Source organism: Mytilus edulis, chromosome 11, assembly GCF_963676685.1.
Source record: "Mytilus edulis chromosome 11, xbMytEdul2.2, whole genome shotgun sequence".
Classification (NCBI taxonomy): domain Eukaryota; kingdom Metazoa; phylum Mollusca; class Bivalvia; order Mytilida; family Mytilidae; genus Mytilus; species Mytilus edulis.
In genome coordinates, this window is record NC_092354.1 from 56,853,370 (window position 1) to 56,911,392 (window position 58,023).

A 58,023-nucleotide genomic window follows, 5' to 3' on the forward strand; every position below is an offset into this window, starting at 1 on the left:
TTAACCAATTTTCTGGGACGAGCCAAATTTGTTATGAAACTAACAGCACTTCTGATGATAATATATGCTCTGACAGTATAGACAGTATAAAGGTGGGGGGGGGGGGGGGGGGGGGGGATGACTAAGAGTAGCTAAAAGTGTAAGATTTGAAAAAGTACTCTTGCTTAAAGCCTACTTCTATTTGAGAGAATTTTAAATGACAGTTAACGCGAACAATGGTATCGTATTTTAATTTTTATTAATTTATATTAATATCCAATTTCCCGGGCGGCGCTTTCAATGAAGATGTTTTTTGTTGAAGCTTGGAAAAGCAACAACATTATAACAGCAGAGTATCATTTTGGTATTTGATACTCGGTAGTACTCTTTGACATCCCTAGTACGAATACATCATTCCGTTCAACTTACAACGGTTTGCTTATGGCCAACATTGTATCGTGTAGCCACTTGTGGTTTGAAGTTACATCGTACCGTTAAGTGTATATCGTATCGTTTTGCCTTTTGTGGGTTAAAGGTACAGTGGAGATCACTTCTAACCTCTCATTAAATCTGTCAGGAGAACTGTTCTAGAACAGTACGTAGAACTGTCAGCCTGACACCTTTTAGTCAGTTCTAGGTTAGAACTGTTCTAGCTAGAACTGATTTGGTCAGTTCTACCTAGAACTGATCCTGACAGTTCTACCTAGAACTGATTTAGTCAGTTCTACCTAGAACTGATTCTGACAGTTCTACTTCTAGGGTAGAACTGTTCTAGGACAGGTTAGAACAGTTCTATGACAGTTCTCTTGACAGTTCTAATGAGAGGTTAGAAGTGATCTCCACTGTACATCTTATCGTTTTGTGTAGATCGTATCGTTTGGCCATTTATTGTAAGTCTTCTGGTATGGTATAGCGTATTTCGTATCGTTAGCGTATATCTTATGGTTTAGCCACTTGTGGGTTGAAATCGCATCGTATCGTTAATCGTAGATCGTACTGTTCAGCCACTTGTGGGTTGACGTCTCGTTGTACCGTTTAGCGTATGTTTCGTTTGGTCACTTGTAGGATGAAGTTCATCGTATCTTTTAGCGTATATCGTATCGTTATATATATATAAAAAAAAGAAGATGTGGTATGATTGCCAATGAGACAACTCTCCACAAGAGACTAAAATGACCCAGAAATTAACAACTATATGTCACCGTACGGCCTTCAACAATGAGCAAAGCCCATATCGCATAGTCAGCTATAAAAGGCCCCGAAATGACAATGAAAAAACAATCCAAACGAGAAAACTAACGGCCTTTTTATATAAGAAAATGAACGAAAAACAAATAAATAACACATAAACAAACGACAACCACTGAATTACAGGCTCGTTAGCCTTTTTTTTTAGTTTGAAGGTAGTATAATCTGTAATAAAATAAATTTGTATCAATTATGGATAACAGTGAAGCCGGAATTTGATCCTTCTCGTATGTTGATCACCTGATCATTATTTGGCGGGAGACCGTAAGTGTAATATTAAGAGTCATCAATATTACAAATAAACAGGTATATTTTACACTATCGTTATATCTGTTACACATTATATGTACTTGTTTAGCTTACCTTATATCATCGCTGGTTTTTGGGACCATGTTGGTCAGTCAACATTTGAAATGGATGAACGAGATAAATATTGAGCAAGTTGACAAAATCGTTACGCATGTATTTTATTATACTCGAATGTTGATTCCCTGATTATTATGTAGCGTGAGATTTTGTTTTGTTTTGTGTACCGTTGTCATTCTTTTCATCGTTTTTTTTTAGTTTTTGGCAAAGGCGTTGTCAGATTATTTTCGACTCATGAGTTTGAATATCCCTTTGGTATCTTTAAGTATCTCTCTGGTCTGCATTGGTTACTTTTCAGTATCTTTTAAAATCAAATAAAAAATAAACAATACAGAAACAAAGGAAACCGATCTACTATTTGGACAAACCAGCTAATATTAGAACTGTACCTTAAGCATTATAAATATTAATGATATTAAAGTTAATGCCTTTACCTTATACACGTCAGAGCATACATTTTAAGGTTAGTGAAGTTCTTTAAATTATTATGGTATACCAATAACCAACCATAAGCGTCAGAGCTCCATAAAGTATATACCAAGAAATCGTGTTTACTTTAAATAGAGATTTAATAATTAATTAAAACATAGTGTCCAACTTCAGTCAATTACAATGACATTGCAAATCGAATACACATTTGCCTGTTTTAAAAGAAGATAAAGTGAATTGTTAATACTTCATGTAGATTCTCATTGAAATTGAACTATAACAGATTTGAAATCACGAAGTTGACCGGTCAAATACATGTAGTAATAAATTTTTACTTTCGAACTCGTCGCGTCAATGCATTAAAATTGGTAACGTTACTGTTATTAATAGATAAAGGTGTAAACGGATTAAAGTCTAACAAGATCAACAAGCTAAATATTCAATAGCACAAAAAAAATTTTAACAGCAAAGGGTCAACATTTGGTACACAACAAAGGGAGAGCGGCAATACTGTGTGGTAATTTTCAAATAGTCCTCACTGATTAGGATAACATTCATCTCAGACAAGTAGCATTAAGCGTCTCCTCACAATTCTATCTTAACGGAGAAAATTGACCCTCGATTTACAAAATATTACAAAAAGGGCCCAGTCCAGCATTGATTTCTCCCTAAAATACAAAAAAAGGTTTTTGAAAATTAATTGATGTGACTGCCAAAATACCTTCACTATATTCACCATGCAAAAATCTATACACAGCTATAGTGTTAATGAAGTTTTCTTTAAAATAAAAGAACAGTGTGCCTTCAAACATACTTTGTTAGTCTTGTATGTGTTCCTGCTTCCGGGGCTGGATTTCTCTCTGTGTTGCTCTTTGGTCGTGTCATTTCTTTGCATTCGTCACATTTCCTACTGCCATTCTCAATTTTCAACTACTTGACCAATTGTATTCAAAAAGTCTACATACAGTCATAACCGAGGCTCCCTAAATTATACTAGTTACAAAGATAACAACAGATTGAGCTAACATCTGTTTGAGTGTTTAAACCAATTTTCATTTTTTTTTAATAATTAATATTTTCACAGTGTTTTATTTCGATGGTTTTTTTCTCAGCAAAAACTTTCAACCCTTCACAAAATCAACATTGGAAGACTGTATATAACTATTTGATAAATTGTTTGATTGAATGTGTTGAACGTTTCTACATTTTATCTGTAGTTTTGGCTATATCGTTGTTTGTATTCAAAATGATGTTTTGTACAGGTAAACAACAGAGTTGACAAATACTGAAGACAGCTTAATTGACTGCCAGCAAATTGGCTAAACAGTACTGAATTTACCGCAGTGAATAAGTCTGCAAATAAACAGAAATACTAAATGTGTTTTTGTCTTGTATGCCCATATTAAAATCACCGTTTCAGTTCCAAAACTAGTTTACTAATGTATACACTATGGCAGTAGGTGCCATAAAAGTGAACATACTACCGTATACGCGTATTGACCTGTTTTATGGTTTGCAAAAGTATGAATTGATCAAAATACGAAGGCTTTTGTTATCCAATGCATATATTACCGTAGCCGTATTTGATACAACTTTTTTGAATTTTGGGTCCTCAATGTTCTTCAATTTTGTACTTGTTTAGGTCTTCTAACTATTCTGATATGAGCCTCAGTGATGCGTCCTATGTAGACGGAACGCGCGTCTGGAGTATCAAACTACAAGGCTGGTACCTTGTCTAAAATGCGATTTCTAGTTGCTAATTTAACTTCCTTGTTCTTTAAGTTCATGAAGAGCAGTAGTTGTCATCATGAGAAGTCCATGTTATAAACAATCCCCAAGTAGTTTTCATCATGTTCCATAATATCTGTATACAATATACGAATCCTGACTATCACGTTCAAATGTAGCTAAATTTAATTGGATGTCAGATTAAAACCAAATCGAACTCACCCTTTTTAAAGAACGTAATAGATTAATGAAGGTCACTTGTATAATGACTGCGACTGATATTGACAACCATGTGTGTATTTTTAGATTAGAGACTGCAGTTTGTCTGGAATTAAATTTGATATTGACAAAATGAAGAAATCATGACGAGAGTACTATTACTAGTATCTAAATGGTCATCTCTTGGGAACATAAACATTATGAAAATGTCCAAATAAATCCCATTAGCATAAGTGCATACTTTTAGAACAATATAAATGTATAACCTCTCTAATGATCGTTTATTTAACGTCATTGTTACTTCGATAGGCAAGGAATTTTTGCGGTCAATATTGCACTATATTTATATTTACTTGTAATGAGTTATTGTTAAAGACCAGTACTTGTTAGTTTACACCTATTATCTTGCGTCTCCAAGGATCGTATGACATTTGTTCCAATTTTTAAAATATTTATTCTTTTATTTGCGCCGATTTCGCTTTTTCATTAGCGCCGATTTTATATTTGCTCCTAATTGCATTAACAGTTTAACATATGTGAGTCGATCTCTGCCTTCAAAAACTACTTTCTTGACTTTGAACAGGCAATGTATAAAGAAACAATGGATGTTTTTTTAAAAATCGGCGCAAACGAAAAAAAAATAAAAAAAATGGGCGCAAATGAATAAAAAAAATTCTAAAAAATCGGCGAAAATAAAAAAAAGAAAATCGACGCAAATAAAACGAGATTGACCCAAATGCAAAACGCCGTCTTAAAGGTACATGTTCCAATATTAATGATTCCAATCTGAGTTTTTATATCACAAATTTGGCTACCAATACTAACCTGGATTCACGTTTTCAATTACAGAAATAATCCACCAGCCTGCCTATTACACACATGGTGTACTCTCGTTTTACTGGGGGAATAAGAAGAAAATTGTTGCCATATGTATACATGTACATATTGGTTAGTTTCTATGTTAACTGTTCTGACAGCGTACTCGGACTTCTGTAGATTAACTGTGCGTATTGCTTTGTGTTTCATTATTCTAAATTGTTCAGAGGTGTAGTGGAAGATTGAGACCTAACAAAACATAGTTAACCCTGTCACATTTTGCGCCTGTCCCATTTCAGTAGCCTCTGGTCTTGCATGTGTAATTTAAGTTCATTTTTATGTTTTGGAGTTTAGTATGACGTCAATTTTCACTGAACTACACATTTTTATTTAGAGGCCAAATGAAGCCTGCCTTCGGGGGTAGGCTTTTCGCGCTGTGTTGAAGACCCATCGATGCCCTTAGGCTGTAATCTGCTTTTTTGGTTGTGTTGTTGTCTCCTTGTTATATTCCCCATTTCCGTTCTCAATTTTACATGCAAAATTCGTTTTGCATGTTGTTATTGGCCTTGAATTAGCTGTAAGTACATTTAACTGCGAGCACTCTCAGATCAGTACTTACTGTTTTTGTTGTTGTGGGAATTCAAAAGTACCTTGATAAGTCCACTGGTGTTAGATGCATTTCTGTTTTGTATCCATCTGTCGATTTTAGTCCTTTTCAATATATTTTTGTTGTGCGTCTTTGTTACATATTCGTTTGGTTTTATAGTGATTAAGATTATAACACAAGGTTGACTGCTGTATTCCTATTTTTCACATTTTTACCTATTATGTCTGTTTGTTTTGTTCACACATCGTTGTCAATTTAACGGAATTGATGCGATTGTCATACAAGTGAGAGGTTTGGCTATAGCTATGAAACCAGGTTCAACCCACCATTTTATTCATAAAAAAATGCCTGTACCAAGTCAGGAATATGGCAATCCATTCGTTTGATGTGCTTGAGCTTTTGATTTTGCCATTTGATTAGGGACGTTCCGTTTTGCATTTTCATCGGAGTTCAGTATTTCAATGATTTTATTTTTTCTACTGATTTTTATAGTTTGTTCTAACATCCTGTATGTGCCTGTCCCAAGTAAGGAGCCTGTAATTCAATGGTTGTCGTTTATTACTGTATGTGATATGTGTTTTTCATTCTCTGTATTGTACATAAATCAGGCATTTTTCAGACATTGTTATACATTTGTCATTTCGATGCCTTTCATAGCTGACTATATAGTATAGGTTTTATTCCGTGTTGAAGGCCGAAAGTAACCTAAAGTTGTTAATTTCTGTCTCATTTGATCTCTTGTGGTTTTAGCATTGTCTCATTTGAAATCATATCACATTTTCTTTTTTGTAGTAAATTTTATGCACAAGATGCGCATTTCGATAATCGATGTCTCAACAATGGAACTTTTTGACGACCTTGACTGGCTATACAGTCCTTGCACGGTCTCTTCAGTGATGCTCGTGGCCAATTTTTTTTTTGAAAATCTAAAGCTTATTATTAAAAGGATAATGAGAGATGAAACAAAAAGGACACACATGTATAGCCAACGCCGGGCAAAGAACCAGAGCTTTTCACAAGGCAGATACATGTACATCCCTTAAATTTAAAGAATTTCAATAACACAAAATACGTATTTTCATGACAATACCAAAGTACTGGTTAGTGGGCTTGTGATACCCTCTGCGACTGTTATCGACACGTAATATGAATTAGTATATATATTTGTTTAGGGGCTAGCTGAAGGACGCCTCCGGGTGCGAGAATTTCTCGCTGCATTGAAGACCTGTTGGTGACCTCCTGCTGTTGTCTTCTCTATGGTCGGGTTGTTGTCTCTTTGACACATTCCCCATTTCCATTCTCAATTTGATTCATCTTACTCGTGTAACGGAGTTTACCTCATGAACTGTCAATCATGTCCAAAATGAGGGTGAAAAAGTAAAGAAAAGAAACAAAGCATAAACTTCACGACCTATTAAAATGAATTTGATAACTCAATTTATCTCTAACCTGTGCTGTAAACTACAAAGGCAGATCTGGGAGGCAGGAGGCCAGGTAGCTATATATCATATATGGTTAATGCATAGTTATGTACTACTCGTTAAGTTGCCTTTGGTTTTTTTGTTTTCAAAATACTGAAACAACAACTAAAAAGACCTGATATACATAACAGTGATAAATGTTGCTTGCATTCACAATATTTTGTTCTCTGGTGGATAGTTTACTAGTTAAACATATTTTATTTGCAAAAGTAGCAAAAGGGATTGGACACAACTAAGAACATTTGTGAAGTCCTCTCCCTATATAGATATAAACACAAAGTACATTAGATAATGACGAAAAACATAGTAGGAATTAATGCATGTTATACAAACTATGAACAAATAAAAAAAAAAATACAATATAGTATGGAATAATATAAAAACTGGACTGTAGTGAGGGGATAAAAAGTAGTTTATTGATTGGTTTAAATCTTTGTGATATTCTGGTGTATGATAGAAAGGACTAAGAAATTTCATTTTTTTTTGTTGAAAAAAAGGTCACCGTCTTCACCCAATAGAAGCGCAATGGATTTAGCAAAACCTTTCTATGATGAGTTTATTTCTAATTTTGAAAACAACATTTCTCTTGCGTCGTTGTGAATAGTTAGTGGTCTTCCTTGCAATACTACGACACATCCATGAAATATATGTATGAAATTAAGACAAATGCGATGTAAATTATCATTATCGTCCTTCCCTACGCCTATATCACCCTGCTCTGTCGCTCAGTAATTCTCGTATCAAGACTTCAAAACGAGACCAGGCATTATCAGCGACGTCACAATGTGAGAGGAGAAGTTATCAGCGACGTCACAATGCCAGAGGAGATGTTATCAAGCTTGCTTTCGTCAAGCGTAAAACTGTCTTAGGGAGAGGACAAAAAAGACCATTAATAGAACGATAAACAGATAATCGGGTTTTCTACGGATAGATATCGTAATATAACAGCCGCTCGACACAATGTGAAACTTTTTAGCTCGTTCGATACGCTCACTCGACAAAAAGGTTCACATTGTGGCTCGCGGCTGATATTTTACGATATCAATGTGTAGAAAACCCGATAATCTATACTCATTACCAATGCAAGGTCGTTAATAAGACAATTAATTTTAATAAAATTTAATTCATCTATTATCACTACCTTATTAAGCTAAAGCTACTGGGAGATCATCTCTTCATTGCAATTAATCAAAGGCAAACTATACGCCATAAATATAAGTCATGTAACGATCAATCATCATTAAGGGCTAGTATACAGGTATTTCATGTGTTAGTTCCTTATTTCAAAAGTCAATCGCAGGTCAATTTTATACAAATTGATGACCTATCAAAGTCCAGTGAAACATATTACAGACAGATCAGTGACAATAACGCATTAGGAGAATAGCCTTGCTTTGTAGTAGAACGACATGCTTAGTTAGATTAAAACGTGTTACCTCGCATGTGAAGGTCTACAAGAAATTGCAATATCCTACCCGAACACATTTTCTGACACGAAATCAATACCTCTTTGGTCTTACTTTTAAATGCATGAATACCAATATGAAAGTCATCAATTTTACACTGACACACACATAGGTTATTTTGGGGCTATCATAGCTTCCTGTTCGATTTTAACAAATGCTCGGTGTTGAAGGTCATACTTTCACCTTTAATTGTTTACTTTTTACACATGGCCGACTTCATTTGGAACCCGGGTTCTGAATAGAGTTCCATATAAACGGTACCTAATTTGGAAGAGTAAGGTCTCTAGATTACCGAAAGTGCAAGGCCCCTACTATGAATATGTTAATTTCAAATTTGATTGGATTGACGTCATAACATCCGGGATATCGAGTTGATCTCAAAGAACCCTGCCACAACCCAGGGCTCATAGAGTTCTAATGGCGGGAAAGCTATATCCAATCATAACAGAAGTTATATATGAACATGTGAATCCCATCTACTCTAGTCAAAACTCGGATTCCAAATGAAGTCGGCCATTGTGAAGAGTTGTCTAATTGGCACGCATATCACATCTTTTATGCATACATATAGAATAATATCGGATTAACGTGTTAGTGGATGCACAACCTTTAAACGTCTCTAGGTTTCAGGTTTGCTGGTTGCTGTGTAATTCAAATTGAAATTACTCCTTTTTGTTTTTATAAGGGAGCAATCATTTAACTTCCAGGGAAGGGTTATGGCTTATTTCCAATAAAATATTCTGATCCCCAATGTGATGAAATAGCAGATGACAAAAAAATATTCTGAATGCAAATTCTCCCCACACCTTATATTGTTAAATAATGAAAAAAACAATTGTGATTGGTCGCGTCGAAAAATTAAAATGAATGTGTTCGCGCATTTCGCGAAAAAAAATTTGACTACGAAAAATAACCCCTCTTTCCCCTTGAAGTTAAATTGTGTATTCTACACTTATGATTATTTTGCAAACTAAAAACAAAACAATAACCCATAAATGTAAGCGCTAGTTATAGTGTCGCTCGCTGCGCCCCACCCTCATTGAAATTTATACAAAAGTAAAGTAACCACCGCCAGTATGCTCAAAAACGTCTAACGTCTAATTATTAACTGACGTGTTCTCGTACAAATCAACAGTTTACAGATCATTGATTTGAATTTATACAACAAAGCCTAAAATTTTTAAAACAAAATGGCACAAATAAAAAAAGTCAGTAAACCGAGAAAATGTCCTTTTGTAGGCATGTAGGCATGTACATAATTTTTTTCAACTATGAAAGTTCGATATCTTCAAAACGAAATACAAATTAATTTTGCAAACCAAAGGCGAGTTTTTTTCACCAGCCCAAACAGTGACAAATTTCAGTCAGTTGACCAAAGTATACTGAAGCAAGTGCATGAAATTTCAAAACACGTACGTTATTTATCTGACGATCAAAGTCCGATAACTCTAATGACCTTTTCTTTGATAAATCACCAATTTAAACAATAATGTTCACTTTCCAGTGAATCAATTCAAGCACACACAATCAATGATAAATGTATGAAAAAACAAATTACTTAAACCTGACAACTAGTCTTGTGACTGAAACAATTAATTGTAAAATTATAACATTATGTATTTTTTTTTAGAAAATCAACTCAGGCCTACCAGAGTTAGTGCACGACAAATAAACAGTTGATTTAATTATAAAGGTTTAAGTCCCGTAACTCTGGAACGGCAAAGTAAGAAAAAAATCAAAACCGAAAGGGGGGCTTGCTTCTGTAAACCCAAATAGTGTGTTGAAAATACATGAGAATTGGTTGAAGCAAACGTGAGTTATCGTGTGTACGGGTGAACGGACGGGTATGGTATTCCAATGTACGTCCAATCATCTACAAACTATACTTTTAGCAGATATGTTAACAATCGTAAGACAATATACATTGAAGAATTTTTTTTTTTAAAGTAAAAAATCAGTCTTTTGGTATAATTTACTAACGAAAAGAACTATTTGGATAGCTGCATGTTGCGAGTAATAATTATCGGATGTGCAGTTTATTTCTTATATTTGTTGCGAAATCTGTTGTCACATTTATCTGTACAAATTGTTGTTTTTGATCATTTCATGGTCACCAATTGAAGGGTCCTCTAGAATCTCAGATTTTTCTCTTTTTAGTTTTTCGTCTTGGATTGCAAATTCAACATATTGGTAGTAGGTTATAAAATTATTAACTAAAATTGGTACTGAAAATCCAATCATTAATAAACCGCACATAGCCGTTAACGATCCAATCACATAGCCCAAAGCGGTCACGGGGTACATGTCACCATAACCAACTGTTGTCATGGTAATGAGTGCCCACCAAAAACTGTGAGGAATACTTGTAAAAATTTCTCTATCATCTACATAGTAAATTAATGACGAAAATATCAACATTCCAACAAAAAGAAACGCTACCATCAACAAAAGCTCGCGCAAACTCGCTTTTAATGTATACACTAAAATCCATAATCCGGGCACGTGACGAACTAACCGGAAAATGCGCAATATCCTTGTTACCTTTAAAATGGTGATGATCCTGGTGAAAGAAGTGTGAGCTAGATGTTTGCTTATTGAAAACATAATGAGTTGAATGTAGTCCGGAAAGAGTGCGAATAGGTCAATAATTCCCATTAATGATTTCACATAAACCAGCCTTTGCAACGAAAGCACAACTCTTAAAATATATTCAATGGTGAAAAACGCCATGCACGAATGATCAATGATGTCTAAAACCGGATGTGGAATTACTACTTCCGTTTTTATTGTTGAATTCGTTGTTATATTTGTTGTGGCATTGTACACGAATGACGTCTCATAAACAGTTTCCTTTACCTGAATACTCGGGTGTGTTTCAGCAAGGAATGACAGAATGGAGATCGCTACCACAAGTAGTGAGATCATTCCATAAACCTACAGTGAAAAAAATATGATTTAATATGAGAAAGATGAAAAGATTAGTAAAACAAAACAGAACACATATGCCAATTAACGATCGGTGTTAAACGTCCAGTGGCAAAGATTACAAAAATACGAGGACGAAACGAAGTGATATGAATATAAACCCTGTCTTGTGCTTGATATACACGCTGAACTGGAATTTTTAACATGCTAGTTTACAACGTAACTGTCCACAGGAACACACATCACAATGCTGTCCACAGTATATTAATATTGGAACTGCGAGCGGACCTGGTTTCTTTTTCTTTTATAAATCTTACCTCTAAATGTCACGTTCTTAGCACAGAAAAGGCATATACGAATTTTAAAGTCTGGGGATAATTAATTTGTCGCCCGATTTGATATGCGAGATGTTTAAAATCTCAGTCATATCTGACAATTACTCCAATGCATCGTGTTGGGATACGAACTACGAATCAGTGGTAAGTTGGTCCTGCTATACGACGCTGACTTATTCAGCAAAGCGACTTCGCCACTGTTTCGAAGTTTGGTTGAACGAGTGTAACTTTTATTGAAGGTTAATGAATCAATGCAACAACTCTCTGTGTTACATGGGACAAAATGTCTTCCCCAACCTAATGAACCTTTTGCTAAGATGGTGTCAGCCAACGCTTCAAACTGATCAACTGAATGTGCCTAAAAAACGTGAAATTAAATACCAAGTGGTCAATGAAAAAAATGTACCAAGAGAAAAAGAGAAAGACGAAAAAAACAAAACAAGAAAGAACAATTCATTTATGAAATACAGTCAACAATATTAGAAAAAAAGAAGGAAAACAGAAACGGTTCAACAAAATAAAAAAATCAATCGGAAACCTATTATATACCAGGCAGGAACTCTGCCCTGGAAAGTCAAGAACACTGTAAGAAAAATTTGCCATTGGACGTTTAAGTAAACTATAAATCATAATTTCTTATCTTTAAATCTTTCTCCTATTTAAAGACCGATTTAACGACATTATGGAAGAGAAATAATTTACAAATTATCCCTACGAATTGATGGAAATTGTTTGATAATGGTACACTCGTCCTGTCTAATAATGAAACGTCAGAATATAAAACAACTTATATTCAGGAATTAATTTATACAAAACAACGAAATAGATACATTTTGTAAATAATGTTGAATTATATTAATAACACTATATGTTAAATTCCATTATGTGTAGGATTGTAATTTTAATTTTGTGTTTTTGCTTTGGTATTTGGCAATGTATTTTAATTTTATCTACATAATATTACATTTTCAAAATTATCTCCACCAATCAAAATACCATTATAGTTTATTTGAATCAAACTGAATATTTCTAAAAAAAAAAGAAGTTTCCCTTTCAGCCTCCGTACAGAAAGAAATAAAAATCAGATACGACTGTAGCTAAACATTAACTTGTGTGACACAAATGAAACACTTAAAAAAATATATATCCTTTGTGATTTAAATATAAAAGCTTAGCTTTTACTTATCATTTTAACAGCAATTTTGAAACAATAATCATGTCACGATTCATAAATCTATTTTTAATAACAGAAGGAAGAAAGATTAAAATTGATTTCTTTTAAAAGAAATTTAACTTCCTCCTTACTTCAATTGATTTGAAATGGCATTCCACTCCTCCTCTGCTTCAATAAAAAAAAAGTGAGAGAAAAAGTCCTCTCCATTAATTCTAGGAACAGTAAAGCTACAACGTTTTCATCTATATCGAGTTATACGTTTGACCATTGCTGACTTTTCTAATTTATTGACACTCACCTTTGCAGATTTTGACTTTTCTGGATGGTTGAGAATTATGGAGGCTTTCGAGCGAATTCTTTTCCATTTAGACATTGTTCTGTTTGTATGGGTATCGACTGGATAATCAAAGCTTCCATGGCGGTCCTTTTCAAGACGATTTAGGGCCATCAATGTCGAGTTATATGCATTGTAGTGAGTATAACAACATCTTTCTATGATTCTGTCTGGGATTCCCCAAAATTCCAATTCAAGTTTTGCTGCTGGACCACATATATATGGCGGCATATGAAGCTCTCCTGTACGGAGGTAATTCAGAATAGCCTGAAATAAGATATTATGTATGCATGTTTAACATCCAAGCAATCACCATCATAATCGTAAGTCGGTAATGGTAAAATGCAGTTTAATTTCGATATTTTTACATATATATTATGTAAAAAAAGGGGGGGAGAAGAAACGAAGGGGTAATAAAACGGCTAGGTCGAGAATACACCACTACCACTATTTTACTTTTCACTAAACACTACATATATCGGTAATACTAAAGATTGGTCGAGTTACAGACTATGTATCATTTGAATAATTGGTAGTGATCAAGGTGCTTCGGAAGGGTACGCAGTTCCTGCTCAATATGTGACAACCATCGCAATGAACACTGCAATAAAATCACTCGATGATGTCACAACGGTCTCATTACTCTAATACGTGCTCACTTTGCCAACATGTGTTCATTTGACATCAACAGATACCTGTACATGTACAGTTTGTCCTGTAAAGCTACAACTCAAATGTTCATTGCCTTTTTATGTTTGACGGTTAAACATGTTCACTTTATGTTGATAGAAACACAAAATCTATATAGTACGATAATGTATTCTATTATTTTTTTGTACGAAAGACATGCGAATGTATGTCAGTGGCGGATCCAGAGATTTACATAAGTGGGGGCCCACTGACTGACCTAAGAGGGGGCCCGCTCCAGTCACGCTTCAATGATTCCCTATATCAGCAACCAATTTTTTTCCCAAAAAGGGGGGGCCCGGGCCCCCTGCCCCCCCCCCCTAAATCCGCCTCTGTATGTACATTCAAATTCGATTAAGATTGATAGGTGATGTATGCTATTATCAGAAAATGTGAAATCAAGTGAGTTTGCGTAGACGTAAAATATTATATATTAGGAGGTACCAATCTTCGGAGAACGATAAACAAATATTGTCGTCTTGTTTATGCAAGTTGATTTTGTTTTCATTAGAGGAGTGATCATTTTAGATCATTTACAGATATGTTGAAGGTCGTACTTTAACCTATAATGGTTTACTTTTTAAATTGTTATTTGTATGGAGAGTTGTCTCATTGGCACTCACACCACATCTTCCTATATCTATGTGACAAAATATAAAACACTTTTTACATTTTAAAGTTTGTCAGGTAGGTTTATGGGATAGCATTTTTAATAAATTTTCAAGTTAATAATATAGGTTTCAAATTCAACTGACATCAGTTGTTTCTGATTGGTCCAGTCTTAGATAAAGATATCTTCAATTAATATTGTTTTTTGAATGCTTTGTAATGAAAGAACTTGATATTTTATTCTAATATAATTGCTTACTAGTGTAAAACATACACACAAAGTAAACAAAGAATCATCAAATATCAATGCATTAGTTGAATACAAAACAGTATGTATGCATGATTCATCTAAAGTAGTTTTGTATCTTTTTGTTGTTGGGATATACAAGTACCTGGCCACGTCCACTATGTGTAGTATTTGTATTTGTATCCATCTGATGAGTTAAGCCCTTTTCAACTGATTTTTATAGTTCGTTCTTATGTTGTACTGTTACACCACTGTCCCAGGGGGAAGGTTAGGATCCTGCTAACATTTATTCTGTATGTATGTGCCGGTCCCAAGTCGGGAACCTGTAATTCAGTGGTTGTCTTTTGTTGATTTGTTATATACATGTATTTGTTTTTAGTTCATTTTTGTACATAAATTAGGCCGTTAGTTTTCTCGTTTGAATTGTTTTACATTTGTCATTTCGGGGCCTTTTATAGCTGACTATGCGGTATTGGCTTTGCGCATTGTTGAAGGCCGTGCGGTGACCTATAGTTGTTAATTTCTGTGTTATTTGGTCTCTTGTGGAGAGTTGTCTCATTGGCAATCATACCACATCTTCTTTTATATATAGAACGAATAACGGGAAAGGGGAGATAAACACTATTGACAGTGAACACTCATTACGATTCAAAATTCGAGAGACGAACTTGCCATCCAATTCAGTACTTAAAAGCACCAAATATACATGATAATTAAGGATAAAAACGAATCACCACATTAAGCCGAACAAAAAAGAAAAAAAACGAAAAAAAAACAGAGAGAAATAGAGAATGAGCTTAAAAGTCTTATATAATTTTGTGTTTGCGCATCTTGATTTTATTCTTTTTATGTAAATTCAAATTAATTTAGAATTATGCTTTTATTCAATAGCATTCACTGACAATGAATGTCCTACAATTTTTTTTAATTTAAAAACAAAATTTATAAATCCTGCACAGTCAATCACTGTTAAGCAAGGGTTTTATTGTCGGTTGGAAGAAGACCAAGAATAACCCTCTCTTTCTCTCTTCAAACATTTATATTTTTTCAACATGCTGATCGGAGAAAAATAATTTGATGACGCCCACCTACTCAAAAAACTTTATTAGCGAAGTTTGGTACAGAAATTCAATAATGTGAGGCTTCATATAAAAACTTGTTGATATTGTTCAATCTTATAGAAAATAATTGTATATAGATATTAAAATATAAAGGCTTTAATTTATACGGGAATATAACTCGGGTAGTTATTTATGGATCGTGTAATAAATGTATGATCTATTTTAATCAAACAAGATAACGAGTTTATAAGGCTCATTTCTCTTCTACATTTTTTGGCCGAATTGTTTGACTATTTCAGCCATTAAGGATGTACTTAGGATGTACTTAGGTGATCTAAGGTAAAATTAAATAAATCAAGAATTCAAAATTGATACTTTAAGCTGGAAGATTATTAGTTAAGGATCAAAATAACTTAAAAATATTGATAGGTCATGGAGGTCCTTTTCGAGATATTTGATTTATAAAATATGGCGGGAAAAGGCTGACTCGGACTTTTACCTTATATTTCGAGTGGTATTATTTGGGTCTAAAATCAAAAGAAAGAAAATCAAGAATCTGCTTAAATTTTGTCAAATGCCCTTGTATTAAGTTTGTTAATGATCATAAGTAAGTATCCAGAAGTAATTTTTGTTAAAAAGAATCCTGTCTCTCCGTATTTTTCTTATAAATGGACTTAGTTTTTCTGCCAGTTAACATTACATTCACTCCGTGGTTAAGGTTTTAAAAAATTTAATAACTTTCTTAAACTATCCTGGATTTGTATCAAACTTGGACAGGTACCAAACTTGAACAGAAGCTTGTTTATGATAGTATTTAGAAGGAAATTTTGTACAAAATTATTTCCTGTTTTGTTGAGCCTGCGACTAACAGCAAAAGTAGGCGAGATATGAGTTCCGCGGAACACTTACGAATTTTTACTATTGAAAGCTTCTCGCTATCTCTTGGCCACATTCCAAAGTAAAAAAAACAAAATCATGTGAAATTTAAAAACGGACATTTCAGGGCCAATATCTCGAAAATGAGTTGTCCAAACTGTCAATTATAATTCTAAATACCCCTATGTCAATTCTAACAGCTTTACTTTCTTTTATTGATAATAACCAAAATTGCAGTTTCATTTTTGGAAATTTATGGACTAGTACTGACTTTGCCAAGTTGTTTTGAGTCATACTTACTTTAAACATAGCTGGATCCCTGTCGAAGAAATATTCCTTTTTATCCGACCGGAAATGCTTCTTAAGAAATTCTTCATTTGCCAACGGACTGTCAGGTTGCCGGTAAAGTGTTGATCTGTACGTTTCAAATTTAACACCTCCAATGTTAAATATAACAGTCTCTTTCCAGATGCCGATGTTAACAGTGATTTCCCCCTTTTCACTGTCAATTTTTGCCCCAGGAAGGAGCGCTATAAGGGGACTTTGTTTGTCGTCCTTGTTCCTTTTATCCATCTTCTTGCCACACTTAGGTTGGGAGGATTTTGATTTTGCCGAAACTAAAAAAAGACATTGTATTTTAAACATTATAATAATAAATGCAAAATTTTAAAACCCCTACTGTAAATGATAAAGACATTGTACCGAAAAATCAACGAGTCATTAATTTTAACACTACCCGATAAGCTGGTATTGCCGCTTTTATTAACGAAAACAAGATAACTGTATAAATAACAATGTTATTTTATAAATCTGGTCAAACCGGCTTCAAAACATTGAAAACGAAACATGCAATGTTATATATCTTTTTGAAATATTTAGTATATATTTCTCGCTTTGATACACCCTCTTAAACTACAACTTGAACTAGTTGCTATCTGAAATTGCATTACTTATTATTTCAAAAATCGGAGAGTGTGATACAGTTTTGTCTGTGTTATAGTTTCTTTACAATTTTTTTTAAATCTCATATAAAAACCAAGAATATCATTTAAATCCTTCTATATTTTCAGAATACAATGAAATATGTCTTTCTTTAGAACTGACTCTTCAAACATTATTTGTAGCAAGTTTGGTTTACATTTTGATCCTTCAAATTTAACAAAAAAAGATGAATATGTTTTATATACATGTACTTATAAAAAAGAAGATGTGGTATGATTGCCAATGAGACAACTCTCCACAAGAGACCAAATGACACAGAAATTAACAACAATAGGTCACCGTATGGCCTTCAACAATGCGCAAAGCCTATACCGTATAGTCTGCTATAAAAGGCCCCAAAATGACAAATGTAAATCAATTCAAAAGAGAAAACTAACGGCCTAATTTGTGTACAAAATATTGAACGAAAAACATATATGTTTGTTTTTTGTTTGTTTGTTAAACAAAACCACAATTACAAAACTTGAATTTCTTTGTTGCTTGTGATTGGGGGCTTATAATGGTTTACTTTAATAAGTTGTGACCAGACTCAAGCTGGCAGCCATTTTTAGCAGCCAATATTTTCCGGCAGCCAATTTTAATGATACATTGTATGTCTAAAAACCAAAAAGCTGTAAAAGACTCAAACGTTTCAGTCTGGCCACCGCCGTTTTCAGTATATGTCAATTATTTGTACTGGCACATTTGACATGGAAAATTTCAGTTTTCAATGAACAAATTGGTAAGGACGCATGCCGTAGAAAATAGTCCACGTAGTATTTTTATAGAAATACTTGTTCACATTAAAAAAAAAGATTATCATTGCATGTATACCGAAATGTTTACATTTCATATAGACAGAAATAGATATTGAAAAGAGTTTCTGAAATACTGGATATTTGAGGATGCCGAGTGTATGGAAAGCCTGGATGTAACTTTTCTGTCGTATAATGCATCTTTTTTATTCAGTTCATGGAAATATATATATTACACGATTCCTCACATCTTACTTAAATCCATTATAAACAATGTTAGTTGTATTTTTTTTTTTTTTTTTTTTTGATTTTCTATTACTTTTTCTGTACCTTTTTATCATAAGGAAACTAGAAAAAGACAGAAAAAAACTATTGCACAATTTTCCATTTAACAAACAGTGTCCTCCGAAAAAAAAGTGGCTGCTAGCATCATTGGTATATAAAATGGATTGTCATCTTTTTAGGATCACGAAATGCCGTGAAAATGTCAAATTCCGCTGTCAAAGGAGGTGCTATTATATTTAACTAATATTTTAAGATTTTTGGAACGTTTGAGTCTTATACAATTTTTTTGGTTTTTTTTAAATATCATTAAAATTGGCTGCTGGAAAAAGTGGCTGCTATCTTGATTGGTTGCTTAAAGTGGCTGCCAGCTTGAGTCTGGTTCAGTTGTGACCTGTATTCAATTCAGTAGGTCTACTTGATTACTTGATGTTCGACCTGTTAGTCAAATGCGTTTTGTTAAAATATACCTTTTCACTCTTTTGGTCTTTAGGAAAATGTTGTTTGTGCTGTATTTAGACCCTTCTACAACGAAATTTGTTTTACATGCACACGTATAAAATTTGCGGTTTTTATTCAACGCAATCATAGGTTTGAACGTTGTTTTCAATTTAGACTTGTTTATACTGGCAGTCTTTAAATGCACTTTAATTGGGTCTTCCAAAAAATTTTAAATCAATTTTAAAAGGTGTTTTTATATATTTATACATAAACACGCTACTCTCAATTTTGTTTAATAACTGGCTTTTTGTGTTTTGAGAAAGGCGCTATGAAGACAGCAGATAAAACTACACAAAAAAAAAAAAAAAACAGACATCGACAAACAACATATATCTGTTTGGTTATTTTTTTTTTTCAATTTCTTTTCTTTTCAACGATAGCAAGATTATTATACTAATCTCGTTTTCACACATATAAACAAGTTATTCAAGAATTAAAATAAGTTTTATAATTATTAAACTGCAATTTAAAGTTTGTGACTACTAACTTGTTCTGGCGGCATGTAAGTGTTGCATGGCAAACTTCAGCAAATCATGATGCATCCATTGTTTCCTATCAGTTCCGGTTTACCGCAGTCATATTTATAAATAGAGAAGAACAAAATATAGAACGCTTTGTTTATTTAATAAAATGAAGTCCCCAAATATTTAAAGAATAATATATCTCTTCACATGAATAACTTTAAAAGGACACGTACATTATTGAAATTAATGTGATTTGTAAGCAGATAACATTCAATATTTACATTTCTGATGTACATGTGCGTAGAGTTTTTTTTTAAAGGGAATGGTTTAATAAAACACACGTTATATTGAGTCCGTTTTACCTCCCACAGGACCATAGTACACATGTAACAAATAAACAGGTATTCTAATATATTCTTATACAAAATACTTTAATTACTTGTGTCAAAAAGTATAACAATTAAAACGCCATATACATATAGTGTCCTATTTGCGAGGAATACAAACAATTATGAGGGGGCGGTCAGGGGTACCTTTCTCCCACCTCTTTCTCTTGTCTACCGCCCTAATACATGCAAAAACTAATTTGTATAGGAAGCTCATTTAAAAGAAATCGATCAAATGTCTTGTTTTTTTATGTCTCGTCCCCGTCTTGTCCTTTCACAAGATAGAAGTGTCGTTTCTTCTGCTTCAAGCACTTCAATAACTTCTTTACTGGCTGTTAAGCTGTCTGTTTGCATTGAAATTGTAAGTCTGATGCACGCCGTTTCCCGATGAACTTTAAAAAAACTAGAAATCTGAATAATAGAATTGCAGGATTATGTGTGAAAATACGGGGAATTTTTGTGCCACTATTGGTGTAATTTCGGTGAGAAACCCATTCGTTTTAAAATGGTTGCTGAAAAAGGCTGCTTGCAAAATAGAAAAATAAAATTCATTTTGAAAAGAATACGGATATAACTTAGCCAAAATGCATAGTACAAGCAGCGTGGAAACTCCGGCAGAAAATGGTTTGTTGGAATGGAATTAACAAAAAAGAATAATTGTCTTTGAACTTGGATATTTTGCTGCACAACTTTCCCTATGTTCCAAGTGTAACCAGTTTCTGAACATTTTGGACTGTACAGAAAGTATGGTTCCGGAAGCTTGTAAACAATAAATTGCCAACACTGTAATAGTAAAAGCGATAAGCGCAGTTTTACACAGGACAGTAACATCAGAATTAGGCAAAAGTTAACAAAGGAATGACATTTTGGGATGTCAACACTTAACATGCACCCGGTGGGACGAAATAAAATTAGATCATTCAGATCCCGTGACATATTTTTCTTTCAATTCCGTATTTCAAAAGAAATTATAATTTACAATCACACGTTTCAAAAAGTTTAAAGAGATATATTTGTTTACCTAAAGCTGGGGTCACACATTCACGATTTTTACTGCCGTCCTTGACAGGACCATTCCCGATTAAAATTTATTAAATAATAAATAGTCTGATCAAGATCCTATGAATCGTGGATGGAAATTCAAACTTTAATTAAAATTGGTAAAAAAAATAATTAAATCACGACAACAATCAGATATTGTTCAGGAAACGTCGATATTCAACCGATTTACCCCGACAATCCCGTTCTAAATCCGCTTCTAATTTGATTTGTATCTTTCGCAAGGTAAAATTCGACCGAGCCTGTCAGGACTGCGTCCCGATTCTACCGAATGTAATCCGACAGAGATTAGATAGTGACAAGACAGTGAACCGACGCTGACGGAAGTTATCCGTTCGAAAACTGTCGGCATACTCGGGATGATCAGGTACTGTCGGAACGTAATCCTATCACGGTCCGCTCTATCGCAGTGTAAACGGCTTTGTCTGGTCTCAGTCGTATTGTATTCTGTAATTGTCGGGACTCTGACGTGGGTATCATTGACGAGTTTAGAATTAATAATGGGACTGTTTCGGAACGGTTTCGGCAAAAACGGTTCGCAATTGACAAGATCTGGATGCAATCTGGACTCAATCGGCAGAAAAACAGCAATGAAAAATTTCTCCAGATCATTCCCGTTCCACAGGACACCGTCCCGAATACACAGAACATTGTTAGGAATTCGATCCGATACAGCAGAATCTGTCACGACATAGGCACGATTGTAATCCGACTAGACAAAATCGGCTGAGTTTCCCCGAATGTTACGGGACGCACCTAACTGTCGGGGTGCTTTGCCGAACTATTCGGACCCTTCCCGACCAGTAGGAATCTGTTACGAACTAAAACGACTTTGTTCAGACAATAATAGGACATTCCAGATAATTGAGGATACTAATCCAATTTTTTCACTTTTCGCGTCGTATCGCTGTCTGATCTCAAACGGGAGCAATAATCGGCAAGGTGTGAACCCCGCATTAAGTCCGCAACTACGCACACAACTAACACGTTTACATCATAGAGAGTATATATACTATATTAAAAATGTTTATTATTTTATCTATCACTTTTACAACTGACGGAATGTTTTATAAATAACCTATTTTGATTGCTGCATTAAATGTGTCTTTTCATTAGAATTATTTCAAATTGCATTGTATCCTCCTGAACATGCCTGAAATATCCACCGGACATTTTGCAACCTCAAATTAATATATTCAAATTGTACTTGAAAATCACTGTTTATTTAATAAAAACACTTTATCCATGCATGGAAGTAGCGGTAGCATTGCCTTTGACTAGTTTGGTAGGGTAAAGTTGAGAATATCTTTTTTTCTAAGCTGAATGTGCACCCAGTTAGGTCGAAATAAAATTAAATCGGTAGAATTGATAGGAAATTTACGAAACCGGACAGTGAAAATGAAAACAAAATAACAAAACGCCGTTCAGATCACGTTACATATTTTTTCAATATCTCTGAGTAAAAACAACGTTACTCTACATTCAGTAACGTCATTCCTTTTCAGCTAAATTCTTTGCATATCGGTCAATTTTGGAGTAATTAATCTTTAAAAAATAATGAAGATGTGGTGTGATTGCCAGTGAGACAAATCTTCACAAGATACCACAGACACAGAAATTAACAACTATAGTTCATCGTATGGCTTCAACAATGAGCAAATAAAATTGAGAAAGGAAATGGTGAATATGTCAAAGCGACAACCACCCGACCATAGAGCAAACAACAGCCGAAGGCAACCAATGGGTCTTCAATGTAGCGAGAATTCCCGCACCCGTAGGTGTCCTTCAGCTGGCCCCTAAAATATGCATAATAGTACAGTGATAATGGACGTCATACTAAACTCCGAGTTATACACAAGAAACTAAAATTTAAAATCATACAAGACTAACAAAGGCCAGAGGCTCCTGACTTGGGACAGGCGCAAAATTGCGGCGGGGTTAAACATGTTTATGAGATCTCAACCCTCCCCCTATACCTCTAGCCAATGTAGAAAAGTAAAACAATAACAATACGCACATTAAAATTCAGTTCAAGAGAAGTCCGAGTCTGATGTCAAAAGATGTAACAAAAGAAAATAAATAAAATGACAATAATACATAAATAACAACAGACTACTAGCAGTTAACTGACATGCCAGCTCCAGACCTCAATTAAACTGATTGAAAGATTATGTCTTCATCATATGAATATCAGGTACAATCCCTCCCGTTAGGGGTTTAGTATCATACTATCATAAAATATATGAGAAGAACATAACCCGTGTCATGCCAACAACTGTTTTTTTTAGAAATAAATGTGTTTAGTTCCGATGCAAAGACCCTATCAGTGAAAAAGCCCATACCGCATAGTACGCTATAAAGGCCCCAAAATGACAAACGCAAAACAATTCAAACGAGAAAACTATAGGCCTAAATTATGTACAAAAGAATGAACGAAAAACAAATATGTAACACAGCAACAAACGACAACCACTGAATTACAGGCTCATGACTTTGGACAGACACATACATACAGAATGTGGCGAGGTTAAACATGTTAGTGGGACCCCAACCCTCCCCTAACCTGGGACAGTCAGACCGAACGAACTATAAAAATCAGTTGAAAAAGGCTTAACTCATCAGATGGAAACAAATAGAAATGCATATAACATAAACATAGAGTGGACGTGGCCGGGTACTTGTGCATCACAACAACACACATACACTAAAGTTCAGATCTGAGAATACTCACAGTTACTGACAGCTAGTTCAAAGCCACTAACAACTAATAAAAAAAAATCGAAGACTAAATTATCATGGCAATCAGTACACATCCAACATCAAATGGATTTGGTGTAAAGACTTCATAAACAGAGTAGAAAAACATGTCCTTGTCCAATGCCAAGATACAGGTATCGACAAATTGTAGATCCATGCAAGGATTTAGACTCAGTATAAAATCCTGGAAATTGTTAGTTTTCAGTCTTTCTCCGTATGTATAAGAGATTGTGATGAATTAATGACGACGCTCAGAGTATTAAATGAGGTTGTTTTCGTTACTATGATATTAGTATAAACATATTTATTTATAGTGGATTGGGAAACAAGTTATTACAACTTATATTAATCCATCTCCACTTTGCGGGTGCGAGTGCTGCCTTGTAGCGGCATTAACATGCTCCTTTTTGAAATCTACAAGGATGTCTTTTACGTGCAAGAGATATGGCTATCTCTTAACACGACTCAGCCATTTATCGTCCCCTTCCGACGGACTATCATCGTTTCTCAGGACCATACTCGCAAATGGTTTCAAGGGAGAGCCGAACATTCAGTCCCTGAAATGTTCTCCCCAGAGCGGGGATCGAACCAGGATTTTATTATAATCTATCATTAATACACATAATATTTTATGCAAATAACATCTATATACATACATATGCATGTTCAAGCTTTCAATACGAATGAAAAAAAATATTCTGTCATAAACGAACCCGCCGGCCAGGAAAAACCAACAATCAAGCTACCTTAGTCGATATGGAAACCTGTGTCCAAACCCTAATGCTCGGAAGATCGTACATTGGACAGTAATGAAAATTAGCTTATGTTCACATAAACAAAATATCAACAAAATATAAACAAAATACCAATATATAGTACAAAACAAGAAAAAATCAAACAATAATGAACCAACATTAAATCTAAACTTGACCAGTTCGAAGTTGGCGAGAGAATAATCTAATAGGAAAATTAACCCACGAAAAATGACCACTCACGTGATACTACAATTAATAGCACGTGTCCATATATATATTTGAAAGAACCGTTAGTACAAACAAAATTCCTCTATACTTCGAAACGCGGAAAATTATAATTATTTTATGCATAGTTTACACTATCTTGATCAGTTCCTTAGCTGTATCGTCGCAAAGAAATGATATTTAATTGATGGTGTAACTGCCACGAGCACTAATGACAAATCACATTCTTATTTGCGCACCAACAATGACGCAGGTTCAGGGTTTAATGTTTTGATTTGAATATTTTTTAACATCTTAAAATATCTTCAAAATCGAAATGCTATATCAGTGCTTAACAAGTATATCAAAAATAACTAAACATTCGCACCAAATTTAAAGTAAAAAAATGACCAATTTCCAGCAGGTAAATTTTGATGGGGAAAACAGCAATATATGATAAGTTTCTTCGCTTTTGATCACTTGTAGTCCAGTGCGTGAAGTGATGTTGTGTTATTAATAAATACACCTTAGTCTTATGTTTAAAACGCATGCGCTGTAATAATAAACGGTTCCTATACGGAATCCAACTATAAGGAATTGCTAAGCTCTAGAAAGCAACACGTAAACAATGGTATAAATTCAATAGAACATCTACTTCCAAGACCAAATGTCCCTTAAGACAAACATTTTAAGTTAAAACTGCGGACAATCTCTTTCAATAGTTCATGGGACAGGCACATGCACAGGTGACAGTTGTGACTTGTTTGTTAACTCCCTATAACCTTATCACTTAAATAATACAAAAAAAAAAAAAAAAAAAGCATGCATACACAACGTACATTCGACCATAAACCATTAAACAAGAAAGGGTACGTGAAAAGCACAGGTACCAGTAAATAATATTAAAAGTTCATGTTGACCCTTTGTTTAATTGCTGCGTTTTCACCTTAAAATTATTTCCGAGTACAGACAAACCTGTGTATCTGGAAAAGTTTTATGGTATAGCATGCCCTAGATAAAAAGACATTCAAATGTATTTAATGTTTTAGAAAATTAAAATTTTAACTGGAGTTGCAGTGCATTTTGTAAATTTTGAGGTGAACACGCAGCTATTTAGTCATAGGGTCCACATGACCCTTTTAAAATAACGCTTCCATATAACTCAGTGATCTTGAAATTTGACACTTAATTACAATGGTTGATTGAATGCCTAGTGCAACTTTCAGTTTATTTTGAGACATATTCGATACCAGCTTTAATTGGTGTAGGATCGACGAACGCTGGCAGGAAAACTTGCAATCCTAATATATTGATATCGGAGTCGAAGGCACCTTGCCGAGTCGGGTTTCGAACTCAAAACCTCAGTGTTGACAAGCTAGTGAATACTAAAAATGAACTACTAAGGCTTGATGACGACGATATTTTTAGATCACTCGTCCAACGATGACCTGCTTAATTACAAGGACATTTTTACGACACTAACTTTAAATAAAACTGTTTGCGATAATTCTTACCTTCTATCCCTCCAGTAGCTAAATGTGTATTGTCTTCCATTCAAACACTTTTGTAAATAATAAAATATATTACATATGCGTATACCCTTTAGCATAAATACACGAAGATACTACCAAGCAAACATATCGAAACTGTTTTAAATATATATATATATATACTTCTTTTCAAAGTTAAATATAATCACTTTTTTGCATTTCATGCAAATTTTACGACGGATCCTTATCCACTACATTTAAAACATAAATAAGATAAGGAGAACGTAATAGTTTTTGGCAATCATTTGTCGGTTACGAGGTTACTTTAAAGGTTATTTATATTTTTGATTTTCGAATGATTAGGTCAGAAGAATTGATTTTTTCGTCTGTATATTTTGAACTTTTGCATCAGTAGGTCAGTGAAATTGATTTGTCGTCCTTTTGTGTATACCATTTAGTATAAAATTATAAATGAGTTCTTCCACGGTATAGAACCCTTGAAACAACACATTAAGGTGGCCTGTAATAAAAAAAGAAAACATGTACTCCTATCTTATGTCTTCGTTTCATGAGGATGTCAAAATTGTTGCCTTGAAAAATGTGCGCACGGTCAACGCTTTTACAACCCTATAAAGTTACAAAAAGAAGCATTCAATACTTATAATTACATTTTTTAGCTATGATCATCAAAACACGAATTTTTTATATTTTTTTATTTAATTCACCTGTGCACTTTCTTGTTTTACCACGCGTATTATGAATGAAAAGTTGTATTGAGCAATGCAACTGCTTACGGAATAACATGTGATGTGCAGTTAGCCAATCAGAATGAAGTATTATAATGAAACTTACATCTAATGTGATTATTTATTGAATATAACATAAACTTTTGCTACTGGACGTTAATCAAATAACAATCAAACATCAATACGCAGTTACGTTAATTTTGATAAGGAAAATATATGTTACTTAAGCAGATTCATTTTTATAATGCCACAAATATTGAAAGTATTTAGTGATAACTTTTCTTGTTTATTTGTACAGGTTAAGTAAAGAAAAGAGATACCGTGTGGGTAATTTGAAACTGACAAATAAAAAAAAAAAAAAAAAAAAAAAACCAACAACAACAAAAAAACACTTATATCTTCGACTTTAAAATTAAAAATACAACTCATATAAAAATAAGGAGATGCGGTATGATTGTGAATGAGACAGCTATCTACCAAAGTTCAAATGAAGTGGGTGTAAAAAGTAAAAACACAAAAATTCTGAACTCCGAGGAAAATTATAGGCAACCGTGTGGCCTTCAACAATGACAAAAACCCATACCATATAGTCGGCTATACCGATATATTATCTATCATATCATATAACATAATTATTTTTACAAAAAAACACGACCAATTGTTTACAACTTATTTGAAAAAGAATTATTCATCACAGCCTTTTGCGTATTATTTAATGCGTTAACCCTCAAACGTTAAAAATAAGAAGCTGTGGTATGATTGCCATAATGAGACCACGAAAGGACGAGATCGGCGTAAACAACTAATGTGAAGTGTGCAGCTTTCAACAATGAATAAACTCGTATGTCATAGTAAGGTGAACAAGATCCGTCATGACAAATCTGAACTGGTACTGTTATATACTCATTTTTGTTCAATCCAAAACCTACAACTCTTAACAGGAACCCATTCTTGTGGTAGATCTTTTTAAAACACTTAAGTTAAGGAAACTCTCTCCTTTTTACTCTAAACTAGTAACGTTAAGCCTAATTAAATAATGTAACTCAACATCCAAATTATTCATGCTTATGTTTTATATTGCATTGAAAAGCACCAGTTTAAATTTATGAGTCTGCGAACATGTAATTTATTTAGTATATCTCTTGCCAATTTAATACTACATTACTTTAAAAGTCCCTATATTAATGCTTATATATAAATTCACGACTTGTTGTAAATACACTGGTTTTTATGGTGGAGGATGATGTTCATTCATATTTTACAGAGGATTTATTGTGTGTTTTAATGTACAATATACTGTTAACATTTATCGGTCTCATCCGAGTGCTCCTAAACAGGAGGGAATTACGAAAGAAGAAGAAAGTATGCATATTGCTGTGTGTTTTTGATAGTCTACATTGCCTAGAGGTAGAGGGGGGGGGGGGCTGAGTTCTCACAAAACATGTTTAAACCCGCCACATGTCTACGCCTGTTCAAAGTCAGGAGCCTCTGGCCTTTTTCAGTCATGCACTTTATGAATTTTAGTTCATTGATATGTTTTGAAGTTTGATGTGACGTCCTTTTTCATTGAACTAGTATACATGTTATTTAGGGGCCGGCTGAAGCAGAGATTGTCTCGCTGTTTTGAAGACCCATAGGTGGCCTTCGGCTGTTTTCTGCTCTTTGATGGTTATTGAGCTTTTGACACATTTCCATAGTAAAATTCTAGCTTGTTAAAGTCCCGCCCGCCAAACCTAAGTGGTATGCATTACACCCCTTAAACTAAGAATATCCTTAAATATAAGACATCTACGGAGGTATCTTCAATTTAAAAAAAAAAACAACAGTCGAAAGTAAAACGGTTTCGTAAAAAAAGGAAGTGTTAGCATCCAAATAATCAGTTAATAATGATTTCAGTAATATTTTGTTTTCTTAAAGTGGGTAGTTGTATAATTACATCCTACCATTTTGGTTCAATCCTACTAGCAGACATATTCGTATTCCAAAAAGTGTTCACTATTTGTTCAAGCATGCAATTTATACCATTATTTTTCTTTTGATTCATTTGTACGTTCATGCTTTATATAAATAACCTTCAACATTGTATTGTTCAAATGCATAATGCTTTACATCGCTTGTGTGAAGGAGACTATGAAAATATGTATGCACTAAAAATCCTTATTTTCTTTAATAGTTATCCCATAAGGACGCGGTGTGTCAGTGTAAGATCATCCCGATGTCCGGAGGCCAAAGGGTGATCTTACACTGACACACCAAGTCCGAATGGGATAACTATTTTACATCCCAGCTGTTTTAGATTAGACGAAAAACCATTTTCAATTCATAAAATCTAGTTTAGAACGCCACACAACCATTATAATATACTTTATATATTACTATATGATGTATACCCTTTATGACCCCCCTAACACGATGAGTTGATATCAAACAATGTCAACTCGCCCCACAGGCTAATCGGTCCACACTATATCGCCACTTTATGAAAAAAATCGCCCAACTCTTGTAACCGACTCGCCTAACTTTAAAAAAGTGTAAAATCAAATTGAACAATCAGTCTGACAACTCATTTATTTAACGAAAAGGGTTTAAACCCCACTGAATAAAAGTCAACTCGCCCCAGTTATAAAAATATCTTGCTTCCTTTAAGTATGTTAAATTTCTGATAGTTCGTATCGAGTCGTCCTGGTGTAGTGGTAAGTGTCGTGGCTTGATATGCTAAAGGTCTTAAGTTCGAATCCCAGCATATACACTGGTTTTTCTACGTGAATTTTGATAGATAGTCCTCTCCGTATAAGTAATTATAAGTTTTATACTGGATTTGACATTCCCGCCAAAATGTTACAGAACAAAGGAAAGCATGCATAACAAAGAAACTTAAACTGGGGTGATCCGGCTCAGATCACCCCTGTTAGAACAAAGGAGCTGGGATGTAGTTGGGGGAGAAGGAGGCATTGGGGTTTCAACTAAACATTTTCTTAAAAAAAATTTAAAGTTGTATCTTAAAGGCAATTTTTGTAATTACTTTCAACAGAATTTTGATATGGGTTAAGAAAGTCCTTCTCGTCAATTTTTGTTCATTTTTTCCAAACATCTGTTTGAATTTAGTCATTTTATTCATTTACAACTTGGTAAAATCTTCGGAAATACGCAAAGAAATAATCATGAATATAAAAATAAGAAGATTATGTATGATTGCCAATGAGACAACTCTCCAGAAAAGACAAGTAAGAGAAATAACACATTAGAATAATGGAACCCTTTTGAATTATTTAGGAAGAGAAGTGATAAAAAAAAAGTTGTTTTCTCATGGAAATTATTTAAAAAAAAAAAAAAAAAATCTTGAACCTATATTGTTAAGAGTTAAATAAAATATTCTCCATGTGTAACTGTTAGTAAATTAAATTATCAGGAATACAGCAAGGGTTAAAGTATTTTAATATGTACTTTAATGTTGTAGTTTTCTTTTGGAAATAAATAAATGATGTTAATGGTATATTAAAATTCGTACTTGAAAGCTTTAAATGAATTTTGTTTTGACTGAAATGAAAATATAAACAGATAAACAAAATAAATTGCATGGGTTGTTTAAAAACCTTAAAAATAAATGGAGTTGACGATATTTAGATTTGTAAGCTTCAAAGGGCAATTAATTCTGATTTTTTTTTCAAATGTAATGGATGTTTAAATTAGACTATGAGTAGGTAAATATTTTGTGATGTCTTAATTACAAAATATCTTCCCATATATACAGATTAAATTACAAATATAATAAATAAAATTGAGAATGGAAATGGGGAATGTGCCAAAGAGACAACAACCCGACCATAGAAAAAAACAACAACAGAAGGTCACCAACAGGTCTTCAATGTAGCGAGAAATTCCCGCACCCGGAGGCGTCCTTCAACTGGCCCCTAAACAAATATATACTAGTTCAGTGATAATGAACGCCATACTAATTTCCAAATTGTACACAAGAAACTAAAATTAAAATAATACAAGACTAACAAAGGCCAGAGGCTCCTGACTTTGGACAGGCGCAAAAATGCGGCGGGGTTAAACATGTTTGTGAGATCTCAACCATCCCCCTATACCTCTAGCCAATGTAGAAAAGTAAACGCATAACAATACGCACATTAAAATTCAGTTCAAGAGAAGTTCGAGTCTGATGTCAGAAGATGTAACCAAAGAAAATAAACAAAATGACAATAATACATAAATAACAACAGACTACTAGCAGTTAACCGACATGCCAGCTCCAGACTTCAATTAAAGTGACTGAAAGATTATGATTTCATCATATGAACATCAGGCACAATCCTTCCCGTTAGGGGTTTAGTATCATACCATCATAACATATATGAGAAGAACATAACCCGTGTCATGCCAACAACTGGTTTTTGAATAAATGTGTTCCGATGCAAAGACCCTATAAGTGAATCAATATTAACGCCAAAATATGCAATCTTTAATGACTTGACAACAGTCTCGTAACTATATCCCTTCGTAATAAGTCTATTCAAAGGTTTTGTTAGTTTTTGAGGTGAATACTGACACCTTTGTGCTTTATAAAGAATATTTCCATAAAAAATTGGATGTGAAATGCCTGAACGTATAAGAAGTCTGCATGTTGAGCTATATTTACGAATGATGTCCTTACACCGATGATAAAATTTAGTAAATGTTTTGACTAGTTTGTGGTATCGAAAACCCTGGTGTAATAATTTTTCAGTAATACATAAATTTCTCTCGTTAAAATCTAAAACATTGTTACATACACGAGCGAATCGTACAAGTTGAGATATATAAACACCGTAAGATGGTGACAAGGGAACGTCACCATCTAAAAATGGATAATTAACGATAGGAAATGAAAAATCTTCTCTTTTATCATAAATTTTAGTATTCAGCTTTCCGTTAGTGATATAGATATCAAGATCGAGGAAAGGGCAGTGGTCATTGTTAGTATTAGCTTTATTTGAAGTAAGTTCAACAGGATAAATTTCTTTAATATACATGTACATACTGAAGTCGTCATATTATTGAGAGCCAAAATATCATTCAAATATCTAAAAGTATTATTAAATTTGTTTATAAATTAAGATGTTGTTCCGATGGGTCTTTGCTTATTTTTGTCATAAATTGTAACTCATAGCAATACAAAAACAGGTCCGCAATAAGTGGTGCACAGTTAATAAATGTTCCTTTAGCTTGGAAAAACATATATTATATGAATTTGTTTTTTAAATGGGCACAAGCTGTCAAAATCATGTTCACCGATTTGACTCAAATTCTCATATTTGATTTATAACATACTAAAACACGTATCCAAATTACAATAATTTTGAAAATAAACAGTCAACAATGCATATACTAGATACTATATATCAGAATTTCGTGTGTATTTTAGTCTACATGCCATCTAAATAACAATCGAGATGACCCCCAAAAACTGCCGACGGCCACATAACATAAACATAATTATAAATAGACAGCGACCTCGTGCAATTAGATTTTTCTATGTCTGTTTGATTTCATGTTATAGTTTAAAACAATAATTTAATTATCGTATTTACCTGTAAAAGAATGAGTTTTTCTGGATCGAATAAGTCAATCAAATGATTCACCTTTGTTTCACTTTCAATGTTGACATTCTTTTCCATTTATTAACTTTACACGCATAATTCATGCGTAAAGCCTCGGTCACACCTTACCGGATAGCACGAACGGACACCTAACGGATGACAATAAAAGTTGTTCGTTGACAAAATTGTTATCCGTTTGGAGTCTGTTGATGTACTGAACGAATAAAACGGACGCGTAACAAATGCATAACGGACACATTTATATGATTGACAGTCCGTATTTTCCTATCCGTATCGTTCATAGGTCCATACATTATTGTAGTGTTTATCAACAAAGATTTTGCGCTCGATCTTTTCAATTCAATTTTATGGAAAAACGAGCAGATAAGCATATGATTTTTTTGGGACCACTTGATAGATATAAACCTATGGATTCAGGAAAGGTATTACTGTAATTGATTGAAATTTTCCTTTAAACCAAATTTTGGAGACTTTTGTGACATGTTCACCCCCCTTTTTTGCTATATTTTGTATCTAAGAAATGCAGATTGTTGCCATGGTTACACCCAAGAGGGATTATATTTTACCCTTATGACCATTAGAAATCAAATCTATGAAAGATTCTCTTTCTATAAGTATATACATGCATAGCACACATATAAAGCCTTCTTTGTTAGACAGGAGGGGAAAGAGGGTGTTAAAAAATTATGAGTGTCAATTTTAAGTTTTTTTCCTAACTGTGTATTGCTACCTTATAAAGCAAAGAATTGCTTTTTTTTAGACAAATCATACCACAAATCTATTGATTACTAGGTTATAGATACAATTCTGAGGGAGAAACAACCTTTAGAATGACAATATATGTTAGTTTTGTTGTTTATTGTCCTTAGCAACCAATATAGACATTTTGACACAAAGACTTGGTTCCGTCATAAATTGAAACTTTATTGGCTACCCCTTGGAAAAGAAGATTGCGCGTTATGTAGAAACCTTAGAAGGGAACGCTTTATATTTTTTCATGCGACTAAATCAAATTTATTATTTGAGCAAGTATAAAGTCACAATTTAGCGTGAATTAAGCCTAAATTTTTTCCCGCTATTATAAATGAATTCAGTATTTACTAAATTTTAACCAAGGCTTTGGTATGGTAATACACAACAAAATTGACATTCTAGAGCTTTAAAATAGCTTTAACTTGTAAAATTTGTCTACTGTTAAGGTTAATTTAAGTTTTTAAACAAGAAAAGACAGGCTTAGAAGGTATAGTTTTAGAAATTTGACTAAAAAAGGAGAAAATGCACTTTGACATGGCATGTTTCATAAAATCACTTTTTTGTTGCATTTCAGTGTCAACTGCTAACCTTCATAAAATATTTATTTCTGAACCGATTTTCAAAACTAGCAGGCCAATTTGCTCGTTTTAGCTAGTAGAAAACAGAAATCCATTTAAAGTGGAATTGGGAAAAAAAATGTTAATCCTTAAGGTAGCAATACACAGTTAGAAGTTTAGTTTCGCATTATGGCCCCTGTGAATTTTTCAAATATGAAAGTTTTGTACAATAAAATTGATTTTTAGATAATTGAAGAATAATATAGCCTTCTTAGTGGGTTTATATGAACATTAAGATTGTTTTTAACATGTTTTATAGGCCATTTATATGATTGACAGTCCGTATTTTCCTATCCGTACCGTTCATAGGTCCATACATTATTGTAGTGTTCATCAACAAAGATTTTGCGCTCGATCTTTTCAATTCAATTTTATGGAAAAACGAGCAGATAAGCATATGATATTTTTGGGACCACTTGATAGATATAAACCTATGGATTCAGGAAAGGTATTACTGTAATTGATTGAAATTTTCCTTTAAACCAAATTTTGGAGACTTTTGTGACATGTTCACCCCCCTTTTTTGCTATATTTTGTATCTAAGAAATGCAGATTGTTGCCATGGTTACACCCAAGAGGGATTATATTTTACCCTTATGACCATTAGAAATCAAATCTATGGAAGATTCTCTTTCTATAAGTATATACATGCATAGCACACATATAAAGCCTTCTTTGTTAGACAGGAGGGGAAAGAGGGTGTTAAAAAATTATGAGTGTCAATTTTAAGTTTTTTTCCTAACTGTGTATTGCTACCTTATGGCATTTGACAAAGCAAAGAATTGCTTTTTTTTAGACAAATCATACCACAAATCTATTGATTACTAGGTTATAGATACAATTCTGAGGGAGAAACAACCTTTAGAATGACAATATATGTTAGTTTTGTTGTTTATTGTCCTTAGCAACCAATATAGACATTTTGACACAAAGACTTGGTTCCGTCATAAATTGAAACTTTATTGGCTACCCCTTGGAAAAGAAGATTGCGCGTTATGTAGAAACCTTAGAAGGGAACGCTTTATATTTTTTCATGCGACTAAATCAAATTTATTTTTTGAGCAAGTATAAAGTCACAATTTAGCGTGAATTAAGCCTAAATTTTTTCCCGCTATTATAAATGAATTCAGTATTTACTAAATTTTAACCAAGGCTTTGGTATGGTAATACACAATAAAATTGACATTCTAGAGCTTTAAAATAGCTTTAACTTGTAAAATTTGTCTACTGTTAAGGTTAATTTAAGTTTTTAAACAAGAAAAGACAGGCTTAGAAGGTATAGTTTTAGAAATTTGACTAAAAAAGGAGAAAATGCACTTTGACATGGCATGTTTCATAAAATCACTTTTTTGTTGCATTTCAGTGTCAACTGCTAACCTTCATAAAATATTTATTTCTGAACCGATTTTCAAAACTAGCAGGCCAATTTGCTCGTTTTAGCTAGTAGAAAACAGAAATCCATTTAAAGTGGAATTGGGAAAAAAAATGTTAATCCTTAAGGTAGCAATACACAGTTAGAAGTTTAGTTTCGCATTATGGCCCCTGTGAATTTTTTAAATATGAAAGTTTTTGTACAATAAAATTGATTTTTAGATAATTGAAGAATAATATAGCCTTCTTAGTGGGTTTATATGAACATTAAGATTGTTTTTAACATGTTTTATAGGCCATTTATATGATTGACAGTCCGTATTTTTCTATCCGTACCGTTCATAGGTCCATACATTATTGTAGTGTTTATCAACAAAGATTTTGCGCTCGATCTTTTCAATTCAATTTTATGGAAAAACGAGCAGATAAGCATATGATATTTTTGGGACCACTTGATAGATATAAACCTATGGATTCAGGAAAGGTATTACTGTAATTGATTGAAATTTTCCTTTAAACCAAATTTTGGAGACTTTTGTGACATGTTCACCCCCCTTTTTTGCTATATTTTGTATCTAAGAAATGCAGATTGTTGCCATGGTTACACACAAGAGGGATTATATTTTACCCTTATGACCATTAGAAATCAAATATATGGAAGATTCTCTTTCTATAAGTATATACATGCATAGCACACATATAAAGCCTTCTTTGTTAGACAGGAGGGGAAATAGGGTGTTAAAAAATTATGAGTGTCAATTTTAAGTTTTTTTCCTAACTGTGTATTGCTACCTGAATCAGATATACGGAAACATTAAAGGCAACAATTATAATACATGTAAATCGCAAAAATATTCAAAATGTTTCTGTGTAACTGGTTTTGGTTTGTTCTTCAAAATGTCGTCAAAGGGCAGTTTCTGGCCTGAATAAGAGCTGCTTGATTGTGAAGACGTGCCCTTACTCTAAAATCGATTATGAATAATAAGAATTCATGAACCTTAAAAAATCTAATTGGCATTTCTGATGCGAAATTTTTTATTGGCATTTGTCCGTTTCAGATCCGTTCATCATCCGTTTTATCCGTTATACGTCCGGTAGAAGTCCGTTTCATATTCGTTCAACATCCGTTTTATCCGTTAGACGTCCGTTAGAAGTCCGTTGGTGAATTTATCTGCCAGACCTCCAACGGATGTATAACGGACACGTAACGGATACAAAACGGAAACGAAATGGACGCCTACTGGACGTTCAACGGACATTTCATCCGTTGCGCGTCCGTTCAAAGTTTTGAACATGCTCAAAATTGTCCACCGGACAAAACGGACATCGACGGATAAAACTTACGCTAAACGGACATGCAACGGATATGGACGGACGTCTAACGGACATGAACGGATTGAAAAAAGATTATCCGTTAGGCATCCGTTCGAACTATCCGTTAAGGTGTGACCGAGGATTTATCCATCTCGAGATAAGGGGTTAAATTGAACGTCAGTTGAATATGGATGCAATGAGGTCAAATTATTCACTTGCAATGGAATAACCCATCATCGATGTTTCTTAGCTTATTTTGACAACATTGAACCATACTGGCTGCTAAAAGCGAATTATTATTTCACTATTTCACTTTCATTAATGATTGAACAAAAAAAAAAATCATATTTTAATTTTTTAATCTCGTAGCTAGTGCGTAGTAACGTGTATTTTGAAATTATCCTGTTTTAAAGACACACACACATATTTTCTTACTCAAACTCTGATAAATTAAAATCCATTTAAAGTATCCTTCTTAAATGTACACAAAAAAGTTTAGCAACAAAAATGTGAAATTTTATTTCATTACAAATTCATAACAACATATAATTTTGATAATAACAAAATGAAATTATGACATGTCAGAAGCAACATGACTGTTCATCACTCACATTCATTAGGATTTTCTTTGTATGGAGCGCGGGAAGGTCAAAATGCAGAAATGAGTATAGTTTTATTCAAAATCAATTTCTCAGCCATGCACTGAGTGCACCAATGAAGGATTGGCAGGCACACCAGCAGCTGGCCTTAGTCATGCACTACTTTTGTGGCCGGAAAAAAACTTGTCACGTGTTGACGTAAAGCGAAGGTAGCGCTCCTCCCCTGACGATAGTTTTTTTGGTCTACGAGATATCGACCTATCCTGTGCAGTTGCAATTTGTCGATATCTGTTTGTTAGTCTCTTAACTGTTGCCTTATGCACATTAAATCGAGCCAAGATGTCAGCAACGTTCATTCCGGCATCAACCATTCCAAGAGCCTTCTGACGGTCATTTTCGGGGCGGCCGAAAGATGTATGTGTTTTTCTTACCAATGGTGTGTTTCTGAACGTTAGTGAAAAAGAAATTTTTAATATAGTTTTAAAAGTACAGGTACAGAAGGTAAAACATCAATTACACGTGCAAAGCTGAAAAGGCGCCAAATTAATCGCCAGGGAAAAAAGTACGACTGTTTTAAATTACAGGTAAAACTAAGGATAATATCAATGATGTTTAGATAAAAAAATTTCCAGAAACAAAAAAACAAACAAAAAAGAAAAGTGTTGCTTAACTTTTTTGGCTCAGTATAGTTCTCTCATGCTCATCAAACAAAATTATCACTTCTCTCATGTCTCAATTTGACATTCGTTTCGACATTTTAGTGTTACCCGTGTTCGTCTGTATGTCCGTCCGTACGTGCGTACATACGTTCCGTATTTGTTTCCGTTCTCTAACTTAAGTTTTCCTCAACCAAATCTTATGAAACTTGTAACAAATGCTTATAACCGCGAAACTCAGGTCAAGTTTAAATTTTGGGGGCCTCTATGGCAAGCCGTTCTCGTCAAAACTATGTTTAAACCCTTTTTAAAAAAAAAAATACACACTGAGATTTAAAAACCTAAAATAACACACTGAGAAATCAAAATTACACACTGAGATTTTAAAAAGACACACTGAGATGAAATAAATTGAAAAAAACACACTGAGAATTGTTAATTATGCACTGAGATAAATATGCAAATTATTAATGAATATTCATGAGATAAATAATTCAACAGATTAATATCTTGATCTCAAGAAGTCTTGTCATTATAATGAAATGCGATTCCTTCAACCAACATTCGTTATGAATTTCAAGACTTAACATTGCTCATATTCATAAGTTTGTTGCCTATAATTCAGATCATTACTACCAGTGTATCGGGATTTATTTTTTTTACTTAAAACCGTTTAAGCATGGGTCCCTTTTCAAAAGTCTTCAAACTTTTACAATTTTCGCAAGGTAATCTTTCATATTTTTGTTACGTTTTTTGCTATAATAGACACTTGAGTAATAATTTCACTGCATTCTTTGTTTTTTTGCAGATTTTTCCAATGTTTTCTTATAATTTTAATAAAGTTTTTCACCATTTGGTTATATTTTGTAATAAGAGTAAGTTGGTATTTTTCTTGTTCTTGTATTTCTAAATTTTTTTTTATAAATAATTTGGAACCAAATCGAAGGGCTAACGAGTTCTGTCCCCTAGTTGTTTTAAGCTTGTAATAGATTCAGATTAATTATGCTAATTAGACATGTGCGCATAAAAAGTGCGCACAAATCTCAATGTGTAATTTTAAATTCTCAGTGTGTAATTTTAAATTCTCAGTGTATAATTTCAAATTCTCAGTGTGTGTTTTCAATTTATTTATTCTCAGTGTGTCTTTTTGAAACCTCAGTGTGTAATTTACAATTCTCAGTGTGTAATTTTCAATTCTCAGTGTGTGTTTTTCATTTTTTTAATCTCAGTGCGTCTTTATGAAATCTCAGTGTGTAATTTTTAATTCTCAGTGTGTAATTTTTAATTCGTCAGTGTTTTTTGAAGTTTTTAAATCACAGTGTTCTTTGTTGTAATTCTCAGTGTGTAAATTTTTCGAAAAAATGGTTTAAACATAGTTTTGACGAGAACGGCTTGCCAAAAAAGGGTCCAAAAATAACTAGTGTAATACAATTCAAACAGGAAAACCAACGGTCTAATCTATATAAAAAAGGAGAAACGAGAAACACTTATTAACCACATCAACAATCAACAACCACAGAACAACAGGTTCCTGGCTAAGGATAGGTGCAAACAAAAGCAGCGGGTTAAACACTGTTTATTTTCTGGTTTGCCTCCATATTCAAGTTGGTATCAAGCTTGCGTATGGAGTCCCCTTTTTCATCACTTTAGTACATATTTTTAACGGTGACTTTAATCTTTTATAACTGTTGTTGTCAAATAGTTCGTTTATATGTATGCTGGCGTTTGTTTTTGTTGCACGTCAGTTTTTCTCTTATAGGGGATGTGTTTCTCCCTGTTTTAGTTTGTAACCCGGATTTGTATTCTCTCAATCGATTTATGACTTTTGAACACCAGTATACTACTGTTGCCTTTATCTATCAGCGGATTTCTACTTGCAAATGTCGTCCCGAATATGCATGAAATATTTGCCACTGAACGTTAATCAACCAACAATCATCAACCAATCTAATTGTAATAAGCAGAAACTTCGGGTGCCATTAGTGGAACAAGTGGCGTTTGATGTTCCTCATATATATATATAGAATAATAATGGAATTTTTGTTTTTCTTATTGACTTTATAAGCAATTAAATCAAGCAAGCCCGCAACTTATATTAACAATATGGTGTTTTTTTTTGGTTTAGAATATGAAATAAAATGAAAAAGTAAGTAAAACTATTTTTACGCGTACAAAACGTTGTAAAGTTGTTCGGTTGTATGAATAATTACATATGTATGTTTCATTATAATACGTTATTTTTGATAACAGGAATATCGCGTCATTCTGAAATTAACTTTCATTTCAAAATAAAATGTTACACTCATGATGACTCGAGCTTCCACAATGAAGTGCACAGGTAAATAAAAGAAAAACTTGATAGAAATCGTGTTTTCATGATCCAAGCAAAAAAAGAAAGTAATTATGAGTATTGAATGACTCTTTTAGTAATTTTATAGGGGTGAAAAAGCGTTGACCACTTCATACAAAGTTTACTTTGTTCAACTATCTTACAGCCCAATAAATTTACAAAAAAAATGCATTCAATTCTTAAATGAAGTCGCGTGTATTTCATTGATAAATTGACGCGGATGGACATCAACGCGCGACGTTGCTGCATTGACACGTGACGTCATTGCCTGATTATTTTCGAGCATGATCTAAATAAATATTAGACAGTAAGATCAAATGGAAAATGTACAAATTGACAATATAAGTTTTTCGCTGTAGGATTGTATGGCCTGATGTTTGTTTGTTTCTCCTTATTTTTGTAACAGTATTGTCCGTCTCTTTTCGATTTAGTTTTTAATTCCACGTGGTATCTACTCTTCTATTTAATAACCAGCTGAAATGAAATCTTAAAAAAGTCAAACATAACACAAATTTGAATAATCCTCCTTTTTTTAAAGATTTGATTTCATTAATGAAACACGCATTTGATTAAACTTCACTATGTAGCAAAAATTGATTTCATCTGAAGATGTCAAAAATGGTTACACGCCATTATTCCGACATCCCATTAGTCCGACACACCATTGGTCCGACAATCCATTAGTCCGACAACCCAATAGTCCGACAACCCATTGCTCCGAAAGCCCAATACTCCGACAACCCATAAGTCCGACACTTATCAAGTCAAGTATCAGGGTATCAGGGTAAAATAAAATTTGTCTTTCTGTATTATTACTTTTAGATATGTAATAACATATTTTAAGAAATAACTCCGTATATATAACATAAGGCTAAGGTAGTTCGAATACTTTCTATATAATAAATTCTAAATCTGTATATAGAATATAACAGAAAAGAATATTTCATTTTCCAAATTATAAAGGATCTTTAAAAAGCACATGAATCAAGAACAACATTTGATGGTACGAGCTACTGATGACACCCCCTCCCAAACATTTCGGTAGACAGGAAGTTTTAGAGTTGTGAATCGGAAAAATCATCACACAGTATAACTGACTTATATAAACCGTGAAACCAAATTTCAGAAATCATTGTATTGTAGTTCCTGAGAAAAATGTGACGAAAATTTTCAACTTGGCTGTCATGTAATGAGTAATGAATTTGAAAACGCATCACACGATATAGCCGACTTCAATAAACCTTTCAGAAATCCTTGAAATGCAGTTCATGAAAAAGATGCAACGAAATATTTATGGGACGGAAGGACGAACTGACGTATGGGCGGTTGGACGGATGGACAGACAGACAGTATACCCCCACTTTTTCGAAGCGGCGTTCTAATGACTGGGTCAACATTAAGTCATTACAATACACATATGATTTAATTATCTTTATTATAGGATTAAACACATTTTTTCTAGAGGTTATTGATGTGTAAACCGGGGCGATTAACTCACAAACTGAATAAAAGGACTTTTATGTTGAGTTTGTGAGTAAGAGCCCCGGTTTACACATCAATAACCTCTAGAAAAAATGTGTTTAATTCTTATAATTCTTCATCCAAACATTTGTGATATTTAATAAACATTTTTTTTATGATGGCTACTATATATATTACCATCAAAAGCACAATGGCAAGTCGTAACTAAGGAGTACGCCGCCATCTTGACTTTCTAAAAACCATAAATGTCAGATAAATACAACGGAATCTTAAATAAAATAGCACCTACCTCAAAAACTTCATTTTAATTAAATGATATTTGAATTTGAAGCGTACACGTAACGAAATAATCTTTCCCTTGAAAATTTCTATTCGTATGACGTCGTGTTTTGCCATGACGTAAATTCGCCAAATCCTTCATGAAATTTCGCGGAATTTTATTAAATTTTATTTTTATACATTTTCGAAGCTTAGTGAATTAAATTTATTTCTTTTTTTTTGTTATAGAAATAGAATAGAAAAAAAACTAACTCATTGATATCAAATAACAGTCAATATAAACATGTTCTACATAATTCAAAAGAACTAACAATGAAATCATAATTTTCCACCCAATACTAGTAAAGTTTTCTTGTGTTAACACCGAAAATTTATCATATTTATCTAACTTTTTAAAGTTCTTACATGTGCTAGAAATATGGTAAAAGAGTTCCTTCCTCAAATTATTATGAAGTGAGCATTCGATTGAAAAATGACGCTCATCCTCAACTTTATCACCTGCACAATACGATTTTTTGAGTATCTAGCATTTTCAATTCTTAATGCAATGGAAGAGCTCTTATTCTGAAGTAACATATGCACTTCCTTTCTTAAAATCAAAATATTTTTTTTCTTCTTGAAAACAATCTTTAAATGAAATATAGGTGTCAAGTTTCCAACAAAATGCATAATGTACTAAGTTATTAAAATTAGACAATTTGACAGAGACAGAAGCGGGACAAGAATTTATCTGTTTTACACATAAAGAAATGCTTGATATGAGTAAAGTTTTATCCTTTCCAGTACTACAGACAAAAATTCACGTAACATTTTATTGCATTTAAGATAATAAGCATCACTGGAAGTCAATGACACAGAATTTTTTTCTGCAATGAAATGTAGGGTAAATTTCCTACAACTATAAAATTTAAATATTTTTTTTCGAACCTTTCTCCTATCCAACCGGATGTGACGTACTATTATTGTGTGGTATGAAACCTACATAAAAATAATACAATTTCATTGAGAATATTATGTGGCACCTTATTGTGAACCTTTTGTCATTTTCCTGTACAATTACTATAATGAGATACGTGTTTAACACAAATGAATTAATTCGTGATGTTGTAGGCAGTTTGGATGACCAATTATCCTAATCACAGACCATATAAATATGTTATCTCACATCAACAGACAGTATTCAAAAGACAATGTTGAACATCACACAAAACAGGTCTGTCTTTACGTTTTCTGCAGAGAATAATACTTATGTAATTTTTACTGGATTAGCATATGTCCTTGGTACACTGTTTATTCTCATAAACGTTCCATCTGTAATAATTTTCTTATTTTCATTTTGCAAAAGGAATGATATGAAAAATATGCATGCACTTTTCAGTTTGAGCATTACTGATATGATGTTAGGATTTCTCTGGTTTGTAGTAATTGATACATTCATATTAAAAGCCAATCTTCCGTACACGGAATGTGTCGTTCGTGTGATCATTGTATCACTGTCTCATTTCGTATCACATGTTCATATATTTAACATTTCACTTGACAGAGTTTGTACAGTTTGTTTACAAGCTAAAATGTTTACAAACCACCGAAGAGCTATTTCCATATTGACAGTAATTGGATCGTGGATATTTTCTGCCGGTTCCTTGATTTTGATTCATACTCTAAATGGTAGAGACAGTGGTGAGAGTGAATGTTCTTTAAGTCGAGTTGTTAACCCAGGTTTTCCGTATGTAGCTACGTTACTTGCACTTATCCAAATTGGTACATTGACCAATGTATTAATTCTGATAGTTTTTCTTATTCGTCACCAGAATTTGATGAAGTCAACGATTAGAAAGGAAACTGGAAGTAAAACTAGTAAAAGTGACATTCGCCTTTGTATTACAGTGTGTGTTGTTAGTATTGTGTGTACCTTGCTAAATGTACCGTGGACAGTTGTATTATGCTATGGGTCAATAATTGAATGGCCATCTAGATTTGTCCGACAGTCTACCTTTTTATTATCGTCACTTACAGCACTAATCAATCCCATCCTTTATACTTATAGAACACGAAAATTTAAAGTTTTACTTCAGGAAAGTATACATTTGTTTAACTGTTGTAGGAAATAAAGAACAGTGTTATCCAATTGAGTATTTTCATGTTATCGACATTTGACTCCGGAGCATATAAATAAATATTTCTATTCTCTGTGGTAGGACATTCTGGTACTCAGGCAAGTAAGTTCCTTGCTATTTTATAGAATTTGACATAATAACATAATCAGATTAATTGTTGCACATGTTACATGTAGCATCTGTTTGTCTTCGGGTGAATTTTAGTTATTAATAATCTATTCTGACTACCTGCTACAACGTACGAATTTGTTTATATCATAAACACGCAAGTGTCATATATATGAATAGAGGAATGATTTAAGTATCTTATCTGATTTCGTGTATGACCTTTAAGGAATCGGTATATGACGAATGCAGTCATCAATTGAAAGAAACTATTAAAGAAACTATTTGCACTGGTGTATACAAAATCAAGTGTAAAAAATAACAACTCGGTATCAAAGAACTTCTTCTTCGTGTATATTTAAAACAAACCACGCCAACTGACCGTGTAATACATATACCCGGTTTCAACGTGGTACAAAACCAAATGAAAACATGTATAACAATTCAATAACTAATACTTACTGGTCTTGATTTAAAATAAATCACGCCCACTATCCGTGTATTAAATATAGATAGTATGCACGTGTGTGTTTTAACAAATGATATTCCTATAATTTCAAAGGAGGTTAGATATTGCAGAATACTGAAATTTTTTATTACATCAGTTTACAGATTGCGAACATCTCGTAACACAGAATGTTTGTATTTTCTTGCATTTTTATGATTTCTATTTTAAATGATTCGAATATTCTGAAGGGACCAGGAAGTTGCAAAAAATAAGGTACATTTAGGCCAGGAGTCTCTCTTTCTAATTTTAAGTCAAATTTGTGTAGAGTACGAATTGAATTGTATGTCTTCTTTTGATTACTTGGACTAAAATGTGAAACCAAACTGTTCATTCAAAAGACGACTCATAATATTTTAAAGTCGATCGGTCAGGCAAATATTTTTTAAGATAATATGAAAAAGTAACACAACAAATAAACTAACTCCGAGGAAAATTGTAAACGGTAAGTCCCTAAGCAAATGGCAAATTCAAACACAACAAACTGTCATAATCCTGACTTGGTACAGTCATTTTCTGATGATTAAACCTGGTTTTATAGGAATTTTGAGGTAACATAATTTGTAGAAGTCTGGAGCAAATTTAATAATCCGAAGCTCTCAATTGGGACAGGCGTACTGGTTGTAGAAAAAAAACATAAATTTTTAGATAAACTAGATTTAATGTATGCCTTTTTGATATCACAAAGAAGAGAGGTGAACATATAGCATTCACCTTATCATTATATATCGTTTTGCATATAAAATAAAATCCACTAATTTATAATTATATAAATGTACTTGCTCTATTTTTATAATTATAGTTGTTTTTATTATTGTTGTAGATTTTCATTATTTTATGTATTTTATTTTTATTTATTAAAGAACAGAGTATTATTTTAAAACGCTTTTGTTATATTTTTATAGAAAATGGATTCCGATGTTATAAGTTGCAGGCACTGCCAGACTCTTTATTTACGAACCTTTGTCTTACAAAGTAACACACAGTTGTATATCTTAACTCTGTAGATAATCGTGTGATATGCCTATTCAAGACGAGCACATGGTTACATGCAGAAATTAAACTTGTTTGGTAAAATATAAAACAATGTGATACATATTCTGAGTTCAATTGTTAAAAAACTCATATATCAGTCTAAAACTTGTATACGCCAGACGCACTTTTCGTCTGCACAAGAATCATCAGAAAAGTTCGAATGAAAACAGTTTTAAGGCTTAAGCAAGCTTACAGTGGAAGGAAATAAAACCAAAATTCCAAAAAGATTTGCCAAATTCTGCTTAAAGAGAGGAGAAAATACCAAATGAAAAATAGTCAAACTTATTTGTCCAAAACAAACTTACAACGAATGGCATTGGAAGAAATGAAAAGCAACCAAAAGACAAACAACATGCAACAAACATAACACAGAAAAGTCTGAGCAAAATGAACCGAGGTAATCTATGTCGGAGTTTGAACTTCCTCATTGGGTTTTTGATTATGCAATTACTTGGCCGTTTTTATAGTGATTATTTGAATACCAGACCAAACATTTCATGTATTTTTGATTATTTGATTATCTTGTTTAAAAAAATAATAAATGATTATGTGATTATATTGGCAAAAACAATATCTATATATGATTACTTGGACACCCCAATGAGAAAATGTGTTTGTATCTCAATGAATCTTTCTACTTATACAAATATAGGTGTTACACTTATAGTATACGTTTAAAGTCTTCATATATCTTGCTACTGTGAAAATAAACTGTTTAATTTGTGACTTCATCCGCGTTTATCTATATTATTTATATGTAAGTCATTTTGATTTAATTCAAAAACAAATTTAACGGTCGGGAAGTAAAATAATTATACTTTTTAGGTCAATGTTAAATTTCAGGATAAGATGAGTATTCGTACAGTGTTCATGGTGTAGGAAACTATTAAATGTGTTTTTATTGATTATAGGTTTTTTCTCTGTATTTCTCAATCTGGTACAAATAAATTGACGGAATTTCAAGAAACTAGCACTGATTCTTCAAAAATAGGTATAGTTATGTACCTGATAGTTTTATTTTTAATCTGGAATAAAAATAAACAAAAACAAATGGTGGTTGGGGAGGGGTTGATATCGAAATGCTGTTCCTTGGAAACTCATAATTTTTTCTAAACATATTCTTCTTTCTGCTATAATAAATCTGAATAATATCTTAAAATGTTCCAACAAGACTTGGCGGATTAAGAAGGATCAGGGAAACTCTGTCCAATAAGACCTGACGGGTTATGTCCGTAGCTAGGATCAGGAAACACTGGCAAACAAGGCCTGGCGGGTTACCTAGGATCAGAAAAACTCTGTCAAACAAGACATTGCGGGTTAGATAGGATCAGGGAAACGCTGTCAAACAAGACCTGGCGGGTTAGCTAGGATCAGGAAAACTATGCCAAACAAGATCTGGCGGGTGTGCTAGGACCAGGGAAACTCTCTCAAACAAGACCAGGCGGATTCGCAAGGATCCGAAAAATTATGTCAAAAAAGAACTGGCGGATTAGCTATGATCAGGGGAACTCTGTCAAACAAGAACTTGTGGGTTCTGGAAAACTCTGACAAAAAAACAATCTGGCGGGTTAGCTAGGATCCGGGAAATTCTGTCAAACAAGACCTGGTGGGTTAGCTAGGATTAGGGAAAATCTGTCAAACAAGACCTGGCTGGTTAGGTATGATCAGGGAAACACGGTCAAACAAAACCTGGAGGGTAAGATAGGATCGGGGAAAATCTGTCAAACAAGACCTGGCTGGTTAGGTATGAGCAGGGAAACTCGGTCAAACAAGACATGGGGGAATAGATAGGATCAGGTAAACTCTTCAAAACAAAACCTGTTGGATTAGCTAGGATAAAGAAAACTCTGTCAAACAAGACCTGGCGGATTAGCTAGGATGAGGAAAACTCTGTCAAACAAGACCTGTCGGGTTTGCTAGGATACGGTTAGTTATGTCAAACGAAAGCAGGAGGGTCAGCTAGGATTAGGAAAACTCTGTTTAATAAAACCTAGGGTGTTAGCAAGGAGCAGAGAAACTATGTCAAACAAGACCTGGCGGGTTAGCTAGGATTAGGGAAACGCTGTCAAACAAGACCTGGCGGGTGTGCTAGGATCAGGAAAACTCTGTCAAACAAGACCAGGCGGATTCGCAAGGATCTGAAAAATAATGTCAAACAAGACCTGGCGGGTTAGCTAGGATCAGGGGAACGCTGTCAAACAAGACCTGGCGGGTTCAGGGAAACTCTGACAAAAAAGACCTGGCGGGTTAACTACGATCCGGGAAATTCTGTCAAACAGGACCTGATGGGTTAGCTAGGATCAGGGAAAATCTGTCAAACAAGACCTGGCTGGTTAGGTATGATCAGGGAAACACGGTCAAACAAGACCTGTTGGGTTAGCTAGGATCAAGAAAACTCTGTCAAACAAGACCTGGTGGATTAGCTAGGATCAGGGAAACTCTCCCAAACAAGACCTGGCTTGTTTTCTAGGATCCGGGCAGTTCTGTCAAACAAAAGCAGGAGGGTCAGCTAGGATTAGGAGAAATCTGTTTAATAAAACCTGGGGTGTTAGCAAGGATCAGAGAAACTCCGTCGAACAAGACCTGGCGTGTAAACTAGGATCAGGGAAACTCTCTCAAACAAGACCCGTCGGGTTTGCTAGGATTCGAGAACTTCTGTTAAACAAGACCCGGCGGGTTATCTAGGATCAGGGAAACGCTGTCAAACAAGACCTGCTGGGTTAGCTAGGATCTCGAAAACACTGTCATACAAGACCTGACGGGTAGGGATCCGGTTAATTATGTCAAACAAGACCTGGTTGGTTAGCTAGGATCAGGAAAAATCTGTCAAACAAGACCTGGCTGGTTAAGTATGATCAGGGAAACACGGTCAAACAAGACCTGGAGGGTTAGATAGGATCAGGGAAAATCTGTCAAACAAGACCTGGCTGGTTAGGTATGATCAGGGAAACACGGTCAAACAAGACCTGGAGGGTTAGATAGGATCAGGGAAAATCTGTCAAACAAGACCTGGCTGGTAATGTATAAGCTGGGAAACTCGGTCAAACAAGACCTGGAGGGATAGATAGGATCAGGGAAACTCTGCAAAGCAAGACCTGTTGGGTTAGCTAGGATCAGGAAAACTCTGTCAAACAAGACCTGGCGGATTAGCTAGGATCAGGGACACTCTCTCAAACAAGACCTGGTGGGTTTGCTAGGATCCGGTAAGTTCTGTCAAGCAAAATCAGGCGGGTCAGCTAGGAATAGGAAAACTCTGTTTAATAAAACCTGGGGTGTTAGCCAGGATCAGAGAAACTCTGTCAAACAAGACCTGGCGGGTTAGCTAGGATCAGGGAAACTCTCTCAAACAAGACCTGGAGGGTTAACTAGGATCAGGGAAATTCTGTCAATCAAGACCTTGTGGGTTAAATATGTAGCTAGGATACAAGAAACTCTGTCAAACTAGACCTTGGTGGTGAGCTAGGATCAGGGAAACTGCTGTCAAATTTGTTTTTAAGGATGTCGCTCCTCTTGTTTTTGAATTTTTGTCAGACATTTAGAATCCTCGGATGTTATCTGTGTAGTGCCATTTAAAGAAAAATGCCCCGTTAACCCCTTCTTTTCTTTTCATAATTTGATTACACATAGTTTTAAATGCCTTATTTGAAAACCTTATAAAACCCTTGTTATTTTTTCATAGTTTTTGAAGGAAAAAGATGTCAATGCTAAATGTATAATAATTTTAGAGAGAATCATTTCCCGCCAAATATTCAATGGCTTATATCTCGTTAACAAGAACACGGACCCTTAATTTGTTTCTGCTATTTTAGTTCCACTTTTAAAATACTATCAATGTATTACAGTCTTCTAATAATCTTGTTTTTTTTTAAACAGAGAAGGGAAATTCCTTCAGTTGATTTCACAAAAAAAAACAGGTTTTAACCTGGGCGCTAGAGAAAGTTTTGATAACAACTTTGGTTATTGGATGCCCTAACTTTTATACTCCAAGGAGCAAATAAGAAATGAAACTAGAGGTAAAACTAATAAAAGTGACATTCGCCTTTGTATTACAGTTTGTGTTGTTAGTATTGTGTGTACCTTGCTGAATATACCATGGACAGTTGTATTATTCTTTGGATCAATAGTTGAATGGCCGTTTAGATTTGTCGACATTCAGTCTTTTTCTTGTCATCACTTACAGCACTTTTTAATCCCATACTTTATTCTGATAAAACACGAAAGTTTAAAGTGTTACTTCGGGAAAGTACAAAGTTATTTAACCGTTGTATAAAATAAAGAACAGTGCTATGTAAGAGATCGCTTTAATATTACCGACCTTTTGACTCCGGAGTATATAATTTTTCGACAGGTTATCTACTCTCGTATAGGACATTCTGGTACTCGGTCATGTAAGAGCAAGTAAGATAAGCAAAATATAGTTTACAATCGGTGTTTTTTTGCGGTAAAATTAAATGTTTAAATTTTCTATACACGACAAAATTATCAGAAAGCAGTTTTTTTTTCTTTCGATTGCATCGTTTTTAGCTTGATTTCACAGCCGTTCCAGATTACAAACAAAATAAGAAAAATGCACGGCAAATGGATGCAAACCGTGGACTTTCCCTCAAAAGGGTTTCTTCCTCATTAAATTGTGCACATTGTACGGATAGAAACATACGGAAAGAAAAAAAAACCCTACAAAGTCACAAATATTGCGAGATTAAAGCCTATTTGCAACACAAGATTTGTATATCTGTGTATGGAACGTTAGAAATGGGTCATTTCTAAATGAGTGACCCGGTTTTGTCAATATGACAACCAAGTCTCGTCCTGAAAGTCCACATGCCAGACTTGGTTTTGTCATTGAAAATACTTATACTAGTACTTATATGAATTGCAATCTGACATTCAACAGGCCATTAATAGCTCGTTGCAAATACGAGTTCTATAAGGCGACACCTTGTTATTAAATTTTATTTCAATTGTTTGTTGTAATTCTTACCTTCTATACTTAAAGCAGCCAAACGTTCATTGTCTTTCATTTAAACACTTTTGTGTATATTAAGATATATGTACAATATGTATATGATTTAGCAGAAATGTATGAAGATACCACCAAATATAGTGAAAGTGTTAACAGTTAATATTTTGACTTTTTTGGCATATAATGTAAATATGACGACGAACCTTTATTCACTTCATCTAAAACATAAAGTTGATAAGGAGGACGGAACGGTATTTTTGTCAATCATGTTTTCGTTGCGTCGTTTCTCTAAAGGTTATTCAACACCAATTTTGTAAATTTACATTGAATATGTGTTTTTGCGGTTTACAAATTAGACAAAAAAGAAGAGAGAGAAAATAATGGAAGTTTCATCTTTATGTTTTGAACTTTTGAATGAGAGGTAAAAAATAGATTCTTCGTCGATTTGTCCTTACCTTTTAGCATTACATTATAAACGCTGTCATGCAACCTATAAAATCCGTCCAGCAACGTATTGAGTGGTCCTATTGCAAAACAAAACTTGCACTCCTATCTTGTGTCTCTCTTTTCATTACGCTGTAAAAACTCTTGTCCTCATCTTGGCTAGTTCATTTAGTAGATCCTACGTGCATCTATCAGATTTAGTGTTTAACTGCTCTGAATATTACTGTAATACTTGCTACTGGACGTCAATCAAACAATAGTCAATCATCAATAATTTGATTAGGTACATAGATGTAAGCTTCTCATATTGTTTATCATAATTAGGCCACAACAATTGAAGGTTTGTTGTGATAATCTTGAATTGTCGATTTGTGCAGGTTAAGTTAAGTGAAAAGGATATTTATTCGCTAATTTTTATGTTGACAAAATTGAAAAAAAAACCACTTATATCTTCTACTTCTCAAATTTGAAAGTAAAAAAATACAACTCATACTTATGACATAATTATTTCATCAAACACTTTACCAAATGCTTACACAAATTTAAATAAATCAGATTTTGAATACTTAAACCATCAAATGTTTGAAATCAGAAGCTGTGGTATGACCTCCAACCATACACCTAAAGACGGGATCGATTTAAACAACTAATGGGAGCTACTTAGACTTTAGCAATGAGCAATTTCATGCCATGACAAAATATGTACTGGACTGGTACTGTACTGAAATTAGCCAAAAAGCATGCAACTCTTACAAGGAACCAATTTTCGCGGTAGACCATTTTTCTTTATTAATTTAAACTTACTTGTTCAACTTTATTTAGACAAAGCCTTTACGTCTACAATCTTCTTTTTCAGTTCTTAATAAAAATTCTTTTAAAAAGTTATTAATATTAGCTGTTTATACATGATTTTTGGTAAACCGTGACTGTATATATATTCTTATACATACATTATATGCATAAACTTCAAGAATGTACCGACCGACAAATGAAATTTTAAATTCATCTACATTCAAGTCCGTGCACTCCACAGAGAGTCATAAAGTAAACAAACATATCATGACCACATCACAGTTAAAGGCTTCTTCTGAACATTTGACGGTCCTTACTATGTATTGGTTACCCAAACTACACACAAAATCAGTAAAATATCGTTTCATCTCGGCCTCTAGTAAGTGTTGTACAACTAATCTTTCAGTGCTTTTATCTAGTTCCTTATCTTCTATCAAAGAACTTATCATAATTTTTTTGTTATAAAATATATAAAAATATACATGATATAGGAGTTATCTCTTTTTGGAGTGTAAAACAAATGTTTTGGATGTTTTAGTTAAATGACGTGCTTTTGATGGTCTATTCGATTCTGTTGCAATTTGACTTTCCAAGTCTTGACACAACACTTTCTAACAATCTTATCAAACACTAGTTTTCCTGTTTAATTAAATGGTCGTTTGGTAAATCTGAATGCAAATATATTTGCTGCAACTCATTTCAAGCCTTCTTCTCTAATGAGTTAGGTACATATGATATATATATACTTACTGGGGGTGTGATAAGATGATTGAAGCCGTTAATGTTCTACTCCATAATATCTATGTACGTTTCCGCAACAAAAGTTGTCGACAGTTTCTAGGTACTCCTATGAACACTAATGGCGTCCCTTTAATACCAGACACAATTTTTCATAAAACTTTTAAAACAAGCCAGATTTAACACATGCATATGTAGGTTTTTGAAAATCTTATTGATTCACACTGAATTGGAAACCATACTTTGATCTACCTATATGGATATTCGTTTCCTGTTACATGTACATATGTAGATGTATCAAAAATTCGTGTCAGTTCTTAACTTTTTAAATCTATAGTATATACATTTTTCTTTATCAAATGATCAAGAAATAAATTCTGATTCCCTGTTTGAAAAAAAAAATTGTATAGCCATTCAAAAGAAAATTATTCTGAATAGTTCATTCGTTAAAAAATGTTGAAAAATAATCTGTCGGGGATATAAAAATGTCATTACAAATAAAAAAAAAGTCAACATTGCACCCCATTTCATAAACGAAGTTGGTAAAATAAATTACTTACAAAGCGAGTTGTAGTTTTCATACACCGTTATCGAGAGGTAACAATTCATTTGTGTCTTGCTTCATGTAGTTAGAGTGTAATATTTATTTGTGTCTGGATAATGATTTCTTACGTTTATATCTATATTAATTAGTAAGTTGTTTGTCACATTATTAATGAGGGCATATTAAAAACTAAAGGCATCATAAAAGAATATCTCACTTTAGAGTGGTCGGTAAAATGGGATGCTAATTCTACAAATCTTAATAGAAAATAATAATTTTTGACGGTATAAATGTCAGATCATGCATATTTTAAGATTTTTCTTGTCGTAGAACACCCCCGGAGTTTCAGGACTGCCATCAAAAACACCTCCCTACGGTCGGTCTTTCATTTGATCAATCTTCACACCCCTCGGTGTGTTCTACGACCAGAAAAACCGTAAAATATGCATTATCTATAACTTAATTGTTTTTGAAGGAAAATGATGGGAAAATGTATTTTCTAAATGTCCAATGGAACATGTTGAAATTATTAAAAAAAGAATTTCAAAATCTTGATCCTGTATTGTTGGATTTAAAAAGAATATGCTCTTTATGTAATTATTAGTAAATAATCCTTTTTTTTAATTGTTTTAGAAGGATAGTGATTTGAAAGTTTTTTTTTCTGCTGGACATTATTAACAAATAATCTTGATCCTGTATTGGTATAGTGGAAAAATATGCTTCCTATGTAATTGTTAGTAAATAGAACAATATGAAATACTATGGTTAAAGTATTTAGAACTTTTAAGTGGAAAACGGGACTTACGAAACCAGAAATAGAGAGAGTTTGAAGAAAACCCTTTTTTTAAATTAAAATTTAATAATATATTTCTTCCATGCTCGTCTATCATAATAGCCTTGTTCTCTTACGCCCTCATTTGACATTTTAATTTGCATGCATTTGTTAATCTAATTGCATTTTTTTTTATGACTGTTCATGTTTGTGTATTTTCGGCTTATAGTTTTTATTTACCCCTGAAATCATCTCTTCTTTTTAATTACCAACTGAAATGAAATCTAGAAAAAGCCAAATATAACACAAATTTTAATAATGTTTCATTTAAAAAGAATTAAACGTCATTAAAGAAACACGCTTTGATTTAGGTATAAAGTAGCCTTGTATCTATAATTCGAAAAGCTCCAGGGTCAATGCACGAAGCGAGAGGGCCTTGGGATCTTTTCTCGAAATTCATTCAATTTGCCACACCAAAAGGACAAACAACAGTGTAAAAAACACTAACGTATTTCAACTGGAAAAGAGGAAAAGGTTTTCAGAAACTTCTCGGTCTACACTCCTTGTTATTTTACGAATACAAACAACAAATATTGCATTGAAACAGTGAGTAGTTGTATCCTACCATTGTATTTCAATCTCATGTTGTATTGTTCAAATACATAATGTTTTATATCGTATGTATGAAGGAGGCTATGAAAATCTGTATGCACTGACAATTCTTATTTTCTTGGGGAATGACGGGAAGGTATGAGCTTTTTTCAATTAAACATTTTTACGTTGTATATAAAAGGCATTTTATTTTATTAAATTCAACATAATTTTGATATGGGTTAAGAAAGTCCCTCTCGATAAATTTTGGAGAATTGATCATTTTTTTTTATAACAAAGATCTATTTAAATTGCAGTTTTAAGTCATTTTAAGCATTTATGACTTCAAAATTTTCGGAAATACACGAAAAATTATCCTTAAACCTTTTTAATTGTGTTAGAAGCAAATTGATAAGAAAGTATATTTTATAATGGAACATGTGAAAATTATTAAAAAAGATTTTTTTCCATCTTGATCCTGTATTGTTAGAGTTAAAATATATGCTCCTTATGTAATTATAAGTAAATAATTCTTTTTAATTGTTGAAGAAGGATAGTGATGTGTTTTTTTTCTAATGGACTTTATTAAAGACAAATCTAGATCCTGGATTGTTATTGTTAAAACATGTATTCCTATGTAATTGTTAATAAATTGAACTATAAAAAATACTACGATTAGAGTATTTTGTACTTTAATGTTGTAGTTTTCCTTATGAAAAAAATGAAGTGCATGGTATATTAAGATTTGTACTTTTAAGCTTTTAATGCATTTTTGTGTTGAAATGAAAGCAAATAAATAAAATAAAGTGCATGTGTTGTTCAAAAACCTTAATAAAAATGGAATTGACAATATTTAGATTTATTAGCTTCAAAGGGTAATTAATTCTGATTTTTCTCTCTCAAATGCAATGGATGTTTAAAATAGACTACGAGTAGGTAGATATTTTGTGATGCCTTTTGATAACAAAATATCTACCCACTAATACTCATAAAATTTCAAATATAATAAAAGTTCTTTTTATGTCTTATGAATTTGTACTTTAAAAATTCACATTAACGTGTATTTTGAATTAAACAGTGGATACAATTGAAACTGAATATTTGTTAATGATCAGCTGTAATTCTTATTTGGACTCGAGAGAGAAACTTTTTTATTCATTCATTCTATCAAATGATGTTTTTTATTATGTGGAAGAGAAATGTAATTATATTATGAGCTGTGATGAACTTCAATTTTTATTACCGAAAACCTTGCATTTTATGTTTAACACATGTTTAAGAAGAAAAAGAGAAATTTAAAACTACTAAAGAGTTTCCATTTTTAAATATTTATTTATAAGCATATTAAGACTTTTAATTACTTCTGGTTTTTCCCCCTTCTTTTTAGTGGACAAAGGTTGATCTTAAAAGTAATTGTTGTATGAATTAAAACAATTTTAAATTTTGAAAAGTGATCTTTAGATTGTGTATGCATTCAATGGGCATGAGGTAAAATTGTCACATACATTTTTTAAGACAGGAATCTAATATACTTTTATGTGCTGCTTTTATCTGATGTATAATATATTATGTATGACTTTAGATTGTGACACTGGAAAAAACTCTTCAACATGTTTTAAATTACAGCATATATATCAATTTCTTTACGCTACGCACGCAACACTAGAAATAGCAGCAGGCACTGTTTTCCCTGAGTAAAATGTCCTGGTACAGTGACATATCTCCTGTGGACTGTTAATTATAGGTTTCCGTTAATATCAACCCGAGATATTCAATCTTAATAATATGAAAATGTTATGTGAAAGAGGACAATGTCCGTATTATTTCGTGATACTTTCTGGTAATTAGCTGATACATATATTGTGCGGTAAATCGTATGCTTAACAACATTTCATCTTACATCAGCAGGGTGAATGCGCAAATGCAACTATTGTAAAAATAAAAGCTAACGATTTAGGATTCACTAGTATATTGATTTTTCTTTTTATTGATTTACTTCGTCCTTAATAGTAATAAACTACACGTGTGTCATTCGGTATATCAAGAAAAATGATCGTGAAAGAATAATTGCATATGGTCAAGCATTGCGATCGAATCGGGAATGCAAGTAAGAGTAATTCTACTTAACAATCTGTGAAAAATCTGCTGTATTTACAGAAGGTAGAATAAATCAGAAAAAAAGAAATAACTGTTTTATTATGTCTGTAAGAATGATCAAACTTCCGTAATAATAATGTGCACTACGCTAAAAAAAAAAGGAGTACTTTGTTGAGAAAACACATAAGGCGATGCACAATCCTATGAGAATTGTTAAGATAAAAATCACGTTTTGTATCTATTATGGTCACATTCCAATATATCATATTACATTTAATACTTAATATGCAGTGTGTCAGAAAGTCAAGTAAAATAAAAAAAAATGTAATTACTTGAAAAAGTTCATAATACTTTTTGAAAAAGTATATTTTTGTTGATTCCTAATTAAAATTGATCGTGGAAGACCATGCAATGCATTATTTTGATCGTGAAAGACAAGGCGTTACTAGACTGAATAATCAGAAAACAACATTTCTTTTACCAATTAATATACTTGAAATTGCTTGAATCTTGTAATTACTTACTAAGAACGTCAATTAATGCCTTCATTTTTTGAGCGATATATATACATTAAACATATAAAACCTTATTTAACCTGTTTCATGTAAGAGTCACTCCAGGAGCGTCAATTGCAGAAAAGTAAATGTCTATGTATTTTTATAAAAAATGCTCAATGCATAATTTCTTTGAAATTTCGAGGAGCAATCTGTCTTTTGTTGTTTTGTAAAAACGATGTACTTTTAAACCTTGATTTTTCTCAAATACTGACCATAATGTTGAACTTCTTTGACAGATAGTTTCATTTTGCCAATGTATGCATTATTATTCATTAAATTAGATTATATACTGACGTTTCATGTGTGTTCTCAATATAATTTCCTTCACGATTCCATATCAGATATTTCACGATCCAATCGAAACGTCACCACCGTTACTTATTCTTTCACCATCATTTTTCTCGATATACCGAAGTGACAGCCATGAACTAGCCATTGATGAGTTTGTTTTTTCAATTAAGTAACGAGAGTTGATATCAAGCGATACATAAAACTCCTGATTTGTTAAATCAATTTCTCTGACTTATTGATTCGCACCATGGTACGCAGCTATAAGTTTCAGACGATTTACACGCCATATTAAAAGTTTTACTTAACAAAAGTTAATTCTGATTGGTTGCCTAATGACATGACTTATATTGTATCTGCTTGAATGCATTATAGATTCTGGAACTCATTACGCAGAGGAAAAGAATTATATACGTAAGATAAGAATCCACGAATCAGTATCGGTATTCCCAACCCTATCGATGAATATATTGCTATTGGATCG

General features: G+C 33.2%; 1 protein-coding gene across 1 annotated transcript; it reads right to left on the reverse strand.

The window, feature by feature from the left end:
- Positions 1-10,302: 10,302 nt before the first annotated feature.
- On the reverse strand, positions 10,303-19,710 carry LOC139495869 (potassium voltage-gated channel protein Shaw-like). Its single transcript, XM_071284275.1, has 4 exons — positions 19,594-19,710; positions 16,888-17,204; positions 13,072-13,374; positions 10,303-11,273 (listed from the first exon to the last, which is right to left on the reverse strand). The coding sequence occupies exons 1-4, from the start codon at positions 19,646-19,648 to the stop codon at positions 10,413-10,415; spliced, it is 1,536 nt and encodes a 511-aa protein (XP_071140376.1). The 5' UTR covers positions 19,649-19,710; the 3' UTR covers positions 10,303-10,412.
- Between the last annotated feature and the right edge of the window lie 38,313 nt (positions 19,711-58,023).

Bases quoted from the DNA above. Each gene is read 5' to 3' on its own strand.
- LOC139495869 (XM_071284275.1), bottom strand. From the start codon at position 19,648: ATGCATCATGATTTGCTGAAGTTTGCCATGCAACACTTACATGCCGCC. The intron at 17,205-19,593 runs GTTAGTAGTCAC...GTCTTTTTTTAG, and splicing joins CTTACATGCCGCCAGAACAA to TTTCGGCAAAATCAAAATCC. The intron at 11,274-13,071 runs GTGAGTGTCAAT...TTTTCACTGTAG, and splicing joins AAAAGTCAAAATCTGCAAAG to GTTTATGGAATGATCTCACT.